The following is a 71081-nucleotide window of genomic DNA, read 5'->3' on the forward strand; positions in this document are numbered from 1 at the left end:
CAGAGCAGGCCTGTGGGCAGGAAACAAGGCAAGTGGAATGAATAAATACGCTGCTGGCGTGGGAGCTGAGGTGGGTCGGGAGGAGGGTTGTGACATGAGCTCCGAGCTCCCAGCCAGGACCCAGGGACACCACACCCTAGGACAGGGCTCAGACTTACCACCTCACAGAACCACATGCACCCGCCCTCCTGACAGCCCCGTAAAGTTAGAACTATTAGCGTTGGGCCCATTTTGCGGGTGGGAAAACTAGGGCCCGGCCAGTGGGCTCCAGGGCCAAGTGCTCCCTCCGCTGAGACTGCTTCCTAGAAAGAGATCAGGGGCTCGTGGACAGAGCCCACCTGCCGACCGTGAACTTGGCCAGCTCCTACCATAAGCCCGGTCAGCGGTCAGCGCCGCAAATAGATCAGAGCCAGGCCCTGCCCTCGTGGCCTCAGGGTTGGGGGCGGAGTGTTCCTAGAGTTGGGGGCCCTACTCAAGCTAGCATGTCCCGGAAGGCCTCTCTGAGGAGGTGACATCGGAGGAGCTGAGAGGGGCTGGCCTTGGGAAGAGCAAGGGTTAAGATGATAAAAGGGCGTGAGAGCCAAACCCACCCTTCCACCCCCCAATCAGGGTTGATTTCAGAGAGGGAAACCACCGCTCTGAGATGAAGCCCAGGCAGGCAAACACACGGGACCGTGCCCTCAGGGTGACCGACACCTGGCTCCATGGATGCCTGCCTCCTCCACGCTCCCTCCAGGGGGCTCTGTGGGCCCCCAAAGCCTCACTCTGTGTCTTCCTCACTTCCCCTGTACCCGACTCCTTTCTGCACAAGGCCCAGCCCAAAGCAGGTGCTGCATAACGTTTGCCGAATGAACAAACACGCAAAGGCCCTGCTCACCAAATCCCGAGCACCAGCAAGGAGGAAGTGTGAGGACAAAGCCGAGGAAATCCTACCTTGTTCTACAAGGAGCCACTTGATGGAGTTTGTGGCTCCTCTAGGTGGGGGAAGCAGAAAAGACAAAGGGATTCCAGAAGGTGGGAGGAGGGGTCGCCTACACAATTGGAAAATTTCACAAAGTCCAGATTTCAAGCTATTTTTAAAATATCTGAAGCTCTGGCAACCCCAAGCCTGCATATTCCCATGGCAACACCAGCCGGTGCTGAGCACCGCTGCCCCCTTCAGACTGGACATGCGCCCTGCACTTCCCCGCGCACCCGGCCACTCACTCTGCCCAGCACCTAACCCACCCCCCTCATTCACATCACCTGGCCCCGTGGGCATCTGAGTTGGCCCACCCTGGTTGAAAACATGGAATGAGCAGAAAGCAGGGCCGGGGACATGGGGACTGAGACATCTGTCGCATCAGCCCGTAGCTAGGAGGTCCCCTCCCTCAAGTTCTTAGAGCCGTTCTCTAGCGTGGGCATTTCCAGATCCACATAAAGCCATTCTCTGGGCTGCGTTCAGGTGGCAGATGGGCTCTGAAACTCGGGCACGCCCTGGAGGTGTGATTTACAGTTCCTGACGGGCCACTCTCCCGGCCATTCCCTCAGAACTACTGGAGAGCGCCATTCCTGGCCTTCCCTGGGCTGGGGGCTCCAGCTGCTAGAGTACCGGCCCTCAGCCATCCTGGGACCTGTGTCCTTGCGCTTTCCTACACGGGGTGACAGCTGAGGCCCAGCCTGCCTGGCAACCTGATGGGCTCGGCAGTGATTGGCTGGACCAGGACCTACTCGATCTAAGGTTAGTCATTAAGTTTGCCCAAGTGCAGTCCTGAGCAGGCTGCATTTTTTTCTCTTGTCATATCTCACAATCTTAGGAGCCTGGGCATTTGTTTATTCCTCTGCCCTCCCGGATCCCTCCCGGGAAAGGGGCGGGGGTGGGGGGGCGGTGGGCAGCCTGGTCTGGCCCCAGGAGGAATGTGCGGTCCATAAGTTCCTCTTGGTGTCAGGAACAGAAGGGCCAATTCTGATCCCAAGGCCAGATATGGAGCACAAGCCAACTAAGCCCCCCGCGATTGCGTATGTGCGGCTCTGGGCAGAAATGTATGACAAGTCACACAAGTTTTAAACAGAACTGGGAGTGCTCAAGCGAGCCTCAGCAGGGGAGGGGCAGAAAGAATGCCAAGCAGGCTCCGCACTGCCAGCGCAGAGCCCGACATGGGTTTCGAACTGGCGAGCCGTGAGATCATGACCTGAGCCGAAATCAAGAGTCAGACGCTTAACCGACTGGGCCCACCCAGGAGTCCCAGGGCTGGCCCTCAAATTAAGTGCTGTGTGCTAGGCACTGTGCTCGGGGGGTTATATGCTTTATTTAAAATCCCAACAACCCTCTAAGGTAGGTATTAATCCCCATTTTACAAGTGGGGCAAACTAAGGCTTAACCAGGTGATGTCACCTGCCCAAGACCAAACAGCTAGCAAGTGGTGGAGTCAAGATTCAAATTCAGGCATGTAGGACCCCCCCCTTTCCTGGACTCCCCTGTTCCTGGGAAGGAAATTTGAGAATAAATGGAGGGGAAGGAGGGGTCGGTTAGAGTCTGAAGGCAGAGGACAATCCCTTGTGCAGGTATACTGCTATTCTGTTAGAACCACGCAATGACGGGGACTGAATCTGGAGCCCCTAAACCAGTGGGGAAGACTTAGGAATAGCTCTTGGCCCTTGGGAATTGACTAAACATCTCACCATCCCCGCCCAGGGCCATAGTCTGAGCGCCCGACAGGCCCCACATATGCCGCAGCTTCTGACTTGAACCTGTGAGCAGGTGGTGAGCAGGCAGACAGGCAGCGACACCAAGAGGGGCTCGAATGGCCACTCAACTGGATGGAACCTTTGCAAGCGGCAAGAGACCCAGACCGCACAAAGTGAATTTAGGCAGGACTTGAGCATGACTCCACTGGGGAGCCACAGTCTCAGGGGGAATCATCAGCCCCTCTGAGACTATCACAGCCATGTCCCAGCCCCTGAGGCCAAGGCCACCACCTGGGTTGGGAAGAAAGGGTCCCTCCACGCTATTTATCCAACTTCCCTCCCATTTCCCCAAACATGCCTGCACTCGCGCCCCTGGGTCTGCAGGTCCCTCCCGATTCTGCCTCCTGATGGTCCAAATCCAGTGTTAACACCACCTTCTCTGGGCAACCCACCAGAGTCTGATCTATCAAACCTCGTCATTCTTTCCCTCTCTGGAAACCGCAAGAACTGCGTGAACCTCTCCTGTGGCACTGAGGCCAATCTCCTTTGTGCTGTAATTGTTTCTGGGCTGCTGTTTTCTCTGACAGGCAGACTGGAGGGTCAGGCAGGCATCATAGCTCCTAGCATGGGGCCTCATGCATACAAAGCATGAAGCACATTGGACGGATGGAAGGGTGGATGGACGGACAGTTGGACGGACGGATGGTTGGATGGATGGATGGATGGATGGATGGATGGATGGAGACATGAACAGACAAACAAATGAGTAGGTAGGAGAGTGGATGGCCCACAGAAAGTTCGCTGTGACCCCTTTAATTGGCCAGGACACCCAGTCCCTCCACTGCTCCTGCAGAATAAGACCTGCCCTGTTTTACCTGTCATGGTGTGTCCTCTGCTTCAGCGAATCACAGATTTAGAAAAACTGTGCCATGCAGAGCCTCCAGGGACGCTGAGGACAGGTGTGTGTTCCTTCCTTGGCCGAACCTCTGGCTCCCTGTGGGTAAGGTGAGGATGTTGGACTCGAGGATTCCCTGGGCCCTTCCAGCTGAAGACACATGTCTGTGCTGGGACGCAGCAAGAACAGGGAACACTGGCTGAGCCCAGCGTCCCTGAAAGGACACTCTGGAAAGGTTCCAAAAAAGATGAAAGCATGAAAGAGAAAAGGGAAAGAAGGAGAGGGAAGGGGGGGGGAGGAAGAAGGAAGAAACTGCATTTCCATAACCCAAGCTAAAAATGCATTTAGCATGTAAGATTTCCCAATGCCACATCTCTTTAAAACAAGTTAATTTCAATACGTTCAATGTAGTGTCACTTCAAGGAAGAAGTGATGGGCCCTGTAAGATAATGGAGATGCCTCAGAAAGAGACAACCTGGGGCGCCTGGGTGGCTCAGTCAGTTAAGCGTCCGACTTCAGCTCAGGTCATGATCTCACGGTTCGTGAGTTCGAGCCCCATGCCGGGCTCTGTTCTAACAGCTCAGAGCCTGGAGCCTGCTTCGGATTCTGTGTCTCCCTCTCCCTCTGCCCCTCCTCCTCTTGCTCTCAAAAATAAATAAACATTTTTTTTAAAAAAATTTTTTTTAACATTTATTTTATTTTTGAGACAGAGAGAGACAGAGCATGAATGGGGGAGGGGCAGAGAGAGGGAGACACAGAATCTGAAACAGGCTCCGGGCTCCGAGCTGTCAGCACAGAGCCCGACGCGGGGCTCGAACTCACGGACCGCGAGATCATGACCTGAGCCGAAGTCGGCCGCTTAACCGACTGAGCCACCCAGGCGCCCCTAAAAAAAATTTTTAAAGGAAGCAAGAGACAGCCTGGGGCAGAAGGTGCCAAAAGGAAGGACGAGCTGGGGCTGGAGGGGGTTATGAAGGGGCTGCTCTCTCCACCTTTGCCACTTTAGCCAGACCACCTTCTCTAGTATCTGCTATATGTATTGATCTTACAACCCCAATATATTGTTTGAATAAAAGCTTTCTGGGGTGTGTGTGTGTGTGTGTGTGTGTGTGTTGTGTGTTTTAAGCCACCTAACTAATGAAGAGTGACAAGAGGCCCAGAGGGAGGTGATTTGCCCAAGGTCATTCAGCAAGTACAGGACACAACCCCTGGGGGGGCCCTGGCTAAGAGAACGCCCACGGTTCAGATATCATGAATCCAAGCACATCCACTGGGGGCTGGGGCCGCCCCTGGCTGGGCTTGCACATCTATACTCTGGCTCACCTCCAGCGGCCTCCGTGGGAAGTCACCAGGCTCCTTTAAACAACATTGCACTAGGACAGAAACAGACGGATAACCCAGGCCCAATTAGGAACCGGAAAATCTCGCGGAGGGCGAAAGCCCAGAGCAGGGGTGCTCGGAGAGGCGGCTCAGCTCTCTGCAAGCCTCACAGTCGAAAACCTTCCTAAAACAACCCCTTGGCTGCTTCGGAGCATAATTTAATCTTCCTTTGATGACTCCGGATCTCGCCCTGCCTCGGGCCACTCTGAGAATGTCAGTTACTGCTGGGCCCAGGTGGGAAGCAGAGCTGCGGGCCTGACCCTGCCCTGGAGGGGGTGGTGGTGAGGCTGGCAGAGACTTCAGGGGGTGGGGGCCAGCCTGAGCAGCCTGAGCCGGGGAGCTAGATGCCTACCTTGGTGGAGAGGGGGGCTGCGGGGGAGAAGAGGAAGCCCCCGCCCCAGCCAAGAAGGGGACCCTGACGTGGGCCCCTCACTAGCCCCCAGAGCAGACAGGGTGGGGCAGCTCCCCAGAGCCCTTGGAGGTAGAACCAGAGAGCTAAAGGCAGGCAGGAGTGATGTGGACAGCCAGCCAAGGTGACCTTGCTAAGGGAGGGACGATACAGGACAGTGTCCCAACAGACTTTGCAGAAAATGTTGGTTCCACTGCCCCTGACCTGCCACTTCCTGGCTGGGAGACCATAAGCAAGTTGTTTAACCTCTCTGTTCCGTAGTCTCCTAATGTGCAATACTTAGAATAGTAACAGGGCTGCTGTATGGTTAAATGAGCCTCGTGTTGGCTGCTAAAAAAAAAAAAAAATGGGCGTGAGACCACAGTGACTGATGAGGAAAGATCTAGAAGAACATACCTCAGAACACACAAAGTGTTGGCTCTCAGGTGAAGGCTGGATATTTTGTTTTGTCTTTGGCCTCTTTGTATTCCCTGTGTTGTATGCAAGAAAAACATCATTATATAATTAAAATAATTCGGAGAAAAGAACAAAACGCTAGGGACAGTAATTTGTCCCCAAAAGGAAGGTAGAGAGCAGAGATGAAAGGGGGCTGTTCCCCTGAGCTTGAGACTCAGACAGGGGAGTCCCTGCCACCTGGGGGAGCCCAGCGGATGAGAGCCCTGAGCCTTCGGGGGGCGGGGGGCGGGGGGGGAAGCTGGGCTTGGTGGGTCCACAGCATTCTTCCTGCCACTACCACTAATTCTCAAAAGAAAGTGAAACATTCGCCTAGGAAACAACTTTCGCCTTATATAAGTCTCCCTGGGGAAGGCTCAAATACAGCTCCTGGGGCTGAGCTGCCCAGCCACAGCAGCTGTCAGACCCTGGGACAGACAAAGGGCTTCAGTCACATTCAGCCACCAGCCCCACGGGAGGGAGCCAGGCCCAGCTACCAAGCGAGGAAGAATGGAGACACCCCCCACCCCCTGCCCCAAGCTCTGGCCACCATAGACCCCTGAGAAGCCTCCAAAGTCAGGTCTTGTTTCCTTACTATGACTGGCCAAGTCCCGTTTCCCTTTGGGACCTGCCTGGGCCCTTTCCGTTGCCCCCCTATGGTGGACCCAGCCCCAGGAGGACAGCCAAAAGCCAAGAGGCTCTGGGCTTGGGGAGACCTTCCCAGGAAGCAACCTGGGCTCTGCTGACCCTGTGTGTCTGCTCAGGGCGACCAGGGACTTCCCCACCTAACCTCGCTGCCCCCCACCCCCCCGCCACCATCAGGCCCGTGTTGCCAATGTCCACGACCAGGCCCCTTGGCCCCAGCTGTGTGGCCGGCACTGCCCTGTGCATGCAGCATGTGTGACCACGTGGCTGAGCACAGGGATACTCACAGCCACGAACACACACACACACACACACATACACATATACACACACACACACACACACACACAGACGCACCCAAGCTCACACAGCTGCGCCTTACACTCCGACCTTGAGACACCCATCCCTACAGACACCCCTGTGCCCACACCTCTGGACACACGCCACACGTGTGGCCCCAGGCCTCTACATGCCCCTGGGTATGTCCTCCTGTAGCCACGTGTAAATCTGTGGACACACACCCCCGAACCCCACATCCTTACACATTTATACACACACGGTTCCACACGCTTGTGCTCGCACCTGGCACGCCCTCTCCCTGTGCTTCCACACCTACCCACACACCCACACAGAGCCCATACGCACACTTCCCTCTCCCTGGCCAGGCGCCTCGCCGCAGCTCTGGTTCGTGCTGCCCAGCGCCGTGGCCTTCCCCGAGCTCATGGACCACATGGGCAGCAAGGGCCCCTTCCGGTTCCTGAACCTAGTCTTGTTGGCCTCCCCATCCTGGGCCCAGCCAACCAAACCCACTGCAGACTTTCACAGCGACCACGCCTGCCCACCACTGTTGCCCACCCCCCAACGCCTCCACGGGGCCCTGGGTGCTCCCCAAGGGCCCGGATGGGAAGCCCGAGACCTGCCTCCGTTTCACATATCCGCCCAACGCCAGCCTGCCCAACGACACCCAAGGGGGGCACCGAGCCATGCGTGGACGACTGGGCCTACGACCCCAGCACCACGGACTCCATTGTCACTGAGGCATGTCCACGGGCGACCCTCCTTCCTCCGCCCACAGCGCGCAACCCACACCTGCCATGCTCAGGGACGGGAGAACAGGCGAGGCTCTAGTCAGGGCACTGGGAGGACAGGGCGCTGGGCAGGCAGAGAGGAAGGACCTGGGTGCTGAAGCACGCGAACCAAAAAGTGTCGTTTCTTCACATTCAGAGCGCAAGCATCTCTCCAACAGGCAGCCCCTTCTGCGGCAGGGACAGCACTAAGGTCTGAGGATACAAAACTGCCCTGTGCCTGCTACCAAAGGGTCCGCAGCCCTGGGGGGTAACATCAGTTCATCAAAGTAGCACAGAAAGAAATTACAACTTCAAAGGATTTAGGGCTGTGACCTCAGACTATGGTCCGGTCCCTTAGGGCTGGGTGTGGGGACCGGGGGACAGGCCCTGGAGAAAGCTTCCCTGAGGAAGTGACTTTGAAGCTAAGAATGTCCAGCAAGAGTTAGCCAGGCAGCGAGGGACGGGAGGAAAATCGCATCTTGTGCAAAGGTCCCAAGATGGGAGGGAGTGTGGAGGAGGGAGCGGACCGTGCGGAAGGTTGAAAATGCCTGAGCAGACCCCCAAATCATCTCATCTGCTCCCAGTTACTGCCATTCATCCAGCCCTTTACTTATTCCCTGAGTCTTCCCCCTGCCACCTGCTGGAATCACAGAGGAAAATCAGGCTCTCGAATGAACTGACGGGCCAGCCGGGAGACCATGGTAGGAAGAAAGGAGGAGGGAGAAACGGGAAACGAGATCCTTTACTGAGGCTCTACAAACAGGCAGGCTTTGCAGGCATTGTGATTTTCACCATGATGTTCTGTTGAAGGTGATTTTTTTTAATGTTTATTTCTTTTTTCGGGGGGCGGGGAGAGGGGCAGAGAGAGAGGGGGACAGAGGAGAGAGCCCCATGCGGGGCTCAAACTCACAATAGGTGAGATCGGGACCTGAGCCCAAGTCCGCGTTACCGGCTGAGCCACCCAGGTGCCCCTTGTTGAAGGTGATTTTTACCTCCTTTTACAGATCAAAACAATGAAAACTCAGAGAAGGGGAGTGAAGGTCCCCTTCACACCAGTATCACACAACTGGTCAGTTTTAGAACTGGAATTTAAAGCTAACACCCATAAGAGGCACAGGGGGATACATGTTTATGGCAGTTCAAAAGAGGGAGGAACCACAGGATTCTAGGGAGCCTTCCTGGAGGGCATAGCATCTGAACAATGAACAGAGACCAGTGTTTTCATTCTCCCCTCAGGGACCAGGAGCCCCCTCAAGGGCAGGATGTTGCTTTTGCCTCGTTAGGAGAGGTGCATTTCAAAGTCTTTACTCTGAGCCAGTCCTGCTGGAGGCGTGCTGTGTTGGGGGGGCGGGGGGGGGGGGGGTGGGATGAGAGAGTCTTGGAATCCCAGGAGACCGCGTTCTAGAGCGGGAAGTATTATAGTGTCTCCAGTTCACGTACAAGGAAACTCACGCGCAGCCTGGTTCCACAACTTTCCCAGGATTGCATACGCTTAGGACCGGGCAGAGGTAGGATTTGAAGCCAAGACTATCTACGTTCATAGTCTGCATAACCGCTTTTCATGTGTTTAATAAATATTTATTTATCTATAAAGCACTTAACTATGTGCCAGGCACTGTTCTAAGCGCTTTATAAATATTAACACCTTTCACCTTGCTGACAACCCTATAAGGTAGTTAGCATTAGAACGGGAGGACTGACGCATGGGGGTTGCGGAGCTTGTTCAAGTTCGCACCACTAGGACGCGGCAGATTCAGGAATCTAAACACCGGCACCTGGCTCCAGAGCTGTGCGCCTACCTGTTACACTTGCCAACTCTCCTATCCCCTGGATTGTATCTCCCCCCTGTCGCCCTTGCTCTTTCTCCCCAGTGCCAAGCTCATGAAATGCATCCAACATTTACTAACAACTACATGCGTGATGTTGAGGACACAGAGTCAAAGTGCACCTGCTCCCTGCTTGCCCTCCAGGAGCCCATCTGTAGTGAGGAGACAGACCCACCCCTCAAGGACCACTGACCGTGACACACAAGCTCCCTGACGCTGGGATTTCCAGCTGCTTTGCTGTATCCCCGGCAGCTAGAACAGTGACTGACACAGAGGAGGCATTCTGAGGTATTTGTGGAGTGAGTGGGTATGAGCTCTATGCACTCTGAGTGCTCTGGGAGCTCAGCATAGGGACATCTAATCAGCCCGGAGGGGGGCCCAACTGGAGTTAGCAGTGCCACACTGGGTGTGAGGAAGGAGAGAGTAGGTAAGCAGGTGTGCCCCAGGCCAAAGCACCAGTGGAGTCAAATGCACAGCCACAGGAGCAGGATGAGAACAAAACATCCCTCTGCGAGAGACAGAGGAGGGCTGGAGGGGCGAGCAATGGGGAATGGAGGTCACCAGATATGGGGCTGGAGAAGAGGAGGGCCTGGCTTGGATGCTAGACGAAAGTGTAGCGTCTGTCCCCGGACACTAGGGAGCCATCGAGTGGTGTTGAGCAGGAGAGTGGTACGCTCAGATCACCCTGTAAGAATGGTCACTCTGACTGCAGGGCAGGGAGTGGCTCGTGGAGAGTCTTAGTCCAGGGGCAGACAGACCAGTTAGCAGGTTGACACAGGGATCCAGGGAAAAGCTGATAAACAGAAGGGACCGTTGGAATAGACACCAGAGAGTTTGGGGAGTCAGAATCTGGAGAACTTAGAGACCGAATGGACGTGACGGTGAGAGATGGGGAGGAAGTCAAAGGTACCTCGATACCTGTAAAGAAGTTTCCAGATGTCCGGGTGACTTGCTGTACACCGGGTCCCTGGGAAGTCAGAGAGGAGTGAGAGTCACCATCCACATCCTCCAGGGACACAGAACCTAGCTGGAGAGGTGACAGTCCTTCAGGGAGCCATAGATAACAATCATCAATTACTGTGCGCTCACCCCATGCCAGAAGCTTCTAAGAACTTTGCTCACATGCACTCATTTAATCCTTATAACAACGCTGAGGTTCACATCTTTATTGTCCCGTTTTTACAGATGGGGAAACCAAGGGACAGGTCCCACATTTCATAAATGGTGGAGCTGGGAGTCGAACCCGGGCAGGCAGGCTCCTTAGGACTGCATGAACCCACCCACAATCTCTGTGTCCGCTGTGGCCCCAGGAGGCTGTTGTTCACAGATCCAACTTTCCCCCAGGGTGGGGAAGGTGTTTTTCTAACCCATCTTTACCGGCACCAGGCTAGGCGCATAGTAAGTGCTCAGATAACACTGAATGAAAGCCATGCCCCGTCAGAGCCTGGCAGCAGTGACTCAGACATTGCTTCCTCCCCAGGGTGCACCTCAGACTCCAGGGAGCCTGGCCGGGAGCAAAGGTTGCAGGTCTTGTACCTGGTCAAGCATCACTTCACCAGTGTGGGCTGGCCAAGTTCCCAGACTCCATTCCAGCACCTGGGGGCATGGGAATCTGCGTCCCAGCAAACACGGGGTTCACCAGCCCTCAAGGTACCGTACCCTTTTCCGGGTCAGGTGTGGCTCATGCCTGGCTCCCTGAATTCTCAGCTGTGAGAGCCCAGAGAAGGGGTCCCTGCCCAGCCAGGCAAGTGTCAGTGGCCAGACCCAGCCAGACAGTAACACGAACACAGCAATTTTTCTGATTGTGGCAAATTCATGCTCCACCTGCTTGGGGTGGGGTGGAGCGGGATTCAGGTCCCCATGCGGCAGAGGTAAAGCGATGGCTGGGCCTCACCTTACAGGTGGGTCTCCAGAGGGGAGGCAGGGTCTGCAGGTGGCGCTCCGCCCCCACCCAGAAAGGCGGAGCATCTGGCAACCGCCTCAGTCCACGTGACCCTAGTTAGCTTCTGCAAGGGGCCCTTCCCGCAGATGGACAGCATGTGATCGTGAGCGAGGACCCAGCAACAGAGTTCACATCCTCACTCTGCCCTTCACTAGGAATGTCATGAGGCCAGAAGTCTTGGTTTCCTCATCCGTAAAAGGGAGGAAAAGAGCCAAGTGTGACCATTCAAGGAAAGCATTAGCACAGGGCACAGCCCCTGGGGAGCCTTCAGCTAATGTCAGTGGCTGCTGTGGCTGCTGTTGTCACAGTTATGGTGAATAGACATGCCCTGAGGGACGTCTGGGCGGCTCAGTGGGTTAAGCGTCTGACTCTTGATTTTGGCTCAGGTCGTGATTTCAGTTCCGTGAGTTTGAGCCCCGCGTCGGGCTCTGTGCTGACAGTGCCTGTTTGGGATTCTCTCTCTCTCTCTCTCTCTCTCTCTCTCTCTCTCTCTGTCCCTCCCCCACTCATATGCTCTGTCTCTTTCAAAATAAATAAATAAACTTAAAAAAAATAGACATGTCCTGAGAACTAAGAGGGTTGTCCCCACCAGAAGAATAGGGGGACCCCCAGTAACAGGGGAGTCAGCTGTCATGGCTCTTCCCAGCTCACCTGGGCCCTATGGCTTTGTCACACTCCCCAGCTTCCACCTAGCCCTCCTCTCATGGGAACAGCAAGCCTGAATGGAGGTCCCACCTCCACCCCCCAGAGCCAGTGACCTGGGGAGTCAGCTCCCCTCTCCACCTCAGCTGTATAACAGGATAATAAGGAGCTTCCCCCCTCCCCACCCCCAGAGAAGGCACAGATGGTGTGTGACAGTGACGTGAGAGAGCACAGCACAGGGTCCAGGGTCCAGGGAAGTTCCCCTCCCCCTCTGATCCCCTAAGCTTTCCTGGCAGGGGTGACCACACATTCCTTTCTCTGAGTTCAGCAGAGACAAGGCTGGAATTTTTCAGAAAGAGCTTTACTAGGACATTAAGAGGAAACAATGGCCTTTCTTTCAAGTCTGGAGAGTGTGGGGAGCATGGATTGAGGGCTCCGGATGGCCCCCAGCCGTAGCCCACAGCTCCCACATCACTGAATCTCAGCCCTGTGGGTGCCCAGCTCACCCGTCTGAGGGTCCTAAAACCCACCCTGCAGCCCTTAGAGGCCCGAGTTGGCTTGGACGAACAGGCCCTTCCCCCCCAGACCCCTGTGATTCCCCTCTGGGCCTTGAACTTTCCTGTTCTGTGCCTAGGGCCTGAACGACTGACAACATTTCTAGAATAAGGAGATGATGGCAAATACAAAAGCAGAGAGGAACACACAACACGGAGCTGTTACGGAATCCGGCAATAGCGTAACCCGACTAAAGCGGCAGACCCCACGTGGCCCAGCCTATGTGTGGAGTCAAAGTCGAAGGAGCAATAAATCACGCTCTCTCAACACCTTGAAGAACAATCGAATCTTCAGCTATAGGTTTTCTTAACAAGGCCTCCTCAAGGGTTTTGCACAGCTCACCACACAGAAGCATGCCAAAAATGTCTCTAAGCATCTTTCCTTTCCCCCCCACCCCCAAATTCCAGAATGCCTTTATTTATTTTTTTTCTTTTCAGATTTTTATTTAAATTCTAGTTAGTTAAGTGCAGTGTTGGTTTCAGGAGAATTCAACGATTCGTCAGTTACATACGCCACCCAGTGCTCATCATTACAAATGCCCTCCTTAATGCCCATCCAGGATGCCTTTAAAAATCGCTCCAATTCTTAGGGCACCTGGGTGGCCCAGTTGGTTAAGTGTCCGACTTCAGCTGGGGTCGTGATCTTGCAGTTCATGAGTTCAAGCCCCGCGTCAGGTTCTGTGCTGACAGAGCCTGGAGCCTGCTTCAGATTCTGTGTCTCCCTCTCTCTCTGCCCCTCTCCCATTCGTGCTGTCTCTCTCAAAAACAAACATCAGAAAACTTTGTGTTTTAATCTCTCCAATTCTCTCTGGTTCTGGTTCTCTCACTGCCATGCTCTTCCACTCCCAATCTCCCTCCTATCACCACCCACCAAGCCCACAGGTCTTTCAAACATACAAGAAGAATCACACAGTGTGTCTGTTTCCTAGAATTTCTAAAATGGAGACTAGAAGTCCAAAATCAAGGTGCAGGGATGCCCTCTCCCAAGGCTCTAGGAAGGAATACTTTCTTGCCTCTTCCAGTTTCTGGTGGCTGACCGTGATCCTTGGCTTACACATGCGTCACTCCAGTCTCTGCCACCATGGTCACATGATGTTCTCCCTAGTGTCTGTATCTTCTCTTTTTACAAGAACGCCAGTCCTGTTGGGTTAAGGGCCCATACCTACCCCAGTATGACCTCATCTTAACTAATTTTATCTGCCACAATGCTGTTTGTCAAATAAGGTCACATGCTGAGGTACTGGGGTTAGTATTTCAACCTATCTTTTTTTGGGGGGGGAACACAATTCAAACCATTGTGATTGCGTATCTCAGGTCTGAGCCCCGTGGATTTGCACTGACCTGCAGGGCCACATTTTTATCATCTGTTCTGATGAGCTTTATTAGCCATGAAGTCTCTGGGGGCAACTTAGAGTCATTTGAAGTCCAAGATGTTTTTCATAGCTCACCACAAAGCACCTTCTTCTGAGCTTTAAACCTTCATGTTACCATTCCCTACTTAGTAGACACTTTGCCATAGAGGTTTCTCCAGTCCGATTGTGAAATTTTTCCAGCTCCTCGTGCTCACACGCGGTTATAGATCCTACGTACACAGCCTAGGCCCTCTCCATCCTGACATACGCCCATTGTGGTGAAGTGAACAGCCTCCCACTAGTATCTGGAGTGCGAACCCCATGACCTCTCATTAGGCATCAGTATGTCTTAACCACTAAGGTTCTCCATTTCTCTGCTCTTTCTGTGGAAGGCTCACTCCTTCAATCCCACGAGCATTTACTGAATGCCAGGCACGGTGCTAGGCAATGGGAGTACCGTCATGAGCAAAACAGACTAGACGTTCTACCCTCATCAAGATGCTGATCTTGGGGCACCTGGGTGGCTCAGTCGGTTAAGCGGCCGACTTCAGCTCAGGGCGTGATCTCGCGGTCCGTGAGTTCGAGCCCCACGTCGGGCTCTGTGCTGACTGCCCGGAGCCTGCTTTGGATTCTGTGTCTCCCTCTCTCTCTGCTCCTCCCCTGCCCATGCTCTGTCTCTCCCTGTCTCTCAAAAATAAACACTAAAAAGTTAAAAAGAAGAAGAAGAAGAAGACCAAGTACAGTGGAGTATATGGGGAGATAGTAGCAGAAAATGAGAGCAGAGAGATAACAGGGATAAATCTGGGAGCAGATTCTGCAGGGACTTGTGGGTCATTTGGAAGGATTTGGACATGTTTCAATCATTTTTTTTAAGTAGGCTCCACACCGAGCATGGAGCCCAGTATGGGGCTTGAACTCATGACCCGGAGATCAAGACCTGAGCTGAGATCAAGAGTAGGATGCTTAACCAACTGAGCCAGGCAGGCGCCCCAGGGCATGTTTTAAACATGACTCAAAGTCCATTTTAGGAATGGTATTTCCTGTAAATTACTTCAATTTTCGGGTAGAAACTAGCTTGTGACAGTTATGCTGATGCCTACGGTGACCACAAGTACCATGGTAGAAACCAAGACTCAGCAGGTCTGGTCTAAGTGGAGAAGGGCAGACAGCCTTAAGCTAATCCAAATGGGTCTGACATTGACCCTCTCGTGGTCTAAACAGAATGCTTTCTTTTTTTTTTTTTTTTAATGTTTATGTATTTATTTATTTTGAGAGAGAGAGAGAGAGAACACAAGCAGGGGAGGTGCAGAGAGGGAGGGAAAGAGAACCCCAAGCAGGCTCTACACTGTCAGTGCAGAGTCTGACGTGGGGCTCAAACTCAGGCACTGCAAGATCACGACCTGAGCCGAAATCAAGAGTCTGACACTTCACTGACTTGAGCCACCCGGGTGCCCCAAGACAGAATGGTTTCTTAAGGCACTAAATAACCTGGAGGTTGGGGGGAGGGGAAATCGAATTTCCATTTTCCACTTCTTGTGGGATGTATTAGGATGGGCTACATTGCCATAACAAAAGAGTCAACCATAATTCAATGGCTTATACCATATAGAAGTGGTTCTTCTTCTCATGCAATGGCTCTGAGGTGGGAATTACAGGTTGGGGGGGGGGGTGGCTCTGCTCCATAGGGTCGTTCAGGGACCCAGAGGGATAGCGGCTTTTGCCATCTTCGACACGCGGCTCCCAGAGTTGCTCTCATGGTCAGGAGACAGGAAGGGAGAAAACACGCAAGTCCAGGCCAAAGATTCTCTCTTAAATGAGATGGAAGTAACAAGCATGTCTTCTTCCACTCACCTTCCATTGTCAAGAACTGCATGGCCCCACTCAACTACTGGGTCACCTGGGAAATGTACTGTTTACAATGGAAGGGGGGTGGGGCAGTGCATGGATTTAGGGGGACAGTAGGTCTTCCCTTTAGATTTTCCTAAAGGAGCTTTCCACAGCATGCCACGAAGTACCAAAAGTCTCTCTAGACACCCACTGGGTGTCTCCTCCTCACACCCCCTCACTTCCTCCTTTACCCTTTTCCCTCCTACGTCACCCACAAGTACTGCACAGGCTCCCTTCTCGGCCAGAAGAACCCGCTGGGTTTGCTGGCCATGCTGGGCCCCGCGGAGACATCCTGCGGACCTGGGGTCTTCGTCCAGGCCCATCCCCCTCACTTCCAGCAGAGGAAAATGGAAAGGGCTCCCTGGGATGTGTGGTTCTTCCCCCACACTATTTCACGTCCAAAACATTCTTGTGAGGCATTTTTGGCCAATGACATTCTCCACTTCATTACACAAGTAATTCAGGATAGCTGGACAAAGGGTGCGTGTTGGGGATTAGCAGGAGATTAGCCCAGACAGGTAGGCAGGGGCCAGAGCATGAGGGCTTTATAAATCTGTGTTAATAGAGCTTTCTCTTTATCCACGGGGCAGGAGGGAGCCAGTGCGGGCCTTAGGCAAGACAGGAACCTCACTGAGTGGTTTTAGAAAGTCATTCTGGTTAGCAGGGGAAGAATGGTGAGGAGGAACGGAAATCAAAGGCTGCAAGGCCTGTCTGAAGATCAATGCAGTAATCACTTCTGGGCCTCAGCTTCCTCATCTGTAGAACAGGGATGATAATGGCAGTAACGCCCCACCATGAGGTTGTTGTGAGGACTGAAGATGTTAAAACATGGAAAGTGCGTATTTAGGGACGGTGCCTGGTGCATTTTAAGCCCGCCGTAAAAACTGGCTGCTATCATTACTCTTGCACTAAGACAGTAGTGGTGGAAATAGAAGATTCCAGGATGGAATGACGGTATAGCGGAGAGGGATGAGGCAAAGGAGGGTTCCCAGCCACTGAGATTGTGACCCGGCATGGAGTGGGTGACAAGTCTCATTGAGGTGACCGTGAGACACCACCCAGGTAGAATTTCCAAGAAGGCAACTGAATCTACTGTCTCGAGGCCAGAAGAGAGGTTGGGCTGAAGATATGGATTGGAGTCTTCCTCATAAAACAGAAATGGAAGCCATAGGAGCAGGTGACATTTCCTGGGGAGAGCGGATAAAAAGGAAAATCCAGGAAGAGCCCTGGAGAATCTGGAAGGGGTAGAGAGAAAGGAGCCCACGAGGGGAAGGAGGAGGGGTGAATAGGGTGAGGAAACCAGGTGGAGGGAGGGATCAGCGTTAGCAACATCAAGGGCTTTCAAAGGTCAGGGCACGTCAGGCTACAGAAGGTTCCATTGGGCTTGGTGAAAAATACATCACGGGTGGCTCTGGCGAGCACAGTTCCAGCGGAGTGGTGGGGGCAGAACTGAGATATGGGGACGGGGTGATAGCAAGTATAGCTTCTCATTCAAGAGATTGGGCTTTGAAGGGAAGGTCGAGATGAAGTGGATACGAGGAGATAGAGTTTCTAAGAAGGAGAGAACTTGAGAGACAGAGACAGAGGATGCGGGACAGAGCACAATGGCAACAATAGAGCGCTGTCCCCATGGAGGAGAGGGAGAGATCTAGGGTGCGGATGAGCACTGACCTTGGGTGTGTAAGGTGAAGCAGAGACAGGCAGGGAGCCACGGGGTGAGGGCAAGCTTGGAGGGGATGAGGGAAGATGTTGAGAACAGACCCGGGTGCAACCGTGACAGCCAAGTAGACTCTAGAAGCTTCCGACAGGCCACACATGCTGGGAGAGAAATTATCATCACACATCATGGGTTAGGGACCCCAAAGCCTAGGCCAGGCTGAAAGCAGAAATAACTCTTGGGATGAGGGGGCCAGGCTCAGGGAAGTCAGGTATGGGCGGGCGCCGTGGGGCACAGGCTGAGGGGGGCTGGGATGGCTGGTCTGGCCCGAGTCAGGCTGGACCACCTTTCTCTTGTGAAGTGGGACTTCGCGGGCGTCTCCAGCAAACTCAAGGAGGTGGCCCAGTCTCTCTTTGTGGCAGGCACAGTTATTGGGGGGATCGTGCCGGGAAATCTATCTGACAAGTGAGACACTGCCTATGGGGACATCCCACCTCAGTCTGACCACCCACGCACCCCCGAAGAGCCAAAGAAAGCTGGGGGAGACAGGAATCATGGTCCCTCCCGTGTGACCTCGGGCACGTCCCAAGCCCTTCCAGGCCACAGCCTTCTCTCTGCCCCAAAGCCCTTGCAGCTTGCGTCTCCCCACCTCTTCAGACCCTGGGGGAAACCCTCAAGGTCCTCAGACACCATGTAATGGCTGTGTGGCAGTGGAGAGGGGGCACGTGGACTGTTTGGAGACAAGAAGTCCTTTGACCTCTGTTCAGGCCACCAAGCAGGGGGTAGAGGCGATCACTCATTAACTCAAACGTGGAATTGCAAACCTGTCCCCCCAAAATAGCAGTTACCAGTAAGGTTCTGTCTGAAGAGGGAGTTCCATGCCCTGCCTGGCCCTTTGGGAGGGGAGGGGGGCGGGGAGGCATCCAACCCTTTGCCCTGAGACCTGCAGAGTCACTGTCTCAGCTAGCTCGCCTCGCCACGGCTAACTCAGCCCTTGCTCTCCTTGAGCTACCGGTTTGGCCGCAAACTGACCCTGACCAGCAGCTACCTGCTGCTGGTGGCCAGTGGTTCCTGTGCAGCCTTCAGCCCCAACCTCCACGTCGACATGATCTTCAGCTTCCTGAGTGGCTGCAGCACACAGGCATGGCCCTGAGCCCCGTTATCTTGAGTGAGCCACACGGGAAGGGGGAACAGGTGTTGGGGGGGTGGGCCCAGCCCGAAGCCAAGAGAGTGGAGTCTGGGCCGGGCTCAACACAGGCTCCCTATGACCTTGGTCAAGTAAGGTGCTGCTCCTCCCAGGATCTCAGAGCCCCCACCCCCACCCCACCCCCAGCATGACAACAACAGCAACTATCAATACGGAGGACTCCCCCTGGGCCTGACACTCTGGCAGGCACCTGACCCATTCAGTCCACGCCCACAAGTAGGTGACACTGTGGTCCTAATTTTATAGATAAGGATATTGAGGCAAAACAGGGGAAATCATTTGCCTCTGGAGAGGCAGTCGAGGGTGTGGGCTCGGGGGAGCGCCTGGCTGGCTCAGTCAGGAGAGCCTGCAACTCTTGATCTCAAAGTTGTAAGTTCGAGCCTCACGTTGGGTATAGAGATTACTTAAAAAAAAAAAAAAAAAAATTTAAAGGCGGGGGGGGGGGCACCTGGGTGGCTCAGTCGGTTAAGCGTCCGACTTTAGCTCAGGTCATCATCTCGTGGTTTGTGGGTTTGAGCCCTATGCTGGGCTCTGTGCTGACAGCTCAGAGCCTGGAGTCTGCTTCGGATTCTGTGTCTCTCTCTCTCTCTGCTCCTCCCTGGCTCGTTCGTTCTCTCTCTCTTTCTCTCTCTCAAAAATGAATAAACATTTACAAAATTAAAGAAAAAAAAAAGAAGAGTGTGATCTTAGAAGTCAGACAAACCTAAGTTTGAGTCCTGCCTTCTTTTTTTTTTTTTTTAATGTTTATTTATTTCTGAGAGAGAGAGGCAGTGTATGAGCAGAGGAGGGGCAGAGAGAGAGAGGGAGACACAGAATCCGAAGCAGGCTCCAGGCTCTGCGCTGTCAGCACAGAGCCTGGCACGGGGCTCGAACCCACGAACCTCGAGATATGACCTGAGCTGAAGTCGGACGCTTAACTGACTGGGCCACCAGTGCCCCGAGTCCTGCCTTCTTGAGCCTCAGTCACAGCATCTGTAAAATCGGAGGGATGAACCCTTAGGATCAGAGTCAGATCAAGCAGCTGATAGGGGGTGGGCAGGAGCTGGTGCCCCTTCACAGGGAGGTGCCCAAGGCCCAGCAGGATTCTAATCTGGTCCTTGGGATCCTCCTGCAGGTGTCGAGCATGTGTCCATCCAGACGCGGGCCATCATATCAACTTTACTCGGTTACTTCTATACCAGCGGTCCGTTCTTTCTGACGGATCTTGCCTATGCCATCCACCAGTGGCTCTGGCTACAGTTAACCGTGTCCATTCCTTTCTTCGCCTTCTTCCTGTCGTCATGGTATGTGGCCCCCACCTCTTCATCTCCTTCTTTATGCCTGCCAGGGCCAAACAGAGGGAGCCCATGCTTGACCAAGCTGGCTGACTCTGTCGCAGGACACCCCTGTCCCAGAGTCAGGAAGGGCATTCCAGGGAGGAGGAGGAGGAATTAATGCACAAAGGCATGCTGCATGGGCTGGTGTCTGGAGGGCATCCAGGGGCTGCCTGCGGTGGAGGAAGGGGGTACGTTGAGATGGACGGTATGGTGCCAGGCCATAGAGGGCACAGAAAGAAGAGCAGCCTCAGCTTCATGTGAGGGACAGAGAATGCCTCTAGACATGTTTGTGGTACAGAAAGTCCTGACCAAGCTCCTGTGTGTGACACAACAGCACACAAGGACCAACCCAAGTGGGAGGGGATGAGTGACCGAGGGGACATGACCGTGTGGGCGAGAGGAGCCTCAGGGACAAGTCTGAGAGGCATTTTGAAGGAAAAAATCCACAGAGCTGGGGACCGTCTTGGACTTGGGGTTTTACGGATTCTTTTATGGAAAGGAAAGCTTAAACCTGGGACCCGGGAGAATTGGGGTGTCTGGGTCAGAGACGCCAAAGAGGTCAAGAGCTCACTATCAGTAAGTCAAACCTAAGAACACGTTGAAGACAGGAACTGAGTCTCCGACATGCAGTTGGGGCCAAAGAACAGGAAATGATGAATGAGTTCAGGAAAAGAGATGACATCTTGGAGCGACCCTTTATTGAGCACTTACTGCGTGCAAGGCCCTGTTCTAGGCATCGCCCTATGTCATCCCGATCCTCACGGCATCTCTGTGTGAAGGAGATGTGACTGTCCTGTTTTACAGACGAGGAAACTGAGGCTCAGAGAAGTGAAGCAATCCCCTAGGGTTACACAAAAAGACACAGAACTGATATGGGTTTCCATTTGAAAATGAGAATAGAATCTCCTGGAGGGGGCGGGACAATCTTGCGGAAAGAGAGGGGTGGGCAGAGGGTCCAGGGCGGAGCCAGGGCATGTCCACAGCCTGGGATGGGAGCAGAGAAGGAGCAGAGAGTAGGGGAGGCAAAATAAGGGCAGATGGTCAGCAGGATACGGTCGAGAGTTCAGGCCTCCTCGCTCTGTGACTTGGGGCAAGCCTCACCCACTCTGAGCCTCAAGATTTTCCTAGGCAAACTGGAGATAATAATGCCTGTCACCCAGGGTTACGTGGGCCTGGTTCACAGGAAGGCTCACTGATTGGAGGCCACGGTTACTATTCTCGGGGCGAGGAGAATGGAGTCTAGGTCCTGGCTGTGGTGTTTGGGAGAAGGACTTTGCTCAGAGAAGAGCCATGGAGGCCGCCGGGGCAGAAACAAGACAGGGTAGTACTGAGCCCGAGAGGCCACCGCTGTCAGCTGGGCCGATGATCTGAGGCAGGTTGATCAGTATCTGCTCCCCCAGGACCTTGCTGGAGCTGGATCCTAGGTGCCTGTGGAGGCCACAACCACAGCTGATCCCACCTCAGACCAGACTTTTTTTTTTTGCAGGGGGAGCCAGGGGGCGGGTGGTGGCAGAAGGAGAAGGAGAGAGAGAATCTTAAGCGGGCTCCACGCCGGGTGCCACGATTGTGAGATCATGGCCCGAGTCGAAATCAAGAGTCGGACGTTTAACCGACCGAGCCACCCAGGCGTCCCCAGGCCAGACTTTAAAAAAAAAAAAAAAAAAATTTATGTTTTTATTTTATTTTGAGAGAGAGACAGAGTGTGAGTCGGGGAGGGGCAGAGAGAGAGGGAGACACAGAATCCGAAGCAGGATTCAGGCTTCAAGCTGTCGGCACAGAGCCCGATGTGGGGCTTGAACTGACGGACTGTGAGATCATGACCTGAGCCAAAGCCGGAGGCCCAACCGACTGAGCCACCCAGGTGCCTCCCCCTGAGACCAGATGTTTTTAAAACATCATTCCTCACATCTCCCCACACCTCTGCCTCTGCTTGTCTTCTCTTACTGACACTCAGGGTCTGCTCAGTGCAAACCAACCCCCAAAAGTACAGCCCGGAGGTGGGAACAGTGAGGTTGTCTGCCCACCTGCCAATCTCAAGACCCCATGCGGTGCTCATGCTACAGCAGAATCCCTCCTTTGCAGGCAGAATCCAAGGGTCCTCAAATCCATTTCCTAGGCTCCCACCCTACCCTGAGGCACCTTCCCAAGCTGCCCCAGGACTGTCTCCCTGCCCCCTTCTTCACCCTGGAATGCGGCCCAGAGAAGAACAGGGAGGTGGATGTCCAGGACCCTCCAGCTGTCTAGCCTTGAACATGCTGTCCCTTCCCCGGGACCCACCTGCCTTGGCCTAGGCCCAAGGATCGTGGCTAAGGAAAACACCCAGCAATAACAAGTGGCCCAGGTAGGGGGGCAGAGGAAAGGCTCTTCTGGAAGGGGGAAAAGAGAATCCCAGAATTTGTGCTGGCTGCAGGCAGTCCAGGTGCAAAGCTTGGCCAAGTTTAAATTCCATGAAATCTGCAGCGAAACAGCTTGGGTTTCTGGACCTCCTACCCCTTGGCCCTGGCTGTTGATGTTTTTCCAGTGCCTAAAAAAAAAAAAAGGAAAGGAAAAGGAAAGAAAAAGAAAAAGAAAAAGAAAAAGAAAAAGAAAAAGCTTCTGGCATGGGGGGGAGCCACTGTGAGTTGATTCTGGAACCCAGGTGGATACCAGAGTCTGTACGTTGGATGGTCCTGTCTGGAAAGTTCTCAAAGGCTCTGAAAATACTCTGGCAGGTTGCTGCCCTCAATGGCAAGAAGGAAGAGGAAGAAAAACTCACCGTGGAGGTGAGAACCGAGAGGGATTATGGCATGGAGCAGGAACCCTCCTTTGCCTCTGTTTCCCTGCTCACGAGCTAACATCACATTGAATGTCCCAACCAAACTTCTCTAGAGGCACCAGGCCTGCACCTCCCTCTCTCCTTCCTCCTGCCCACCAGCTGGTCACTAATGGCACCCTTCCCTTACCTCTTCCCCAAGGAGCTCAAACGCAGCCTGCAGAAGGAGATCTCCTTGGCCAAGGCCAAGTACAGCGTAGCTGACCTCTTCCGGACACCCGACCTGTGCCGTGTGACCTTCTGTCTTTCCCTGGCTTGGTAACCCACCACCTGTCCCTACCCACACCCTAGCACCTCTGCCAAACAAGGGTAATGAACAAGGCCTGTGGTGGCTTCACCTAAGGGGAAGGCCCAGGAGTCCAGAGACCCCCTTCCCTGGCTGCCCCAGCCCAGCCCCAACCCTGGAAATCTGCTCATGTCCCTGTCACACACCCAGGTCCAGCCATCAGGGTCTGCCTCCCTGTTGGGTCACGCCCACCCCGTCCACAAGGCAAATGCTCCAAACCCCTTCACGGCTCTCAGCTCACATCGTGCCATGGCAATTTCCCCATTCTATGCCTCTCTGTCACTGCCTTCACCGGTCCAACTCTGCCCTCTGGGACCCCACAGAGCAAGACTGGCCACCAGAGCTTGAAGACAGAAATCATATTTCTCCTTAGTCTTCTCTTTCTGTCTGACGATCTGCGGCTCCTTCAAAGCCCTTTCTGTGACCTGGCTCTGAGGCCCTTCTCCATCCCTACATGAATAGGGTCCAATTTGTCCAGGAACTTCAAAGGGGATGCCATGAGCCCCAGAGGGAAAGGGGAGGCATTGGACCCATGTGCACAGCTTGACTCTCACCTCTCCCATTCTAGATGTTAAACGCTTACCCGACGAAGGGAAGATCATTTACTACCTCCTTTGGTCTCCCAGAGTCCTGCCAGTCCTGATATTCTCTGGAGGCAATTATGGGACATCTTTGCCACCACACCCTAGATCACACCCACGTCAGGCATAACCAATCAATCCTGGCGCTGAGCCCAGGCAGAATCCCAGAGAGCTCAAAACAGCACTCAATCAGCCCTTACCAATCAGCTGCAGTTGGGATAAGAAACGAAACCGTTCGTCATCCTGGTGACCCAATGACCAGTGGGGGGAGAGACCCCTGTCTGGCTGCTGGTGCCAATCCATCCCTCTCTGCCCCTCAGGTTTTCTACTGGTTTTGCCTACTACAGTTTGGCTATGAGTGTGGCAGAATTTGGAGTCAACCTCTACTTCCTCCAGCTCATCTTTGGTGGGGTTGACTTCCGGGCCAAGTTCATCCACTTCCTCTCCATAAACCATCTGGGCCAACACAGCACCCTGGCCAGTGGTCTACTCCTGGCAGGAGGGTGCATCCTGGCTCTCATCTTTGTGCCCTCGGTTGAGAAGCTGGAGCTACTTCAGAACCCTCTGAAAGAGGGCCAGCATGTCAGTGGACGACACGGGCTGCCACGGGCTGGGAAGTGGGGTGCCAGGGACTCCAAATCTGCAGACTCTACCTCTAAATCTCTGTGTTACCTTAACCAGGTCCCTGCACTCTCTAGGGCTCAGGTCTCCCATCTAGAAAATAACTCAGTTGGGCTAGATGATATCGAAGCTCCTTTCTAGATCTGACTCAAACTGGGTAAAGTGTGGCGGTGTCTGGACAGTACGAGGAATTGCTCAGGGATCTGGCAAGCCCTCATCGCTACAGAGGACAAGCTGGCATGGGAAAACAACAGGGTTCAGTGCTCAGGGAAGCCCCCATCACCTACTCCACTGCGACCTTGGAAAAGCCACTTCTATATAGATGTTTGTGTGTTGATACACCCATATCCTTCCAAAGGAACTTGAGATATTTTAGGACAAGAATATATACAACAAAATATGGGAGGAGGGAACCAGAGCCGGGGAAAAACACAAAGGCGGCAAGACAGCCTGTAAAGCACTAGAAATAGCCGAGGGACCATTACTCAGCTTTATATTTAGACCTGAGCTTTCCAGCAGCCAAAGCAAAAAGGGAGACAAAGTCGGCTGAAGAGTGAGAACACTCAGCACTCAGGTGCTCCTGAGTCCGAGGCCCATCACATTTTCTTCCGTCTGCAGACTCGCCGACCCTGAGGACAGCCCTGGCTGTGTTTGGGAAGGGGATGCTTGTCCAGCTCCTTCAGCTGCCTCTTCCTCTATTCGAGCGAGCCGTACCCCACGGTCATTCGGTAGGTGCAGGGCTTGGGGCTGGCCGAGCCAAAAGATACAGGGTCAGGTGGGATCGCAGCATCCTCTAGCCCCCTGCCCAGGGGCCCCACACACAGGCTGCCAATCCCTACTCTGAACTCTCCCCGGCAAACAGGCATGAGCATTGGCAACTTGGGGACCCACATGGGAAGCATGATGGCCCCGCTGGTGAAGATCACAGGGGAGCGGCAGCCCTTCATCCCCAAAGTCATATTTGGGACCATCACCTTCCTGGGAGGCAGGGCTGCCCTCTTCCTGCCTGAGACCCTCAATCAGCCCTTGCCAGAGACTATTGAAGACGTGGAAACCTGGTCAGTCCCTTGCTTCTGGTCCTCCTGGAACTCCTAGCTGGGGAAGCAGGTCCAGACCGGGGGCTTTTCCTGAGATCTCTTTCCCGAGGTCCTGGTGGCAAAGGAACCAAAGCGGGAACCAGAAATGGAAAAAACATCCCAGAGGATCCCTCGGGACCAGGCCTGGACCCCAGCTGAGGGCAACTGAGCCCCCCTTTCCCTGCCCTCCAGAAACTAATCCTTGCCAGGTCCTTGCCTGCCTCTGGGCTCTGAGGACACCTTTGGGGGGCGGCCGTGGGCGGGGGCGGGGGGGGCGGGGGGCGGTGTTGAGTACATCCATGCTCCTGAACACAGTCTTCTGAAAGCTTGGTTGAGGGCATCTTCACCACACCGGAGCCCCCAGCCCTGGCCAGTTCAAAGATTCGGCCACAGGCCTTCCCACGCCCCACCCTTGCCCTCACCCTCCTTCAGCCCAGCCCTTCCCCACTGGCCACCTTCCCCCATTGTTCCAGTCCCCTTCCTCTGAGGTCCCCTGGGCTCCCTGGTTCAGTCCTAACAAAGACAGCTTCCTCTTCTTGCTCCCCACACCTTTCTTCCATGGGAGGGTCCAATAAATGGCAATGAAGAACTCAAGCCATGCTTGCGGCTCAGGAATGGGCGTGGAAGGGAGAAGGGGGCAGGCCACCACGTGGACATGCGCACTGCTCTCCCCTGCATCCGTACTTGTGTGTAACACATGGGTGTGGACACACAGGTACAGGCAAGCTGGGCTGATGTGAACCTGTGTGCACACGTGGGGGACTGAGGCATGTATAGGCCAAGCCTACTCGAGACGCTGCAACGACACGCCGCAGGTGCATCGCTTAAACCACAAACGAGTCTTCCTACCACTTCCGGAAGCCGGGAGGTCCGCGACGATCGAGGTGCTGGCAGCCTCAGTTCCTGATGGGAGCCCGCTTCCGGGCTTGTAGGCGGCCGTCTTCTCATTATGTCCTCACTTGGCCTGGGGAGAGAGTGAGAGGAAGCAAGGTCTCTGTTGTCCCTTCTTATGAGGATGCGAATCCCAACGTGATGCCCCACCCTCGTGACCTCATCTATCCCTAATCACCTTCCAAAGGCCCCCACCTGCAATTACCAGCACACCGGAAGTTAGAGCACCAACATTAAACATGGGTGAGGACGCTGCAGTCCGCTGCAAGTCCTGGGCTTAGAAATGAGTGTGTGCGCGTACGTGTCCCAGCGTGAGTGTGGGCAGAGGACCGGACCAGCCCAGAGCAGCTGCGGACGGAAGCCCGCGCTCCTCCAGTCCCCATCCACCAGACCTGCTCGCCGCAGGTCTCTGATCGGTGTCACAGGCCCATGCCACCGGACAGTTCCGTCTCCTATTTAAGTGGGAAAACCGCAGACACAGCTGAAGGCTGTTGATATCACCCCATGCTCCCCGAGTTCCCGCCAAGCACAGCAGAAGGTCATTCCTCCCAACTGGGGCTCCGCATCCAGCCCATCCAGCAGGCAGCCTTCCCCCCCTGGGATCTCCACCCATTCGCTCTCTTCCGGCTCTTTCTCATCACCGGTTAAATAAGCCCCCGCCTCTCCTATCTTACCAAAAACCAACCAAGCCAACCAGCCCTCCTTGGAGCCATATCTCCCTCCAGGGGCCACACTGTCTCTCTCTCCCCTTCCGCAGCTAAACTTTGGAAAGGGGCTGGGTGCCGCCCTGGCTTGCACCTTCGAACCCTGTACATCTTCAGACTGCACTCTGACCCAGATGCAAGTAGATCAGAGGAAGCCAGTTGCAGACAAAGAACAAAGCAAGTGCACGGAGAAAAGGAGAAGAGATACAGGGGCCCAGACAAAAAGACTTGGTGAGACTATTTGCATTGATTCCTTTTTTTTCTTTAATGTTTATTTATTTATTTTTTTTAATATTTTTTTAATGTTTATTTATTCTTGAGAGAGAGAGAGCATGAGTGGGGGAGGATCAGAGAGAGAGAGAGGGAGACACAGATTATGAAGCAGGCTCCAGACTCTGAGCTGTCAGCACAGAGCCCGATGCGGGGCTCGAACTCACGAGCCGCGAGATCATGACCTGAGCCGAAGTTGGATGCCTAACCGACTGAGCCACCCAGGCGCCCCAAATGTTTATTTATTTTTGACAGAGAGCAAGGAGGAGAGAGAGAATTTCAAGCAGGCTCCACACCAACAGTGCAGAGCCCGATGTGGGACTCAAACTCACAAACTGTGAGATCATGACCTGTGCTGAAATCAAGCTGGATGTTCAGCCAACTGAGCCACCCAGGTGCCCCTGTTTGAGTCTATCCTTAGTGGATTCCAAGTCCCAGGTCTTCCTCAGTCCTGGATGTGCTTTCTGACCCTGAGTTCTATAAAATATCCTGAATTTTCTGAATAGCTTTTGTTTTGTTTAAGCTAAACTCAAGGGTTTCCAAACGAAACAATTCCAAAAGCAGCTTCTCTCCCTCTATCATCTTTTAAACACTGACGTTCCCCAGAATTCTTTCCTAGAACCCCTTCCTCAAATATTCTTTACCAGCATTTTCCAGTGGAAACGTAATGCAAGCCACTTACGCAATTCAAAAATTCCTAGTCGTTGGAGCACCTGGGTGGCTCAGTTGGTTGAGCATCTGACTCGTGATTTCAGCTCAGGTCATGATCCCAGGGTCGTGGGATTGAGCCCCTCCTCAGGCTCTGCACTGAGCATGGAATCTGCTTAAGATTCTCTCTCCCTGGGGCACCTGGGTGGCTCAGTCGGTTAAGCGTCTGACTTCAGCTCAGGTCATGATCTCGCGGTCTGTGAGTTCGCGCCCCGCGTCGGGCTCTGTGCTGACAGCTCAGAGCCTGGAGCCTGTTTCAGATTCTGTGTCTCCCTCTCTCTGACCCTCCCCTGTTCATGCTCTGTCTCTCCCTGTCTCAAAAATAAATAAAATGTTAAAAAAAATTAAAAAAAAGATTCTCTCTCTCTCTCTTTTTCTCTGCCCCTCTCCCCCACTCGCACTCTCTCTAAAAAAAATTAAAAATAAAAAATTCCTGGTTATTTTAATTCCTAGCTATTTTTTAGTTTAAAAAGGTAAAAATAATTTTAATTATATATATATATATATAATGTATATATAATGTATTTAATTGTATATATATAATGTATTTTATTTAACCAAAAATATCCTATATTACCATTTCAACATGAAATCAATGTAAAAGCTATCGATAAGATATCTTATAGCCTGTAATTTGTATTAAGTTTTCAAAATCTGGTGTATATTTTACCCTAATAGCATTTGTCAGTTTGGACGGGCTCCGTTCAAGTGCTCAGCAGTGGCTAGAGGCTGCCGTGTTAGACAACCCAGAACACTCCAGGGCTTCGACTGTCAGGCACAGAGTTAATTATTCTCAAATCCGTACTTAGATATTTGAAAGAGAGCTTAACAAGCACGAAAGAGATCATATTATACCGCTGCTTCAACTTTTCAGTGACTTCCCGTTGGGATGAAGTCTAAACTCGGCTGCAAGGCCCGTCATGCTCAGGTCCCACCCTGCCTCAATGGCTTCAGTTTAAGCACCCTCCACCGTGCACCCTGAAAAGTAGCCTCTTTCAGTTGTCCAGAATTCAGGATGGTACCCAGGATGCCCTGGCCATAACCCCTCCCGTGCTGTTTCAGGGACACACAAGAAGGGGAGCGAAGACGCCGAGGAAGACATTTCCTAGTCACGTGGTCAGGACTCCCGGTGAACTGGGATACTGCTCAGGATGTACATGGCCCATTCCTCTTGCCGTTCCCCAATCCCCCCGTCTGGACTGCACGCTTTCTCCATCTCTGTTTCTTCCTCTACAACACCAGCTCCTCCTGCTTTCCCTCCTCCCTGCTCTCAGTCCCTGAGCTCAGCCTTCAGCTGGCTCAGTGAATGGTCATCCAATCTGGGGCACCTCTCTCGGGCAGAATCCTCATGCCGAGCCACCTCATTGGTTGCTCGCCCCCTGTCCAGCCTTTAGATGGCAGTTTCGGATGAATTTCGAATTTCTGCACCGTTCGTTGGCCCGGGTAGCCAGGCCATGAGACATAAAACTCACAATTTGGCTCCTTGCTCAGAACGTTGCTAGGTGCCCAGCAGGCACTCAGAGTTTGCCAGACTTCTGCCCAGGCCACTCATTTCAAACTCACATTTAGAACACGTGATCTGAGCAAGGATATTTTCTCTGACCTGTAAATCATTTATTGGAAAAGTCTCACAAAACGGTAAAAATCAAGGTCACGGGTAGCCACGCACCTTAAATCCCATTTATTTAAAATTTAACAGGATAAAATTATATAAAATCCAGATGTGGCAGCAAATCTGAGATATGTGATGGCGGCTAGCACGGTCACGAGAACAACGGAAGTGAGTTCTAGATTTCCTTGCTGGGTGATCCAGGACAAATCCCTTGCTTACTCTGGGCCTTGGTGCCCCTACCTATGCATCGAGAAGTTTTCATCTGAGTGACAGCATTCATCTCTGATGGCATGTGGCTCTCGGCCAATCGGAAGTCTCGGATTTGACCCCTTCCCAGTGAGCATGGCCAGAGCTTAAGTCCACATTCCACTCAATCAATCCAGCGAATGCAACTCTGAGTACTTAATGACATAGAGTGTCCCTAAAGGATAGTTCTCAGTTCTGCAAATCATCTGCCAGGGGAGCATTTCCAACCGGAAACTCTCCACGGTCTGGGAGGCTGGTAGGAAATCCCTGTGCTAGCCAGATGATCCCAGGAGCCAACCACAATTTCCAGGAGTCCCTGGAGTCTCCAATCGAGGCTTTTCCAGGCTCAGCCTCGCTGGAGCTGGTCAGGCACGAGGGAGGGAGCTCTTCTCAAAGGCAGGGTTGGGCACACACTCAGAAAAGGAGGTTGCTTGGAGGGGCCCCACCATCTCCCCTGCTGCCCTCAACTCTCTCCCTACTCCCCCACGAGGGCACCAAGTCCTGACACGAGATTGGCCCCAGAGCCCCCAAGCTGTTTGTCCAGCTGTCCTCACATCCCCAGGCCACAAGGCTCTTATATACCTTGGCCTGGAGAATGTTGTCAGGCATCTGGACACCCACCGGGTCCCAGCCCAGAACCAACACTGGGTGGGAGGAGGGAGGCTGGGCTGAGTTACATCCCTCTCTGGGACTCCCCTATTCTCTTCTGTACATAATGAAACTAGATGATCCCTAAGACCCCTTTAATTGGGCACACCTCTAAAACAGCAGGAGACAACCTGGCTCTGAAGTTAGATAGAGTAGGTTTGAAGCAGTCTAAGACTTCACGGAGCCAGTGCCTCAACAGACAACAAACAGCCCCCCGACTTAATACAGTTTACAGTTTGCGTAAACCGCACAACGATAGCCGGGCACCTTGAGTCCTTACAAGAGAAGTCGGAAATAACACTGCTTCCCCTCAACACCAAGACTTGGAGGTTTATGCCTGTAAGAACTGAGAAACGCCCCTTCCCTTCCCGGCCCTTTGCATCAACTAATTCGGACAGGGCCTGGCTACCTCCCATAAAACCCTGGAACCCTAGGCATCCATGGTGTTCAGACATATGCCAAATGATGAACTGCGGTGGATGGACAGACAGTAGGAGGCAGATAACAGGGAGGGACAGCCAGAAACCCCAAATGGAAACACACCGCAAAGGCAAGGGTCCGGCACGGAAGCTCAAACCGACAATCGGGTTAGAACATGGCGGAGAAGAGTGTTGTTGGCCTGGACATAGGAAGATCGGGGTCCTGATGTGGCTACTCCAGTGGTAAAATTGGCTACGTATGCCTGGGAAGGGAAAGGGCTGCAGCGCTTTGGAGCCCAGGCTACACTGCTGTGCTCAAGCCGAGGGTGGGGGAGCAGTTTTCCTCCCCACCTCGCAAAGATTTTCCCTACTCAAATAAGAGCATGGGCATTCTTAGAAATATTTTGGTAGGAGTCTTCAGTGTGACTGGAATATCCTCGGCCAAGCGGGTATGGGATTGGTCACTCTTCAAAATAAGTCTGAGACATCTTTTAAGGTAGGGTTTCCCAAACTTAGCACTAGTGACATTTGTGGTCCAGAAGATTCTTGATTGGGGGGGGGGGGGGCGTGCTGTCCTATGCATTGTAGGATGTTCAGCTGCATCCCTGGCGCTATGACAACCAAAAACATCTCCTGACATTGCCAAATGTCTCCTGGAGGCGGGGGTGGGGGGTGGGGGGCAAAATCACGCCCAGTGGGGGATCACTGTTCTTAGGGTAAGATGTGCTTAGGCCTATTTTCTCTCTAAAATCAATATAATAGTCTCACCTTTTTTTTTTAACTTTTTTAATAAAGCTTATTTATTTTGAGAGAGAGAGAGAGAGAGAACAAGCAGGGGAGGGATAGAGAGAGAGAATCCCGAGCAGATTCTGTGCTGCCAGCTCAGAGCCCAACGTAGGGCTTGAACTCATGAACCTCGAGATCATGACCTAAGCTGAGATCAAGTCCTTGCACTTAACTGACTGAGCCACCCAGGCATCCCAAGTGTCTCACCTTTTTACCAGAAACAGATAATAAGAACAGCTCATTCTCACTGAGCTGCAGGGCAGTGGCTACTTTAAGATCTTTAGCTGTATTGGGGCGCCTGGGTGGCTCAGTCGGTTGAGCGTCCCGCTCGTGAGTTCGAGCCCCACGTCGGGCTCTGTGCTGACAGCTCGGAGCCTGGAGCCTGCTTCAGATTCCGTGTCCCCCTCTCTCTCCGCGCCACCCCTGCTTGTGCTCTGTCTCTCTCTTTCAAAAATGAACAAACATTTAAAAAAAATTTTTTTTAAAAAGATCTGTAGCCGTATTCACACGTTTAACCCTCCAGTAACCCAATAAGGCAAACATGACTATTATACCCATCTTGCAAACAAGAATACTGAGATAATACAGGATTTTAGCAACCTGCCCTGTCTATACGACCAGCAAATGTGAAATAAGGATTTAGATCCAAGTAAACTGACTCCAGAGTCCATGTTGTATATACTCTGTACTATGCAAATTAAAAGCAAGAAGTTGCAACCCGCTTTATTGACATTTCCAACCCATGATCCAACCCATCAGATCCCCTAGAAGCCCATCCAATCAGAACTCAGCACCGCCCTGATCCTGAATGACTCGGAAGGCAAACTGTTGGAGGAAATCGAGTGATTATCTTAGATTCGTGGCCACAAATAAAATAAGTTCATGTTCACTGAAAAAATAAAAATAAAAACTATGGACAGAGAGAACAAGACAAAGGGAAAATTTTGAATCGGGATAAGCCAGAAGGTAAAAGCTGAAACACTAGAAGAATCGATCTACCTCATGCGTGATGTTGGTCTTCGGTCCCCCTTCTTCAAAAATAGCCTCTGACCTCTATAGTCTCTTCCAGCTTAAAAAAGCCGTGGTCCCATAAGATACGAGCTGTCCCCAGGAGACCAAAGACTGGAGTTGCCAGTTTTAGCATATAAGAAACAGGACGCCCAGGGGCACCCAGGTGGCTCAGTCGGTTAAGCATCCGACTCTTGATTTCCGCTCGGGTCATGATCTCGTATGGCTCGTGAGTTCAAGCCCGGTGTAGGGCTCCGAGCTGATAATGCGGGACTTGCTTGGGATTCTCCCTCTCCTTGTCTCTCTGCCCCTCCCCTGCTCGCTCTCTCTTTCTCTCTCACACACAAAATAAATAAATAAACTTTCAAAAAATTAACAAATACAGGATGCCCAGTTAAATCTGAATTTCAGATCAATGAATGACTTTTTTTTTAGTATACGTATGTCCCATGTAATATTAGGGATATACTTACACTAAAATGAGATGCATGCGTTGATCTGAAACTGGGAGTCCTGTGTTTTCTCTGGCAACTCTTCCCTAGGACAGACCGCTTGGATCGTGTCCACTAAAAAGGAAAAAAGTCCCCTCAAGAGGCCACCACGCTTCCCAGAGCCCAGTCTTCTCCCTAAAAGGAAGACAGTAAGGTCCCACCTGGCCCCTGCCACCCCCCAGGTGCCTAGACAGGCCCTCCCAGTCCATCCCCTCTCACCACTCCCGCCCCGGTCCACTCTCCTGCCCTTTATACCCACTTGGAGAATTTCCACTGACATAAGGACACTCAGAGGGTTAATCCTTCTGATACCAAGTCACACGTTAACTCATTCCCTCCAGGCCAAGGATTAAATCCTGTCCGTGTAGGGGTCAGGGCTTCTGCAGACCCTGAGAGCAAAGCACCCCACCCCCAAGTGAGGGGAGGCTCGAGGGAAAGGGAGGGACAGAACACAGGGAGTGAGAGAAGGAAGGAGGGGCCGCCAGCCGGGTTCCTGTCCCCCCACAGAGCCAGCTCAGATTCGGCTCTAGGAACAAGTCAGCCACAGAAGCGGCGGCAGCTTCTCTCCTCCAGCTAAGGACAGCAGGCACACAGACGCACGGACAGAGGTGCTAGGCGGAAGTCCTCAGCCCCCAGCCGTTCGGCCGGGCCTGGCCCCATGGCCTTCAACGACCTCCTGCAGCAGGTGGGGGGTGTCGGCCGCTTCCAGCAGATCCAGGTCACTCTGGTGGTCCTCCCCCTGCTCCTGATGGCCTCCCACAACACGCTGCAGAACTTCACGGCGGCCATCCCCACCCACCACTGCCGCCCGCCCGCCGAGGCCAACTTCAGCCAGGACGGGGGGCTGGAGGCCTGGCTGCCCCGGGACGGACAGGGGCAGCCCGAGTCCTGCCTCCGCTTCGCCGTCCCCCGGCGGGGACCACCCTTTCCCAACAGCACAGACGCCAACAGCACGGGGGCCACGGAGCCCTGCACCAACGGCTGGATCTATGACAACAGCACCTTCCCCTCCACCATCGTGACTGAGGTGAGGAAACCCGGGACCCCCCCTGCTCTCTGTGACAACCAGACTTGCCTTCCCGACTGAGACAGACAGACAGATGCTCCCGCGCGCACGCGCGCACACACACACACGCACACACACGCGCACACACCTGTCTCAGATTTTCCAGAGACCAAGATGGGAAGATAAAGAAAGAGGTTCAAGATGGGGGCCTTTGTAGAAAAGGGGGATATCAGAGTCCGGGGAAGTCGCTCAGCTACCGGGACTGGGGAAGCAAACGGGGACGGGGAGTGTCAGGGAAGGGGCTGACGCAGGTCTCAGAGGGCCAGCCCAAGGGACGGGAAGGGGAGCCTTGCAGCCCAGGCTCGTCTCTGCCTGACCCTTGCCCCCTCTCCCCACAGTGGGACCTCGTGTGCTCTAACAGGGCCTTACGCCAGCTGGCCCAGTCCTTGTACATGGTAGGGGTGCTTCTTGGAGCCATGGTGTTTGGGTACCTGGCAGACAGGTCAGTCCTGGGTAGAGCCAAGGGGCCGGGCTGGGCCCCGGGCCTCGGCTGGGTTCACGGGAACCAAGTGGGAAGTCGGCCTTACCACCCAGGGGCTGGTTCGAGGACCTGCGGGGCCAGCCTCGTGATACCGCACAGGTCCTCAAAAGACCAAGGCAAACGCTCCTCTCCCTACCCAGCCTGGCACCATCAATCCTCAGGACCCCTACTGCTGTTCTCCCCTCCTTCCCCCCACAGGCTGGGCCGCCGGAAGGTGCTGATCTTGAACTACCTGCAGACAGCCGTGTCAGGCACCTGTGCAGCCTTCGCTCCCAACTTCCCTGTCTACTGTGCCTTCCGGCTCCTCTCGGGCATGTCGCTGGCTAGCGTCGCCCTCAACTGCATGACACTGAGTGAGGGATGCTGGGAGGGCAGGGCGGGTCCCCACCCACTCACCTCTGACCACCCAACCCAGCAGCCACTTTCCAGCTTCCTCTCCCGGCTCCCCCCACCCCGGTCCTGCCGTTCCCACTCCTGAATCCTCCCTGCCCTCTTTTGGGTGGCCAACATAACAGCCTTCCTCTCGAACTCCTGACCTCTCATTCAGACACAATCGCAAACTCCATTTTCTAGGGCCAGGAGGTTCCCATGAATGACTGAAGCAGACTGGGTACAAGAGGGATTAGGGAACGGTGAGGACTGTACCCAAAGGAGAGTCGCATCCCCATCCGGAGGGGCCAGGACCACTCAGCTGCTCTAGCCAGAAGGTTCAGGGCTGTCAGATCTCACTCCCTCCTCTTTATTAACGCAAAAATAGCCCCATTTTTTAATGTTGGAAATTAATTCCAATATTTTTAACATAGGTCAAGCCAGCATCGTGTAGACCAAACCCATTTAATGGACTGAGCGTGGTCTGTCCATGAACCATCAATGTGCTCCCTCCGTCCGATAGGTCACTCCCTTCCCCCTGGTTCTCAGATAAGGAACCTGAGACTGGAGAGAAGGGAAAGGATTTGCCCAAGGGCATCCCTCGAGCCCAGAAAGGAATCTATGGATTGGAGGTCCTCTGGACTACAGGAATTAACCCGGGTGGGGCCAGGGCAGGACACCTAGAAAATTCAGCCCCCAAATCCAGTCTGTTTCCAAGTCATTGGCCCAGCAGCCGAATCAGGAGCCCACAAGGAACAAGGCTGGGCCTCTTCAGACCCCAGCAGAGAGGTGGTCCGACTCCCCCCTTGACCCTCCCAGATGGAGAAAAGCCGCTGTCTCCTCCGAGCTGCTCTGGCCGCTGAATCGGCCCAGGCTGGGGAAAGCCAGAGGAGAGGCTGCTGTTGAGAGAGCACTGAATGGTCAGAGACGCTCTGAAGGGAAAAGGGGCCCTTGCCAGGACAGTAGGTCGGGGGGCAGCAAACCCCAGCAGCGGGGTGGAGGGAACAATTCCTAGGGATTCTAAACCCACCTCCCCATTCCTACGTCCGCCGAAAGTCCCCCACGCCCCCCATCAAGGAACCCACCCTCATTAGATGTGTCTTCCACTGAGCCTTGGGACAGATCAAAGTTTGGGTGGAGAGGGGGGTCTCTGCCTGTCCCGCCCCCGGGGGGTCTCCATCCACCCGCAGCCCAGCCAGATGCACCACTCTGTTCTAACCCTCTTTCCAGGTTTGGAGTGGATGCCCATCCACACGCGGGCTTGTGTGGGCACCCTGATAGGCTACGTCTACAGCCTGGGCCAGTTCCTTCTGGCCGGTGTGGCTTATGCTGTGCCCCACTGGCGCCCCCTGCAGCTGCTGGTCTCCGTGCCTTTCTTCGCCTTCTTCATCTACTCCTGGTGTGTGGGGCCCCGGGTGGGCAGGGCTGCAAAGGAGCCCAGAGGGCTGCAAGGGACAAGACATCCCCCAGATCTCACACACGCTACCCCACAGAATCAGAGAAGGTCACACCTAGACCAGTGCCTCTGAGGCTGTGCAAGGAAGGACCTGCCCTGGGTATCTGGTTCTTCAGCTTCCCCCGGCTTCCTCCGGCTTCCTCCGGCTTCCCCCGGCTCTCCAGCCTGCCTGCACTGCTCTCGTTACTCGGCGCCCAAAAGCTGAGCTCCTGAGTCGGGGAATGAGTCATCACCGAGCTGGACACTGCTTTGTGGTCTTAGCGGAAGGGATCTGGCCAAACCTCTGGGTTCCCAGCCTTAAAAGAAATCCCACTGCAGGCCCCTGGGAAGCCCACCCCCTGCCCCCAGCCCAGCAGACTGGAACTGAAGCCACCTTGACCCCTATCCTCACCCCGGCTCCCAGGTTCTTCATCGAGTCTGCCCGCTGGCACTCCTCCTCTGGGAGGCTAGACCTCACCTTGAAGACCCTGCAGAGAGTGGCCTGGATCAATGGGAAGCGGGAAGAGGGGACCAAGCTAAGTATGGAGGTAAGACCCCCCCCCCCCACAAGACCTCCTGTGACACCCTACCAGGATTCCACCCTCAAACCCTGAACTCAGGTCCCAGAGGGCTTCCCTGAGTAAGGGGTTAGGCTGGGAGGAGCTTCTGGAGGAGTCCAGGCCCTGAGCCCTGCCCATCCCGGCAGGTACTCCGGGCCAGTCTGCAGAAGGAGCTGACCATGGGCAAAGGCCAGGCATCCGCCCTGGAGTTGCTGCGCTGCCCCGCCCTTCGCCACCTCTTCCTCTGCCTCTCCATGCTGTGGTAGGCCCAGACAGACCTAGTGGCAAAGAGATAGAGAGACAGCCTGAGAGACGAAAGGCTGGCTGGGGAGAGAGAGTGGATGTAATGAGTGGAAGAAGCCAGGCAAAAGGGAGGAAAAGTCAGCACACCTGCTGTGAGGGGCGGCAAGCCTCCACCAGGGACAGTCTTAAAGAACGAGATGACCTCCAGCCTCAGTTCACCCCTGGTCCCCACACTGGCCATCCACCTCTCCGTCTTCCCCTTTTACCAACTCTGTTCCAGTATGGAAACACCTCATCAGGAGTGGTCACCCCCAGAGTCCATAGAATTATACCACAAAGGCAAAGACCCATCTGGCTTACAAAACATTTGGAGACTTTCCTGGCCCAGCAGTGCCTGCCAGAGACACAAACGTGGGCAATAAGATGCCTAAAACTCGTCTCCAAAAGTACCACTCTGGCCAAGGCCGATACCAGCCAAAAATGTTCCTTTCCCGTTGCAACGTTCCCCATTACTCCTCCGATGTGCTACCTTCCTGATGCCGCCAACAGCAATCCCATGATAGTTAGAAGCACGCTCCACATTTCCATCGACGAATTCTCTGGTTCCAATTTGGGATTTACTCCCGGTTGCAGGTCCTATCCAATCACCCAAGCTTCATTTCGTGGGCTCTTGACTTCTTAAGAAGCACCCATCCCAGAACCATCCCAGAACCATGCACAGGTCTGAAAAGCTCTGACCTCCCCGCAACACCTTGACCCCGAAAGATACAAAGTCCACCTGCCCTTGGGCCAGTAGCAACAGATAAGATAAAGACTAAAACTAAGTAAATCTTACACGACGACTAAGCCAAAACCCCCTAATAACCCGGGGACTCTAGTTAGCAGAAGATTGAGAAAGCTGGGGTATTGGAGAACTACCCCCCACTTCCACGAAATACATACTAAATGTCTGACGAAATATCAGCCAAGGCAGATTCCAGCTTCTTAAGCAGGGCACCCAGTGTGGCTCGCCCCCATTTTGAATGAGCACCCCCTCTTTTATGCCTTCCTGACAAACTCCATACCCCTCCCCCCCTCCCCACTAGGTTTGCCACTAGTTTTGCCTACTATGGGCTGGTTATGGACCTGCAGGGCTTTGGGGTCAGCATCTACCTAATCCAGGTGATTTTTGGTGCTGTGGACCTGCCTGCCAAGCTTGTGGGCTTCCTTGTCATCAACTCTCTGGGCCGCCGGCCTGCCCAGATGGCCTCCCTGCTGCTGGCAGGCATCTGCATCCTGGTCAATGGGGTGATACCCCAGGGTGAGCACCCAAGAGTACCTTGGCCCTTCATCTTTAGCCCTATCCCCAGATTCTCAGCCCCTACTCCCGAGCTCCCACTGACTCCCTCCTTTCTCGCCAGATCAGTCCATGGTCCGAACCTCCCTTGCCGTTCTGGGGAAAGGCTGCCTGGCTACCTCCTTCAACTGCATCTTCCTATACACTGGGGAGCTGTACCCCACGGTGATCCGGTGAGTGGGAGGGGTCTTGGGACAAGACTTTCCCTCGCGCATAGGTCAGACCCCAGAGGACCATCCGGAATGCCATGGCCCAAGGCCCCTCACGGCACTCATCCAGGCAGGGCATGTATCAGCCACTCGGTACACGCTCCATGGCTAACGCAGGTGTCCCTGGCCACTAAGCCCTTACCCGATCCAAGGAAAAGCTCTCCAAAGGAGCAGGGCAGAGCAGACAGGCAAGAAGTCACATCTCACGGGGCAATCGAGTGAAGCTCCACCTTGATCTCCAAGGCACAAGTTAGAAGCTGCCACCAATTCTTAATTTCATCTATAAACCAAGTGGTCCATCTGAAACCAAAGACCAAACAGGAGAGTTCTTTCTTATCACAAGGGCGACATTTAATAAGGGTGGCGCTTGGTAGCCGTACGGATACACGTACCACTGCTTTCTGAGTGCCACAATTGGGGAGCGGGGCCGGGCATTTTTGCCTTAAGAAACAAGAAACACGTGTCTGTTTTAAGAACGGGATGCAAAATTCGCGAGAGGCCAAAGAAAGGCCAGGCTGCCCTAGGCTACTCGGAACCAGCAGGGTCATGGTCACCGTCCTGTGCCTGCATGGGACTTCAGGGGAACGAGCCACAGTAGAAAGCACTCACTATGTGCCAGGCACCGTCTTAACCTTTTTGACAAATATCAACTCATTTCGTCCGCAGAGCAAGCCTATAAGGTAGGTGCTATGGCTATTCCCATTTTATGGGCGAGAAAAGTGAGCCACAGAAAGGTTAGGTGATTTGCCCAAGGTCACACAGCTTGTAAGTGGGGAAGCTTGGATTTCAACTCAAGCACTTTGTCTCCTGAGTCAATGTTTTTAACCTCTGCTTTCATAGAGAACGTTCTGAACATAGTCTCAATGTGCAGTCTCCAGGTCCTCTCCCCTGGGGATTCTAATCCAATAGGACTGTTTGCTCCAGAGCAACTATAACTCAAAATCCAACCCCCCCCCCACCCCGCCCCAGTGATCTGAGCGCCACCGGCCTAACTGAACTGTCTGATTTGACAGCTCAGGAAACCGAGGCCCAGAGATGAAAAGGGACTCTTCCTAAGGTCACACAGCAGGTTAAGGGCCGAGGCGAAATTCATTCTCCTGATTCTTTGGCCAGAGCCTTTCCCCACCTGTTTTTGGTTTTTATGGTTGTCTGTTGTGTTTTTTTTAAATCTCCAAAACAGGGATGCCTGGCTGGCTCAGTCAGTAGGACATGCGACTCTTGATCTCGGGGTTGTGAGTTCAGGCCCCACGTGGGGCTCCAATAAAGAAATAAATAAAATTATTAATAAAGAAATAATTATTTTTTAAAAAGATCTCCAAAACAAACGGCAAATTGGCTTGTCAATCAAATGGGGGAAGAGACGAGGGACCAGGAGGCCTCAGCCTGAGCTGCCCTGACCCCCGCACCTCAGCATTCGTGCCAGAACAGTGACTGACACCACCCCACCTTGGGCCCCACAGGCAGACAGGCTTGGGAATGGGCAGCACTATGGCCCGAGTGGGCAGCATCGTGAGCCCACTGGTGGGCATGACTGCTGAAATCTACCCCTCCGTGCCTCTCTTCATCTACGGTGCGGTCCCTGTGGCTGCCAGTGCTGTCACTGCCCTCCTGCCAGAGACCCTGGGCCAGCCACTGCCAGACACGGTGCAGGACATGGAAAGCAGGTGGGAGCAGGGACTTACCCCAGGTCACGCACCCTAGACTCCTGGGGCTTCCGGCTCCTGGAAGCAGTAGATGTTTGGGGCAGAGAGATGGTGCCGGGCACAGCTGAGTAGAGAACTCCCCGGAAGCCCCCGGCTCCTGGTCCTGGCCTGGAGGCTGCATACCCAGAACACCACTCTCCTGCCCCCCCAGGAGGAGAGGAAAGCCAAGACGGCAGCAGCAAGATCAGCAGAAGCAAATGGTCCCTCTCCAGGCTTCCGCACGAGAGAATGGACTCTGAGCACTGAGAAGGGACCTCACAGAGCCTAAAAGGAAGTGAGGGTCCCACGGGTCCTGAGCCACCCACCGGAGGAGGGGAAATGGCAGCCCAAGTGTCCAGGCTGTGGTTCAGGGAAGCACCTCCCAGGGGTCTCCCTCTGTGAATAGACTCCACCAAGACCACGTCATTAAAAGGTCCGTGTGCATCTCCTTTGGTCTCTGTCGTCTCAAATGTCATAGTCACTCCACATCAGCCAGTGGCCCAAAAGTATATACCGTCCAATCCCTGCCCCTCAACCTCCAGTATTTCATAAACCCTCCCCTGCCCCTACTTTCCACCCTCTTCCCTCCCTCCTTCTCTACCCTATTCAAATACTCCTATGAGTTTTTAATATCTTATGCTCCTCCCCTTCCCCCCTCCCAGTTTGGAAATTGACTAGGGACCGAATGGAAGCAGCCAATCAGAGGCTTTGTTTCAGGCTCCTCCCCCTCTGTGAGGGCAAATGGGAATCTCCTGCAGCAAAGAGGGAGAAAAAGGACCACAGACGCTGGCCCCTGATCCTCCAGATCCCAGCAGGGTCCAAACTCAAAACCAGCTTGTCACTTCCTGCCTTGCAGCTGGAGGTTCCGTCCACTAGCCACCCTAAGCCTTCCCACTACCCTTTGCGGATTTTCTTCGCTGTTCTGCCTCCTGCAGGCAGGAAGGGGAGACAAGGGAGGAGGGAAGGGGGAGGGTAGAACCGAGCCAGAGAGAGCCAGCACCAAGTGCCACTTTGATGCCAGGCACTGCCCTAAGCACTTTGCATATACTGACTCGTTTAATCTTCCCAGTAACTTTCTAGAGATAAGTACTATTTTTATCCCCCATTTGAGAAATGGGCACAGAGTGGTTAAGTCACTTGCCCAAATTCACACAGCTAGTAAATTGTGGAGTCAGGATTAGAACACAGACAATCCACCTCTGGAACGCATGCGCCTGACCCCCTCCACTGCCCAGGGCTATGAGGCACTGAGGCTTTGGCCTCTTGCACCCCCAAGACTTGGCTTCTTCCCCTCCCTCCTGGACTGAAAGGAGAGAGAAGGATGAGGGGGAGGAGAAAAAGAATCCTGGTCAGAACCATGCAAAAGGAGGGATGGAAGGCAGTTTAGGGGTCACAGTCAGGAAAAGAGGAGGCTATCCGATCCCCTGTGTCGGCAAGGGAGCTCATTTCAAGGAAGTCCCGGCCGTGGGAAAGACAGCCTTATTAGCGCCCCCCGGTGGCAAGGGTCAGGGCACCAGCCATCCCCTCTTGCAAATGTGCCTTCTCAGTCATGTTTGTCCCCCTGGTACATTGCCCATCACTCATTCCCCTGCAGCTGACTCAGCCCCTCCCCATCCCTCGGGGAAAGTCCACACCTCTGAAGTTGTACACATTGTCTTCCAGGTAAGACACAGGGCTCTAGCTGAGCCAGGGCAACCTGGAGAGGGGAGGTAACCCAGAGCTGCCCTGAAGAAGCCACAAAGCCCTGGGACGGCACACACCAGCTGCACGGAATCCATTTCCCCAGCTGCTGGCCAGGAACTTCCTGTGCTCACCCCATACCTTTGGCCAGACGGAACCTTACCTTCCTTCCATTTTTAAGTCACTAGCAGGCGACTTCTGGCCTGTCTCCTCAAGGAGTCATCTGTAGAACACTGGCTCACATCCCATCCTCTCACAGTGGCCCTGAGCCTGAGTTTTTATACTGTCACGCCTCACTTCAGTGGCCTCAGATGTTGTCCCTAGTTTTGACCATAAGGTCCTATCATCGGCCAGGATTTGTAGGACCTTTGTGGCCACCCTCAGTTTCTCTATCTGCAGCTCTGAGCACTCCCTGGCCAGGAGGGTACACTCAGGAGGTTTCTCAACTGCATGGCCCTGGTAGACGGCTCACCAGAAGCCACCTTCCTTGGGCTCCACGCTTGTACCCCAGGACCCACCTCTGCAACCCAGGCGTCGGCCCACACCAAGCCCCTTCACTTCTTTCCTTTCCCAAGAGTTTTCATGACCCCTTAGAGAATAGATGCCCAATCAGTTCAGCTTTCATATCATGTGGAAAGCTGAATAATGGACCTCCAAAGGTGTCCACATTCTAATACCTGAAACCCGCGAATATGTTACCTTACATGGTAAAAGGGACTTTGCAGGTGCCATTAAGCTGAGGATCTTGACAGGGAAATACAAAGCAAAACCACAATGAGATACCACCTCACGCCTGTCAGAATGGCTAACATTAACAACAGATGTTGGTGAGGACGTGGAGAAAGAGGAACGCTTTTGCACTGCTGGTGGGAATGCAAACTGGGGCACCCACTCTGGAACACGGTATGGAGGTTCCTCCAAAAATTAAAAATAGAACTACCCTATGACCCAGGATTGCACTGCTAGGTATTTATCCAAAGGATACAAAAATACTGATTCAAAGGGGCACATGTGCTCCAATGTTTATAGCAACACTATCAACAATAGCCAAAGTACGGGAAGAGCCCAAATGTCCATCGATGGATGAATGGATAAAGAAGATGTGGTATATATATACAATGGAGTATCACTCGGCAATCAGAAAGAATGAAATCTTGCCATTTGCAACTACATGGACGGAACTGGAGGGTATTATGCTAAGCGAAATAAGTCAGTCAGAGAAAGACAAATATATGATTTTACCCATATGTGGAATTTAAGAAACAAAACGGGTGGACAGAGGGGAAGGGAAGCAAAAAGAAGATAAAAACCGAGAAGGGGACAAACCTTAAGAGACTCTTAAATACAGAGAACAAACTGAGGTTGCTGGCGGGGTGTTGTGTGGGGGGATGGGCTAAATGGGTGATGGGCATTAAAGAGGGCACTTGTTGGGATGAGCACTGTAAGCGATGAATCACTACATTCTATTCCTGAAATCATTAGTACCCTATATGTTAACCAATTTGGGCTTAAACTTTTTTAAAAAGCTAAGGATTTTGAGATGGGGAGATTATCCTGGATTATCTGGGTTGGCCTAATGTGATCATAGGAGAGGGAGGCAGGAGACCAGAGTAGGTAATAGGAGATCTGACAACAGAAACCAAAGTTTGGAGTGGTACAAGAAGGAACAACAAGCCAAGAAAGACAAGCTGAGAAAGACAAGGACATGGCTTCTCCTCTGAAGCCTCCAGAAGAAACAAAGCCTTGCCAATACATTGATTTTAGACTTATGATTTCTAGAACTATAAGAAAATTGATTTGTGCTGCTTTAATCCACCAAGTCTGTGACTTGTTGCAAGAGCAGTTGGAAACTAATGCACATCCCTGATTCTCAGACGCCTCCAGGGTGTCAAACTGGCCCATAGAGGTTTTGTTTTCTCATGAGTGATTTTTTGGTGGAGATAGGGTTTTACTGTCTAGATCACCGTAGGCCTCACCACTCCCTATTGTCCTATACCTGGTCAGAATCACACATTTATAATACCATACGGTCCTTGTAGCTACTAAGTTTGGAACTCCTAGACTGCTCTCTGTTAAACTCCCAACTCACTTTTATATGAATTTAAAATTATGGGAAAGATTTTTGTCCCAGGGATAGGAAGCAAAAGAAAAGCACTGGATGGACCCCATTGCCCCATTGTTCCTCCTCTTTCAAGAAAACCATCTAATGATGTTCTCTGAGATGTAGTCATAGCTCACGTTGTAGTCATAGAACTGTAGCTGACTCTATTGCAAAAAGCTGGAGTCATAAGCTAGACGAAGTTGAGGCTCAGTTTCCCTGACCAGCTCTAGTGAGCTCTGTTCCTGCTTCTTCTAAACTCTTTCCCCAAGAGAAGCCTATACCCAGGAGCCAAGTTTCATTTGAGCCACACACATAGAAGAAACCAAACAGTCTGTCAGTGCCTCAATTGGTCAGGGTTTAGATTTAGATGGTAGACAATGTTGGGTCTGGATGGGATGTTCGGAACTGTGGCAGCCATCTTGTGACCCAGCAGGGAAACCAGAGCAAGGATTAAGGCAACAATTGAGAGTGACGTTGTGGAAAGATGAAACTAACCTGAGGTTTGATGATGTCATTGAGCCACTGACTTAACCAATCTTGAAGTCACCTACCTCTAATTGTTAAGTGTAGGAATTTAAACGTAAATCCTCCTTCCTCTTTAAGCCATTGGGAATTGATTTTTCTGTGATCTACAGTTAAAGATAGCAACTGGAAAAAAAATTTTTTTAATAAAATAAAAAAAGATATCAACTGGCCCCCGGGTGGTTCAGTCAGTTAAGTGTTTAACTCTTGATTTCAGCTCAGATATTAAAATTTTTTTAATGTTTTTATTTATTTTTGAGAGAGAATGAGCAGGGGAGGGGCAGAGAGAGAGGTAGACACAGAATCTGAAGCAGGCTTCAGGTTCTGAGCCGTCAGCACAGAGCTGGACACAGGGCTCAAGCTCACCAGCTGTGAGATCATGACCCGAGCCGAAGTCGACGCTCAACCAACTGAGCCACCTAGTCGCCCCTCAGCTCAGATCTTGATCTCAGGGTGGTTAGTTCAAGTCCCAGGTTGGGCTCCATGCTGAGTGTGGAGGCTACTTTAAAAAAAAAAAAGACATCTTAATATATTTTTTACAACTTTATTGAAATATAATAATTAGTTGCTCATATTTATGGTGTACATTTTGATGAGTTTTAACAGATGCATACACCCATGAAACTATCAACACAATCAAGATAATAAACATATCCATCACTACCAAAAGTTTACTCGTGGGGCACCTGGGTGGCTCAGTCTGTTAAGTGTCTGACTCTTGATTTCAGCTCAGGTCATGATCTCACTGTTCATGAGTTGAACTCCTGCATTCGGGGTCTGAGCTGACAGCATGGAGCTAATCTGCTTGGGATCCTCTCTCTCTCTCTCTCTCTCTCTCTCTCTCTCTCTCTCTCTCTCTCTGCCCTTCCCCTGCTTATGCTCTCTCTCTCTCAAAATAAATAAACTTTTTTTAGAAAGTTTCCTCATGCCCTTTCTTTGTGTGGACATAGGCTTCCATTTCTCTTGAACAAATATCAAAAAATGGAATGGTAGGTAGTATATAAGGCATTTATTTAACTTTTTTTTTTTAATTTGAGAGAGAGAGAGCACGCAAGCAGTGGAGAGGGGTAGAGGAAGAGAGAAGGAGAATCTTTTTTTAATGTTTATTTATTTTTGAGAGGGGGGAGAGAATGAGCAGGGGAGGGGCAGAGAGAAAGGGAGACACAGAATCCAAAGCAGGCTCCAGACTCTGAGCTGTCAGCACACAGTCCAACACAGGGCTCGAACCCATAAACCATGAGATCATGACCTGGGCCGAAGTCGGACGTTTAACCGACTGAGCCACCCAGGCACCCTGAGAGAGGGAGAATCTTAAGTAGGATCCACACTCAGCATGGAGCCCGATGCAGGATTTGATCCCACATCCTTGGAATCATGACCCAGGCAGTCCTAAGAATAACCAATTTTCCGAAGTGGTTGTAACATTTCACATTCCTACCAGCAGTATATAAGAGTTCCAGTGGCTCCACATCTTGCCAAAACTTGGTATGATCTATACTTTAAATTTTAGCCACAGTAGTGAATGTGTGGTAGTACATTATTATACTTTTCATTTGCACTTCCCTAATGACTAATGATGTTAAACAACTTTTCAGGTACTTATTTCCATTTAGATCTCTTCTTTGGTAAACTATCTTCAAAAATGTTGCACGTTTTGAATTTAATTGTTTGATTTCTTATGATTGAGTTGAAAGATTTCTTTCATATATTCTGGAAACGAATCCTTTGCCAGTTATGTGTTTTGCAAATATTTTCTCCAAGTTTATAGCTTGCTTTTTCATTTTTATAACAGTGACTTTTGAATAGCAAAAATTTTAAATTTTTGATGAAGGCCAATGTACTGGTTTTTTCTTTTATAGTTTATGCTTTTTTGTGCCTTATTTTTAAAATATTTGCCAAACTGAAGGACACTAAAATTTCCTCTTAAGCTTTCTTATATAAATGTTATAGTTTTTACTCTTACATTTATGCCTATGTTCCATTTTGAGGTATCTTTGTAAATAATGTGAGGAAAGAGGGCTGTGATGCATTGCCTTTTGCATATGGATGTCCAACTGTTCCAGCACCATTTGTTCAAAGATTTTTTTTCATCAATTAATTGTCTAGACATCTTGGTCAGAGATCGAATGGCCCCGTGTGTGGCTCTATTTCTGGACCTTCTATTCCATACCACTGATCTATTTATTTGTCTTTACATGAGTACCACACTGTCTTGATTATTGTGACTTTATAATTAGTCTTGAACACAGATAGTGTAGATCCTTTAACTCTGTTTAGCTCTTTCAAAGTTGCCTTGGCTAGTCTAGAGCCTTTGCGTTTCCATATAAATTTTAACATCAACTTGTAAATTTCTGCCCCAAAAAACTGCTGCAATTTTGGTTTGTATTACATAAAATCCAGAGATCATATTGGAAATAATTGACATCTTTTTTTAATGTTTATTTATTTATTTTGAGAGAGAGGGAGAGAGAGATCGCAAAAGCGAGGAAGGAGCAGAGAGAGAGGGAGAGAGAGGATCCCAAGCAGGCTCCACGCTGTCAGCACAGAGCCCAATGCAAGGCTTGATCTCACAAACAGTGAGATCATGACCTGAGCCAAAATCAAGAGTCAGACTCTTAATGATTGAGCTACCCAGGCACCCCGGAAATAATTGCTATCTTAACAATATATTTTTTTTAATGTTTATTTATTTTTGACAGAGAGAGAGAGACAGAGCATGAGCGGGGGAGGGGCAGTGAGAGACGGAGACACAGAATCCGAAGCAGGCTCCAGGCTCTGAGCTGTCAGCACAGAGCCCAACGCGGGGCTCAAACTCACAGACCATGAGATCATGACCTGAGCCGAAGTCAGACGGTCAACCGAGCCACCCAGGCATCCCGCTATCTTAACGATATTAAATGTTCCAATCCATGATATAGTTCTCCATTTATTTAGATCTTTAACTTCTTTCAGCAATGTTTTGTAATTTTCAATGTCTAGGCCTCACACATATTTTATCAAATTTATCCCTAAGCATTTTATGCAATTATTAATGATATTTTTATTTCAATTGTCCATTGCTACCATATGGATATACACTTGATTTTTGTATACTGACTTTGCATCCTGAAAATTTGCTAAGAACACGTTAGTCCCAGTAGCTCCTTTTGTAAATTCCTTAGGATTTTCGGTAAAAACAATCATATTGTCTGCAAATAAAGGCAGATTTCCATCTTCTTTCCTTTCTGGAAATCTTTCATTTATTTTACTTACATTATTACATTCCAATACAATGTTGAACAAAAGTGGTAGGAGTGAATATTCTTGTTTTTTTCCTGAACTTAGAAGGAAAACATTTAGTCTTTCACAATTAAGTATGATGATAGCTATAGTTTTCCCACAAGTGTCGCTTATCATTTTGAAGAAGTTCTCTTTTATTCCTAGTTTGCTGAGATGTTGTGGATGTTGAATTTTGTCAAATGCTCTTTCTGCATCTATCGAAATGATCATACAGGTTTTTTAGTCTATTTACATGATGAATTACATTAATTGATTATTTACAGTTAGATCCTACTATCCAGCAATCACACTACTATGTATTTACCCAAAGGATACCAAAAAACTGATTCAAAGTGTGTGTGTGTGTGTGTGTGTGTGTGTGTGTGTGTGTGTGTGATATTATTCAGCCATAAAAAAGAATGAAATCTTCCCATTTGCAACAATGTGGATGAAGCTAAAGTGTATTATGCTAAGCAAAATAAGTCAATCAGAGAAAGACAAATACGATATGATTTCACTCATATATGGAATTTAAGACACAAAGCATCAAACTCTTGATTTCAGTTCAGGTCATGATCTCACAGTTGTAAGATTGAGCCCTGCATCAAGGAGCCTGCTTCAGATTCTTTCTTTCTCCCTCTACCCCTCCCTCTGCCCCTTCCCCACTCACTCACACAGGCTTGTGCTCTCTCTCTCTCTCTCTCTCTCTGTGAAAGAAAGAAAGAAAGAAAGAAAGAAGGAAGGAAAGAAAGAGAGAGAAAACAGATGAACATAGGGGGAGAAAGAGAGAGGGAAACTATAAAACAGACTCTTAACTATAAAGCACAAACTGAATGTTGCTGGAGGGGAGGCGGTGGGGGGATGGGTTAAATAGGTGATAGGGATTAAGGAGGGCACTTGTGATGAGCTCTGGGTGTTATATGAGCCACTAAATTCTACTTCTGAAACTAACATTACACTATATGTTAACTAACTGGAATTTAAATTAAAGCTTCAAACAAAAAAATAAATAAATTAAATAAATAAAGTTAAATCAATTTTGCATTCCTGGGATAAACCTCACTTTGTCAAGATGTGTTATCCTTTTTATATACTTTTGGATTAAATTTAATAAAATTATAAAGAATTTTGCATTTATGTTCATAAGGGATACTGGTCTCTAGTTTTGTTTTACTGTAATGTTTTTGCCTGTTTTTTAAACAATTTTTTTTAACGTTTGTTTATTTTTGAGAGAGTGAGAGTGGGGGAGGGACAGACAGAGAGAGACAGACAGAGACAGAGAATCCCAAGCAGGCTCAACGCTAAGCTCAGAGCTCGACTCAGGGCTCAAACTCAGGAGCTGAACCATGAGATCATGATCTGAGCCAAAATCAAGAGTCAGGCACCTAACCAACTGAGCCATCCAGGCATCCTTGTTTTTGCCTTTTTTTTTTTTAATTTTAACGTTCATTTATTATTGAAATACAGAGAGAGAGCATGAGCATGGGAGGGGCAGAGAGAGGAGGAGACACAGAATCTAAAGCAGGCTTCTGAGCTGTTAGCACAGAGCCCCACACAGGGCTCAAACTCACAAACTGCGAGATCATGACCTGACCTGAAGTTGGACACTTAACCAACTGAGCCACCCAGGCACCCCTGTTTTTGCCTAGTTTTAAGATCAAAGTGTTATGATTGAATATTTGTATCCCTCCAAAACTCATTCGTTGAAATCTGATCCCCAATATGATAGTATTTAGAGGTGGGCCTTTGAAAGATAATTAGTTCACAAGAGTGGCACCCTCATGAATGTGATTAGTGCCCTTATAAAAAGAGGCCAGAGAGCTAGCTCTCTCTTTCTGCCATGTGAGGACACAATGAGAAGTTAGCTATCTACAACCTGGGAAACATTCTCACCAGAGCCGAACCATGCTGGCACCATGATCTCAGACTTCTAGCCTATAGAAATGTGAGAAACAGATTTCTGCTGTTAATAAGCCACACAAAAATAAATATCATAAATAAGTTTATGGTATTTTGTTATAGCAACCTGAGCAAAGACACAAGGTAATACTGCCTCATAGAATGAGTTATGGAGTATTTTCTACTCTTCAACTTCGTATAAGTGTAAAACTTGGTATTACTTCCTCCTTTAAAATGTTTCACAAAATTAGTCCATGAAGTCACATGTGCCTGGAATTTTCTTTTCAGGGTGGTTTTTAATTACTATTTAATTTCGTTTAACATTTCTTAGAATGGAGGTTTGCCACTGCTAAATTCCTTCAACTTTTGTATGCCTGAAAAAGCCATGATTCTGCCTTTGGACGTGAAGGATATTTTTCCTAGGTATTGAATTTTAGGTTGACAAGTTTTTTTCTTTCAGTTCTTTAAAAATATTTCTCCATTATCTTCTGGCCTGCATGGTTTCCTACAAGCTATCCAAACTCCTAAATCTATTTCTTCAACTCTGAGAGAACACCTACTTTCCTCCCTATCCCCAATGTTCTATAGCCTTGAAATGTTCACCACTGAACAAATTCATAAGGTTCACTTTGTTTGTTTCCCTCCTCTCAAGGGATAACTGTCCTGTGCTGCCTGTTGTCTTATGTCTAAAACAGTTGTTGTAAATAATTTTACAGGCTTTTTATTAGTTTAAGGCAGGAGAGTAAATCCAGGTTCTGTTACTCTTTGGCTGAAAGGAGAAGTCCCAACAACTGATATTATAGTCTTCATGGCTTCTTGCCAATACGTTTCTATAAATAGAAACAACTGAAAAAATAAAAAACAGTATCTTCTGATTTCTATACATCCATGAAGATAGGATGACAACAGAATTAAAGAAGACATTACTCAGGGTGGTGCCTGTGTACCTCAGTGGGTTAAATGTCCAACTTCGGCTCAGGTCATGATCTCGTAGTTGGTGAGTTCGAGCCCCACGTCGGGCTCTGTGCTGACAGCTCAGAGCCTCGAGTCTGCTTCAGATTCTGTGTTTCCCTCACTCTCTGCCCCTTCCCCACTACTTCTCTCTCTCTCTCTCTCTCTCTCTCTCTCTCTCTCTCAAAAATGAATACACATTTAAAAAATAAAAATAAAATAAGAAGATATTACTCAGAAATCCTGAACTTGGAGTTGAACGAAATAAACTATCAAAACACCTGTCTTGGGGTGCCTGAGTGGCTCAGTCGGCTGGGTGTCCTACTCTTGATTTTGGCTCAGGTCATGATCTTATGGTTTGTGAATTTGATCCCCATGTGGGGCTCCATGCTGACAGTGCAGAGCCTGCTTGGGATTCTCTCTCTGCTCCTCCCCTGCTCTCTGGCTCTCTCTCTCTCTCTCTCTCTCTCTCTCTCTCTCTCTCTCTCAAAATAAATAAATCCTTTAAAATTAAAAAAAAAAATATCTTTTCTGCTCCAAAGTATGAAGCCTATTGAGAGAGAGACAGCAGTCAAATACCTCACTATGGAGTCAAAAGCAATCAAAACACATGCTCTCTGAAGGCAGGGAGACCTCAAAAGAGAGGAAGAAGAAAAATACCCAGAAATGCCCTGTTCCTTCTCTCAGACTTGCCAGTCAGATAACTCACTTCTTATTCCACAAGGAAACAAAAAGTCAGGAGAATGGAAGTTTCTCCCATACCTCCTACCTAGCATCTTTCTTTCGGGAGGGATAAAGTCCACTTCCAATTACACTAAGAACATTGTTGTCTTACAAGCATTAAGGATGGAAAAGAAAATATTCCAGGCATGAGGAAATAGCAAGGTCCAAAATAAGTCTCCCACCATAAACAACCAAAAAACTAAAGAAAGTGAGGGAAATCATTTTCAGACATTGGACAACAGGTGGTACAGGACTGTAATTTCTTGAAAAGGGAAACAAATAATGTGAGACCTATTTATCATTACTCAGGCTTTCTTCCCCTGGGACAATGTCTGGACTGCTATGTAGAGAAATGGAATCCAAAGAAAGTCTGCTGATATCATGGAGCTGAGGGGGAAAAAACAGAAGTACAGAGTGACCACTGCAGCTAGAATTTGCAGCATAAACTTCTGGAGAGGAAAGAGTATGCAAATAAATATAGAGTTCCACAAATCTACAGTGTATATAGAGAACTCTGCAACTCAATATAAAGAAGTCAAACACTCGAATTCAAAATGGGCAAAAAGAAGATGGCCAATGGAATGGCCAATAAGCAAATGAAAAGATGCTTATCATCATTTGTAATCTAGAAAATGTAAACCATGAGATAGCATTACACATCCACCCAAATGGCTAAAATTCCAAAGGTGGACCATACCAAGCACTGGAAAGAATGTGAAGTAACTAGAACTCTCATTCATTGCTGGTGGAAACATAAAACTTGAAAACACTTTGGGAAACAACTTGCAGCTTCCGATAAAGTTAATCACACACTAACTGAATAACCCAGCAATCCCACCTCTAGGCATTTACCCAAGAGAAACTAAAACATATGTCCACATATTGGACACAGGTGTTCACAGACACTTTATTTGGAACAGTCAAAAACTGGAAACAGCCCAAATGTTCATTAACAGGTAAATGAATAAACAAATTGTGGTATACCCACATAATGGCAATAAGAAAGAATGAACTATTGGTATACTACAAAGTGGATAAATCTCAGAAACATTTGGCTGACCGAAAGAAGCCAGACACAAAAGAATATGCACTGTATGGTATTCATCTGAAATTCTAGAAAAAACAAATCTGTTGTCCAAGGCTAAGTAAAGATATGTCACCAGGACATGGGGGAGGGGGACATGATAGAAACGTTCTATATAGTGGTTATATGAGTGTGTAAGTTTGTCAGAACTTGTGAAAATGTGCCCTCAAACATGACGGATTTTATTGTATATACTAAACTTCAATAGACTTTATTTAAAAAAAAGAAAGGATTTTAGTAGGGGGCCTGGCTGGCTCAGTCAGTGGAATGTACAACTCTTGATCTCGGGGTTGTGAGTTCAAGCCCCACCTTGGATGTAGAGATTACGTTTTAAAAAAATAAAATCTGACACATGAAAAGATGCTCAACGTCACTCCTCATCAGGGAAATATAAATCAAAACCACACTGAGATACCACCTCACACCGGTCACAGTGGCTAAAATGAACAACTCAGGAGACAATAGATGCTGGCAAAGATGTGGAGAAGCGGGAACTCTCTTGCATTGTTGGTGGGAATGCAAACTGGTGCAGCCGCTCTTGAAAATAGTGTGGAGGTTCCTCAAAAAATTAAAAATAGATCTACCCTATGACCCAGCAATAGCACTGCTAGGAATTTACCCAAGGGATACAGGAGTGCTAATGCCTAGGGGCACATGTACCCCAATGTTTATAGCAGCACTTTCAATAATAGCCAAATTATGGAAAGAGGCTAAATGTCCCTCAACTAACGAATGGATAAAGAAATTGTGGTTTATATATACAGTGGAATACTACTTGGCAATGAGAAAGATTGAAATCTGGCTATTTGCAGCAACATGGATGGAACTGGAAAGTATTATGCTAAGTGAAATAAGTCAGGCAGAGAAAGACAGATACCATATGTTTTTACTCATATGTGGATCCTGAGAAACTTAACAGAAGACCATGGGGGAGGGGAAGGGGAAAAAAGTTACAGAGAGGGAGGGAGGCAAACCATAAGAGACTCGTAAATACTGAGAACAAACTGAGGGTTGATGGGGGGTGGGGGAGAGGGGAAAGTGGGTGATGGGCATTGAGGAGGGCACCTGTTGGGATGAACACTGGGTGTTGTAAGGAAACCAATTTGACAATAAATTATATTTAATATATAAAAAAAGATATATTGAAATCAAATAAATAAATAAATAAATAAAATCTTCTTTAAAAAAGGATTTGAGGATGTTTAATCAGCTAATGGGATAGACTATGGTAGACATTTCCTTGATTTTATCTGTTATAATTCTGGGAAGGAGAAAATTTGGGGGTGGCTTGAAGAAAATATTATAATGAGAAAAGAGACCCTGCTGATATATACCTCTGAAAAGGGTTTACTTTTTGAGGGAAGGTTAAGCTGTGGCCCTGGCTTGGAGGTGGGGAGACTCAAAAAGCCAAATGATGGGACACTGCACATATATCTCCTTCACAAGGAAGGCAGTTTCTTCCACCTGATCCAACTTTACCTACCCTTTAGAAGGCTTTGAACAACAATTAACCTGTCGAATATTTTAAGTAAGCCCCATGCCCAGTATTGGGCTTGAACTCAAGACCCTAAGATCAAGAGTTAGATGCTCTACCAACGGAGCCAGCCAGGTGTCCCAACCTGTTGAGTCTTAATAATTGAATGCCCTACTGTGAAGTCACAGTTTAACTTGGTGCCTTAGAAAAAAGTTATAAAAACTATAGCTGGCCATCAGGAGGCCTAGGGCTACAGGAGACAGAAGAATTGGTGAGCTGAAGAGACAAGGGGCACTCCCTCTCCTCCCTCTGAACAGAAAGACAGAAAACAGTTTGAGGGAGCAGGAGGCCTCAGCCCAGCTGCTCTTGCTAGGTCCTGCCCATGGTCTTCAACAACCTCCTGCAGCAGGTGGAGGGTGTCGGGAGCTTCCAGCATATCCAGGTCACCCTAGTGGTCCTCTCCATGCTCCCGATGGCCTCCCACAACACCCTGCCTCCCCTTCATTGTCCCCCACTGGGGACTACCCTTTCCCAATGGCACAGAAGCCAATAGCAAGCAAAAGGGCCACAGAGCCTTGCATCGGTGGCTGGATCTATGACAATAGCACCTTCCCTCCCACCATCATGAGTGAGATGAGGAAACCTGGGTCCCCTACCTCCCTTCAAACCCCTATGTTTCCATTTTAGCAACCCCACACACAGATACAGACTTTTTGACCCTAACCCAAGTTTGTCTAAATGTGGGAAAACACTGGAGCTATGAAGACCTTTGCCCAAAATATGGTAAGACAACAGTGGTTGGATTTGCAGACTTTCTGGTAGAGGAAATTATGGAAGCTTTCACAGGAAGCTGCTCTTTACCCCCTCTGCCCCCACCAGAGAGAGACACTGCTCTGCAAGTTTGATATTCTGTTTTGGTTTCCCTGGGGGATTGGAAAATTCTACAGGGTAGGGAGGCAGGGAGGGGATACAGAGGAAGAGAGAAAGGAGGTGTGTGAGTGGTAGAAGGAAAAGGGAGTATACCTGAGTAGGGAATTTGGGGGTCAGAGTCCTAGAGACAAAAACAGTTTACTGACTTCATCTAGAAATAGCTCTCAGCAGCTGAGGCCAGGAGATGGAAAGCAGCCAAGAAACTAAGTTGGGAAAGAGAACAGAGTTATGAGGGGTCATTTCATCTCTACTGACTTAATGCCCCTCAACACACACACACACACACACACACACACACACACACACACACACACACACACAATTGTAGCATTACCCTGGCCTGCTAAGTGGTTCATCCAGCTGAATTCTGTACTTTGTAGCCATCACGTTGATTATGCCCTTAACATCTGTTCTAGTCAATGGTCTTTTGGTTGCAAGGTAGAGAAGATCTCTCAAATCAGCTCATGGGAAAAAGGAGTGTTACTGTAACAATACAGAGATTTTAGGGAATCCAGGGACAAGAAACAAAATGTGTCTGGGCCTCAGGGAAACTGGAGCCAGGAATTAGAGCACCAGAGGCATCTCTATACACTTCTCCATTACTCTTTCCTTCTCACCACATTTCGTCTGCGTGTTCATCTTGCAAGATGACCACCAGCCCTATATCTACTCCATTATCTCTCAGATTTAGGACCCACCACCAACCAGAATGCTTGTGTGCATCTTAACTCAAATTCTTAGCAAAGCCTCTGATTGGCTCAGTGCAACACGCTGGTGAACCTCCTCTTACCCCACAACTGGCTCAGGTGTCCACACTTCATCTAATCATCATGCCAAGGGGCAATATAGTGGAATTACATAGCCCACTCACTGCTTATTAGTCAGGGCTGTGCAGAGAAGATGCGCTAAGAAGGGGCCCTGGTAGGGCATAGTCCCCAAATTTACCTAATGCAGCATCTGCCTGAATTGATCCAAGTTAAGCCATGCTCCCATTAGGCGGACCCAAGACACAGAAGCAGAAGGTGACCAAGCATGGCTAGTCCTCCTCCCTCTGAGGCATGCAGGGATCATATGCCACCCACCCCCATGCAGAGTGGGGGGTCTTTTCTTCATTATTTGCCAGCCTCAACCCAAGTTCTAAGACATTCATGTCCACCCCCTTTTAATTTATATGTTATCAATCTTTCCGATTCTGCTTCCCCATTTCCCTTCTTAAAACTCCACATTCCTCTTCCCAAAGTTGACAGTACTCTAGGATCTATCAACCTACCTCTTGCTCTTCTGTTCAAAAGAGGAGGCAGTTTGATCCAAAGCTCGTATTTCTTGCCATGTAGGACAAAGAATTTGAGTAAGTGAGCACCTTGCATTTCCTTCAAAATGGAGACTTGGTGGTAATCTCTTTATCATTTTTTGGTTTCATTGGCTGACAAAGTCAGACTCATATAGTTCTTCATTCCCAGAGATGTACGCAGATGCCAAGGCTAATACAATCCTCTTCCAATAGATGCTAAGGATGGGACCATCATCCACCACCACACAACAGCATGGGGCACTAAAAGTCCTATTTCAAAAGCACAACCAGCATACCTCTTCTTTGAGCCAGTAATGGCAAAGCTTGTGCCTGCACAAGAGAACGTTTCATTAGGATAATAGGCAGTTTACAGTGTGAAGCCAGACCTTCTGAGTTGTAAAGCAAATGAAATGGCTCACATGTTAACAGGAGTTGCTTAAGCAAGCAGCCTAATTGCGGTGAAAACACTCCACCCAGGCCACATAGCTGTATCTGTAAGGCACAATAGCATAGGTCACCTGAAAGAAACAAGTCCCAGCTTGTCCCCTGGAATGACCCGATAACCCAAGGGGATGCTTCAGCACTCTGAAAGCAAAGCAAAAGATAAATAAATATAACAACAACAACAACAAAAAAAGATGCTGGGTATAGGTTATAATAAAATCCTGCCTGAGCTCTTCTACTTATTTTCTTCTGAATTAAATGTCCTGAGCAAGAACTAGCAGATTCCATCTGAGCTATGGTAGTCAGAATCCTTGTTTGCAAGTCGCTATAGTTTGACTCAAGCTCATTTGAGCATTAAAAGAGTATATAAAGTCTCCCATAACCACAGATAGGCAAGGGTGGAGCTGGTGCTGGGGATAATGAGAACTGAGGACATGGAAGTCATCAAGACCCTTTCTGGCTCTAGCCTAAGCTTCTCTTTGCATTCTGGGTATGTCCACAATGCACAAGACCCTTCACAAGGTGGCCACTGACCATTTTGGGCTCACTCCTAAGTCAGCTTCCTCACGAGCTGACTTCCTCCACTCCAACTTTTTTTTTAAGTTTATTTATTTATCTTGAGAGAGACAGAAACAGCATGAGTGGGAGAGGGGCAGAGAGAAAGGGAAAGAGAATACGAAAAAGGCTCCACGCTGCCAGCCCAGAACCCAACGTGGGGCTCAAACTCACAAGACCATGAGATCATGACCTGAGCCAAAACCAAGAGTGGGACTCTTAATTGACTGAGCCACCCAGATGCCTCCTCTCAGTTCCAACCTTAAAAAATTTCTAGAAAAGACTTATTGGCTGGCTTGAGTCATGTGCCTCCCCTTTGATCCAATGACTGTACAACAGGGAGGGCATGACTTACTATGAATGACCCAGCTTGACTCTCCTTGTTCATTCCTGTTCTGCAGATGTGAACAGCCACCATTTTACCTTTCTGCTTCCTGGTCCCCCACAGCCATTTGTTTTCTCTTTTTCTCCTTTTCTCTCCCCTGAGGCCAGTATCATAGCATCTGTCATTTATCAGAGCCTTTATCAAGTTAGCAGTGCAGAGCCATCCTCGGCATCAATTCTCTTAGTCTCCCTCAAATCCAAAATGTTTTTTCCAAGACATTGTTTCCTGTTAGTGATAAAGTACACATGAAGCCTGGGAGAACACAGCAATATCTGATATCTGGGTTTTCCAGTGCACAGGAAGAGAACACAGATGGTAAAAGCCAATACTAACCCTCAGGTGGTATAACCATCATGCAACTGGTGCTTTTGCAGATGACAAGGACCTTAGAGCAGGACCAGAGGCAAAGAGATAGTTTCTGAGTATCCCGTATTCATGGATCAATTTCTAAGCTGGACTACATATAGATTTCATCACTAAACTGCATACAGATCTTGTTCTCATCGCACTTCTCTGACTTCTGACCTCTTTCCTGCACCCTCTTGCTTCTTATCCTTCCATTCCTTGGCTCCTGTCTATAATATCCTTAACCCACACACCAGAGTATGTCCCACATGCATCTCCACAGTACGTCCCACATGCATTTCCACAGTCATATTCCATTCAGGTCTTTCCATTAAAGTATTGGTGTTTTGGAGGGTTTTTTAAATTTTACTTTAGGGGGAGGAGGGGCAGAAAGAGAGAGAAAGAGAGAGGAAGAGAGACAGAGAATCCCAAGCAGGCTCTGCACTCTCAGCACAGAGCCTAATGCGGAGCTCGATCCCACAACCCCAGGATCACGACCTGAGCTGAAATCAAGAGTCAGACACCCAACTAACTGAGCCACCTAGGTGCCCCAAAGTATTGTTAAAAATTAATTCCCAGCCTGAGGCAGCCCCATAATCTTTTTCAAATAAAACTATATCAGAAAACACATAGAATTATAGAATAGCAGTTATATGAATAAAACAGCAATAAACTCCATTGCTGTGGGGAAAGAGTATTCAAATGCTGACATCCCAAATTTTACAACATGAGTGTGTGTATCTATGGTAAAAGTAATAATTACGTTCACAAATAGGGATTTGTCTCCAACCAAATCAAAATTATCAAGTAACTACACTTGAAAGATGAATTCATTTGTGTGTATATTAACACATCTTAGGGGGCATTCCCTAATTTTCCTGATCATCCCAGCCCCTTTTCCTTTTTTCTGTTAACAAAAGAAATGACAGTTTTAAATCCAGTCAAAAGTGTATAAAAATTAGCTCCTAACTGTAAAGGAAATGCCACATATATTTATTATTTTTACTTAATTGTAATGGCACACCTGTCAGCCGTATGATTTTTTTGCAGGCTATTTTACTCCCCCTAGAACACAAGTACTTTCAAAATGACAACTTTTTCTTATATTCATTAAAAAGAGCAATAAAATTTAAACTATCAGTTACAGTATTCGATTGCTGTTTATTTCAGGGTTGCAAATAACCACAGCTCTCTCAAATTTGTTTATGGAAAGTTAATGGAAGGATGCAAAAGTATTTCACAGAACCCAAGGCCAAGAACTCGAGCCCAACCTTTTGAGTGACTGGGATGAGGTAGCTGAAGGGAAGTCTTCATCTCTACTTCTCTGGCACTAACTAAGCTCTCTCCCTGACTTGTCTCTGACTAGAATTTCCCCCTCTCCCCTCTTCCCTCTTCCCTCTCCCCTCTTCCCCTCTTCCCAGCTCAGCCCAGCTCCTGGGTCAGGTTTCTTCAGCTGTGCCCAGAGAGTGACAGGAGCTCATGAGGGTAAAGGGTTAGTGCTCAAGGAAAGGGGAGTAGTCTAAGCTGGCACCCCAAAAGGCATCTTTCACATGTTTTGAAATAACTCGAATCAATCTCCCCAGGAGACGGTGGTGAGAAACATTGCGTGTCAGGAGGATGGAAGTGTCCCTTGTGGGTTAGTCCCAATTCAAGATCCTCAGCCCCACAGGAGAGCGGTAGCGAGGATTCCCTGTGGCCAGTCCAGCTTTCCTTGACCCAGCTCTTCCTTCCTCACAGTGGGACCTCATGTGCACACACAAGACCTTGCACCACCTGAGCCAATCCATTTTCATGGCAGGAATGCTGGTTGCAAGTTTGATGTTTGGGACGTTGCCAGACAGGTCAGTGGTGGATAACGCTGGATCAGGAGCAAAGAGCTCTCTGCGCTGGACATGGAGGCATCGCTGACAATCCAAGGAAGGACACACGACTGATCCACCCAAGCCTGACCATGTCTGGAAAGTCCATAGGAATCACACAACAGTCCATCAACACTTTCCATGCCTCACTTCATTTCAATTACTACTCAAAATATGCTTGTAAAGCCAACACAGGTAGTACCATTATCTGAATTTTACCAATGAGAAAACTCAGGTTTGAGGATGGTAAATAACATGTTCAAACTGTTTAGAAGGAACCCAAGAAAGCTGTCAGTTATTAATTCTGAAGAGTGGAGTTGGAAAGAAGAAAAGTTTTCACTTTTCATTACCACACTTTTGAACTTTTGTGATAATTTGTTATTTTTATAATTGTAACAAGGAAATAATGTTTACTTTTTTTAAAGAAAAAAAGTACAATCATATAACTAGTAAGTAGCAAAAGAAGGACAGGAATCTAGGTTTCCTGACACCCTGAAGAAGTCACTTCTCACTATTTCTGCCTTGTATGTGATTGTCACAGAATAAAAACAGACCTAAGAATCAGTAAGAGCTAGGAACAAGTGTCAGATATACAACTTATTGTGAGTCCATGGGAAAGTTACACAACCTCTCTAAGACTTGGTTTTTCCATCTATAAAATGGAGGTGTTGGTCTAAAGAATAATATTCTTTATTAGTAGAAATGTTGTATCAGATCAAAGGTACTCAAAATCAGCTTTATCCTTCATAAAAGATAAGCCACATTCATATCCATTTTGCAAAAGCATAAATTTGCAAAGATTTTTCAAAATAATTTAAAGATCACTATCTCTTGGGAGAGGTCTGACAGGAGACAACATAGGCTGACAGCCAAAGTACCAGCCACACCTCATAGCGTCAGTTTCCAAGCCTTGGGAGTTTGTTAAAAATTGGGTTTCTAGGGGTGCCTGGGTGGCTCGGTTGGTCGAGCGTCCAACTCTGGATTTCAGCTCAGGTCATGATCTCACAGTCATGGGATTGAGCCCTGTGTTGGGTTCTGCGCAGGGTGTGAAGCCTACTTAAGATTCTCTTTCTCTCTCTCTCTCTCTCTCTCTCTCTCTCTCTCTCTTTCTCTCCCCCTCTTTTCTGCTCTCTTGCTCTCTCGCTCTCTCTCTAAAAAAAATAATAATAATAAGTTTCGGGGCGCCTGGGTGGCTCAGTCGGTTGAGCGTCCAACTTCAGCTCAGGTCATGATCTCATGGCTCCTGAGTTCAAGCCCCGCGTCGGGCTCTTTGCTGACAGCTCAAAGTCTGGAGACTGCTTCAGATTCTGTGTCTCCCTCTCTCTCTCTGCCCCTCTCCCATTCGCTCTGTCTCTCTCTTTAAAAAAAATAAATTAATAAGTTTCTAGCTTACCTTATAATCAACAGGACTTGCCTGAGACTCAGTCACCTGAGTTGTTTTACACACACTGCAGTGATTGTGATGAGGGGTTGTGGGCCCCTCCACCAAGGTGCGCTGGGATGTGTCAGGACCCTGGACAGCAGCAACCAGACTCCCAATACTCAGGTGTGATTGTGATGAGAAGGTGTGTGCCCCTCCACGGAGATGCTCTGGGATGTGTCAGGACCCTGGACAGCGACAACGAGCCTCCCTAAGATGCCAGCCACCTAGGGCACCTGGGTGGCTTAGTCGGTTAAGCGTCTGACTTCGGCTCAGGTCATGATCTCACATTTCATGAGTTCGAGCCCTGCATTGGGCCCTGTGCTGACAGCTCAGGGCCTGGAACCTGCTTCAGATTCTATGTCTCCCTCTCTCTCTGCCCCTCCCCTGCTCACACTCCATCTCTCTCTCTCTCAAAAATAAATGAACATTTTAAAAAAGAAGAAGAAGAAAAGAAATAAAAATTTTAGGGGCACCTGGGTGGCTCAGTTGGTTGAGCGTCCGACTTCAGTTCAGGTCAAGATCTCACAGTTCATGGATTCAAGCCCCGTGTTGGGCTCTATGCTGACAACTCAGAGCCCGGAGCCTGCTCCGGATTCTCGATCTCCTCTCTCTGCCCCTCCCCTGCTCACACTCTGTCTCTCAAAAATAAATAAACAGTTTTAAAAATTTTAAAGAAATAAAAATCCTAAATAAAATGTTAGAAAAATGAACCCAGTGGTGTATTAAAAAAAAACACATTATGACCATGGACAGTTAATCTCAGGAAATCAAAGGTAGTTTAACCTTAGAAATTATATTAACATCACCATATTAATCGATTATAGTCCAAATAAAGGTAGAAACTTTAATAAAAATTAACATGCATTTAAAAGTCCTAGTAAAACAAGTGATAGAAAGAAATTTAACTTGATATGGAACATCCACCAGAAGTCCACAGCAAAGATCATTCTTAATGGTGAAACATTAGAAGCGTCTCCTTTAAACTTGGGAACAAGACCAATGCACCTGCTGTCTCTTCCTCTAATTAATATTATCCTAGAGAGTGTGGTCAGTGTCAGAATAACAGCAGAACTAAGACTGGAAAGGACAAATCAATACTGTTACTATTTACAGAGGATATAGTTGCCTTTATATAAATCTGAAATTATTATAGATAGTAAAGTTTGGCAAGGTGGCTGGATACAAGGTCAATAAATAAAAATCAATTGCATTCTCCACTCTAGTAAAACTTAGCTAGAAAGTTTATTTTTTTAATGTTTGTTTATTTATTTTTGAGAGAGTGAAAGAGAGAGAGAGCATGCATGTGATCAGGGGAGGGGCAGAGAGAGAGGAAGAGAGAGAATCCCAAGCAGGCTCTGCACCATCATCACAGAGCCCAATGCAGGCTCCCAGGAGAAGATCATGATCTGAGCCAAAATCAAGAGTCCAATGCTTACTGAACCACCCGGGCGTCCCCAAAATTTATTTTTTTAACTCCTATACAGAGAAAAATTTTTAATTATACTTAAAGGTATTTTTAAAAATTTAAATAAATATACTATGTACATGGATAGGAAATCTCATAATATATCAACTCATAATTGATATAAGATGATGTAAAAATGTCAGTTATGCCAATATTGATTTATAAATTCAATGGAATTCTGGTCAAAATTCCAAAGGAGGGGCACGTGGCTGGCATAGTCCTAGAATATGCAACTCTTGGTCTCTGGCTTGTGAGTTCAAGTCCCACACTGGGTATAGATATTACTTTAAAAAAATAAAATCTTTTAAAAAATTCCTATGGATATTTTCCAAAACCTGGCAAGCACACTCTAAAATATATATAGAAGTGCAATTGGCCACAAATAACTAAGGTAGTTTTTAGCAAAGAGTGAAGTAGAAGGATTTGCCCTGCCAGAAATCAAGACATATTATCAACTCTCATTATAAAACTGTAATGGATTATGTAAATGATGATGGAGCAGGAAAAAACAAATTGTCCAGCGGAAAAGAATAGCAGGGTTCAGAAACGGACCCACATACAGGAGAAACCTGCAGAGGAGGCATTGCAGATGATTGGGTAAAACATGGACCATTCAGTAAGTGGTCTCAGGACATCTACTCATCCATACAGGAAATAAATAAAATGCAGCTGATATTTCAATCTGAAACAAAAATTAATTCCTGCCGAAGAGGAAAGGATTTCTCAAGACATAAAAAGGGCTAACCAAAACAGGAACATTAATAAATTTTTCTGCTTTGAATTTTTTTTCGATTCTGGCCATCTGTTTCACTATAAATAATGCAAAATGAGTAAAAGAAGGTATTTGCGAGGATTTGTATCCAGCATTTATAACGAACTTCTGGAAATCAATTAGAAAAAAGGACTTCTATTTCCATTAAAATAACGAAGTAACACTGAAAATAAGCCCCAAAAAGTATAAAGTATTTTAAAATATCCTTAAAAATACCAAAGAGCTGGAATAAGAGCCAGGGAAAACGAGGCCAACCATCTAAGTAAGGGAAATCAGGAACCCAGAGAGGTAAACATCGAGACAAGCACTATACAGAATGGGAAAAGTTGTGTGCCTTCTCTTTGACCTCAGAATCAACTGTTTAACATAGTCCTGGGGGTCTTGGCCAACACTGATGTACTAGAAAAAAAAGAGAAGAAATTTAAAAGAAAACTGTTTATTTAGAAAGAACATGATCATCTACCTAAATAAACCAATAAAATCAACAAATAATTAAAACTGATAAAACAGGGGCACCTGGGTGGCTCAGTCGGCTGAGCGCCTGACTTCGGCTCAGGTCATGATCTCGCAGTTCATGAGTTCGAGCCCCGCGTTGGGCTCTGTGCTGACAGCTCAGAGCCTGGAGCCTGCTTCCGATTCTGTGTCTCCCTCTCTCTGCCCCTTCCCCGCTCGTGCTCTGTCTCTCTCTGTCTCTCAAAAATGAATAAACATTAAAAAAATTTTTTTATACTGATAAAACAGTTCAACAAAGATGCTGGATGCAAAATCAAATTACCAAAATATCAACAGCAATAACCTAGAAGTAATAATCCAGAAAATCTTTGAAAATTAAGAAACCATTCGGAATAATGCCAAAAGCTAGATATCATTAGGGAATTGGCATAGGACACCCAAGACTTCCATGGAGAAAATTTTTGAAACTCTTTTAAGATCATGAAGATTAGGGGAGCGAGCCTGGGTGGCTCAGTCAGTTGAGCATCCAACTCTCGATTTCAGCTTAGGTCATGATCCCAGGGTCGTGGAGTCAAACCCCAAGTCGGGCTCCAAGATGAGCAAGGAGCCTGCTTGAGACACTCTCTCTCTCTCTCTCTCTCTCTCTCTCTCTCTCTCTCTCTCTCTTTCTCTCTGCCCCTCTCCCCTACTCACACTCTCTCACTCACTAAAAAAAAAAAAAAAAAAAAGATTATCTTAGTAAATGGAGACTCTACGCTCTTGTTTAAATATTATTTTATAAAGATACTCATCATCCCCAAACTAATTAATTTATAGAAATTCAATGAAATCTAATCAGAATTTCAGTTCAATTATTTTTTTTAGGAACTCTAAAAACTTACTCTAAATGTATGTGGAAGAAAAGAGACTATAATTGCTAAGTGAATTTTGAAACACAAAAGCAAAGAGGAGAGATTAACTATACCATCTACTAAGACATACCACAAAGCCATAGTATGTGTATGAACTTCTTGGTTCGAGAAGAGACAAACAGAATTGAAGAGAGGGCTTAGAGACAGAGACAGAAGGAGAAAGACAGAGACAGAAATATATGCAACAATATCAATATGATTATATTGAAAAGGACTTCTGCTTGTTGAAGGACACAATGGACAAATTTAAAAAGCAAATGACAGACTGAAAGAAGACATTTGCAACATTTAACACTGACAAAATTCGAATATTAAGGATATTAAGGGGCATCTGGGTGGCTTATTTGATTGTCCAACTTCGGCTCAGGTCATGCTCTCGAGTTCGAAGGTTCAAGCCCCATAACAGGCTCTGTGCTGACAGCTCAGAGCCTGGAGCCTGCTTCAGATTCTGTATCTCCCTCTCTCTCTGCCCCTTCCCTGCTTGCGCTCTGTCTCTCTCTGTCTCTCAAAAAATAAAATGTTTAAAAAATTTTAAAGAAAGAATATTAATAATATACATGAAATTCTTACAAGTCAACAAGAAAAAGAAGGAACTTTAGTAGAAACATGAGCAAAAAAAATATTAATTAGGTATTTTAAAGACAACGAAGTCCAAGGCACCTGGATGACTCAGTAGGTTTAGCCCCCAGCTCTTGATTTCGGCTCAAGACATGATCTCATGGTTCAAGAGATCAAGCCCCGAGTAGGGCTCCATGCCAACAGCCCAGAGCCTGCTTGGGATTCTCTCTCTCCCACTCTCTCTCTCTGCCCCTCCCCTGCTCGCTCTCTTTCTCTCTCAAACTAAATAAATAAACATTTAAAAAATAATTTCCAAAAATAAATAAACATTTAAAAAAATATTTCCTAAAAATAAAGACAATGAAATCCAAAAGGTTAACCACATGAAGCATGAGATCATCACTTTGCACACATTAAAACTGGTAACATTAAAAAGCTGGATAGCGCCAAGTGCTGGTGGCCTTGAAGGAATACAGGACCCCTATATCCCCAAATGGCCCACGTGCACCACTGGGGGGAGTGAACGCTGTGCCACCATTCTCCAGGGCAACTGACAACACGCACGTGCGTGTGCGCACACGTACACACACACACACACACACACACACGCACACACACGATGACCCAGCAATTCCCTTCCTGGGCCTGTATCTCCGAAAACTTCTCACAAAGGCCCCTAAGGGTTCAGGTACAAGGACCTTCATTGCAGTGTCGCTTGAGGTCATGGGTGGTAGCAGCAATCTAGATGTTTAGGTAAACCATGCAGCGATACAGACTATGGAGTACTACACAGCAGGCAAACACAGGTCAGCATGGAAGTATCTTCAAAACAGATGCTGAATGAAATGAGAAATTGAAGGAGATCTGCTACCTATACCAATGAGGTCAATTAAAATATTTGCACACAAAACAATATGCGTTTTACAAGAACATATACAAATAAAAGAGTACACATCAAACACAATAGAATAGGTGACTGGCAGGGAGGGGTAGGACTGGGTCATGGAGATAAAGAGGAATAAACATGTAAGGGTGGAACATAAGGGGGTTTTGCCAGGATAAATGATAATAGAGGGTCATGAACTGAAGTCTCTTTGTACCTGAGGTCAAAGAAAAGTGTAGGAAAAAGAGAGTGACTAGGTAGCTGCTTTAGGTAAGAAGATCAGGGCGATCAGGTAGGTCTCCCCAGTAAAAATTAAAGGAAAACAGTAAGTCCGAAGGCCTTAATGAGAAAGCAAAGGGACAAGGTACAAGATAAGAACCAAGGAAGCCAGGGACCCATCATGTAGGGATTTGTAAGGAGGTCAGATTTTATTCTAGCACAATGAGAAATCACTGGATGGTTTTAAGCAGAATGTGAAATGATCTGAGCTATGACTTTCAAAGATCACTTTGGGGTGGGGGGATGGGTGAAATAGGTGATGGGGATGAAGGAGCCACCTGTCATGATGAGCACCAGTTGATGTATGGAAGTGTGGAATCACTACATTGTACGCCCAAAAGTAATAGAACACTGTATGTTAACTAACTGGAATTAAAAACTTAAAAAGAAAACAAAATAATTAAAGATCACTTTGGCTTCCTGTGGACAGTAGGCTGGGGATAGAGGGCCAGGGCCAACAGCAGAAATGGAAGCTAGTGCAATAGTCCCAGCAAAAATGAAAGTGGCTTGGAGTCGACTGGCGGGTAATGTTTATGGAGATGGAGAGAGAAAGAGAGTGTGACTCCGAATGTGTTTCAAAGGAAGAACGTCCAAATTCATATTTTGGATGTAGGGAAATAAGGGAACAGAAGACATCAAGATACTTGAACTTGAGCAGTGGTGTGGTTAGACGTGCCATGTGCCAGGATGGGGAAATCTGGGACAGGAGCAGACTTGAAGACAGAAAAGAGTTCCTTGACCATGTAAAATTTGAAGGGACTTTCAGACATCCAAATGAAGATTTCAAGTAGGAAGTTGGACATATAGTCTGGAGCGCAGGGCAAAGGTTGGCTGGGAACTTGTTCACAGTTACAAAGCAGGTTTCGATTGGGACCAGAACTCAGGCTTCCTGGTTCTGAAACCATCTGCTTCCCACTTCCCTTTCAGCCAACGTAAATGCAAGCATTTACCAGTAGGGAATGCGAAAAGAGGAAGCACTGGTAACTGGCAGAATTAGGGCTCCCAGAAGCCCAGTGGCCTCCCAAGGTGTTCATCCTACCAACAGGCAGAGGGGTCTGAGCATGACAATGACCTTGGCCAACATAGGCAGCATCCTGAGCCCGCCAGTGGACATGAGTGCTGAGTTCTACCCTCCCTGCCTCCCTCCCAGACACTCTGGGCCAGCCTCTGCCCAACACAGTACAGGACCTGGGGAGAAGGTAGCTGCACCCTCCCCTAGCCTCCCCACCCTCAGAGCCACAAGGAGCTCAGAGCTCCTTGATCCAGCCTTGTCTGACAAAGGATCAGACACCTTGGGGCACCTGGGTGGGTTAGTCCTTTAAGCATCCAACTCTTGATCCTGGCTCGAGTCATGATCTCCAAGTTCCTGAGTTCAAGCCCTACAACAGGCTCTGCATTGTCAGTGCAGAGCCTGCTTGGGATTCTCTCTCCCTCTCTCTCTGCCCTTCCCCTGCTCTCAAAATAAATAAATAAACTTAAAAAAAAAAAAAAAGCAATGGAGCCTATACTTGAACCCAGACAGTTGACTTCGCAGTGGACTGCACCGTGCGCACACGCGTGCGCGCGCGCACACACACACACACACACACACACACCATACCCTCACCTTCCTCTCCATTTTTCTCTGCTCCCCTCAAGACTTTTCTTATAGTTACAGTGAAAAACCACATGAATCTTGCCCACCCCCTCCCAACTTACACCTGGCCATTCAGTCCTTCCTGGAAGTGGAGAAGGGGTGGCAATGAAGGGAGTCACTCAGGAGGCTGTGAAACTCGTTCCTTTCCTGAGACAGGTGCAAGCATTTGGAAACAAAGAAGAAAAGACGAAGGGGAAGGTCAGTGCTGATGCAGCAAGTCTGCTCCCCCGGCCAGGCCCTGGCTGCAGTAGCTTGTGCTCCCTCATATTGGGCTCTTGTTCAGAAAGTTTGACTAACCTAAGCTTCCCCGCTGGACTCCTGAGCTCTTCTGTGATCTGCCTCCAGCGAGCCCTGAGCTGGCAGTGACGAGTTCCGGGAAGGCAAAGCACAGCCAGGGGAGTCACTGAGATCTGGTGACTCTCTCCCCCTCGGCCCCCGCCTGCCTCGCCTGGGCTGGCCAGGGCTAGCACTGGTGGCACGGGGAGACCACGTGAGAGAGAGATGGGGGATGGCATGATCTGCAGTCCAGATCAGCATGGAGACTTCCTGGTCCTGGTACCAGTTCCGAGCCTGGGCAGGTGGAGGCCATGAGGAGCTCTGACAATGGCTGCAGAGAGGTGGGAGCAGGGGGGATGCAGGCTGTTGGCAGCCCAACGAGGAAAGCAAAGCGCATCTGCGCATCTGCCCACCTAAGGCCTGCTCTGGCTCCTTCCTGGGCTCATGGGACGCTACCCCGGCCCAAGAAGCCCAGCTCCAGAAGTATTCAAAGACAAGCACACATAGTCCCAGCTCCGAGAAAGGGAGGAGGAAGGAGGGCATGACTTGCACCTGGCTCTGCTGGGGCGGAACAAACGTGCCCCCGCCCGGCCAGCGCAGAGGCTCCTCCCCCAACCCCATTGGTCCAAGTGTCTGTTTTAGACCCGCCCTATTCCCTGCCGGGATTGCCCCTTAGCCTTGGCCTCGCCTCCCAACTTCTGCCCCCGCCCCCTGATTCTGTCTGCCTCGCTTTCAGAGCCCCGCGTTTCTCCGACTCTGGCTCCGCCTCTCGCCCTTGGCGCTGCCCTGAGACCTGTGCCCAGGGTGGATCTCAAGGCCCCATCACCTGGTCCCACCTCAGCTGGGCGCACGGGTACCTACCTACCTACCCGGCCTTCTCCCTGAGATTCTCCACTTCCTCCCCTGCTGGTCGGATGACTCCTAGGGCACCATCCTCACCTGGGGAAGCCACGTGAGTGACCCCTGCCCCAAACTGTTTCTGCCCCCATGCTCCGCCCCTCTTCGGACTGCGCGTGCCTCGTGCCTCCAGGCCCAGTGGGCACCACCACCAAGCGCAGTGGTGTGCCCACGCGTCTTTACTTAAAACTCGACTTAAGTATTTACTTGATATTTTGTCCATTGCGGAGTTTGTTTTTGCATTATTTTTTTAATGTTGCATTAAAATATTACATATCCCGGGGCGCCTGGGTGGCTCAGCAGGTTAAGCTCTTGATTTGGGCTCAGGTCATGATCTCACGGTCAAGAGATTGAGTCCTGAGTCAATCTTGGGATTCTCTCTCTCTCTCTCTCTCTCTGTCTCTTTCTCAAAATAAAATTTAAAAAAAATAAAATATTATGGGGCGCCCGGGTGGCTCAGTCAGTTAAGTGTCCGACTTCAGCTCAGGTCATGATCTTGCAGTTGGTGGGTTTGAGCCCAGCGTCAGGCTCCCTGCTGTCAGCTCCAATCCCACCTGGGATCCTTGTCCCCCTCTCTCTGCCCCTCCCCTGTTTGTGCGCGTTGTCTCTATCTCTCTCTTTCTCAAAAATAAATAAACGTTAACAAATAAAAGAGTACGTGTCCTGATTACTAACTTTTTTGGCACCCCCTTAAATTTCACACCTGAGGCAAACGCTTCACTGCTTCACCCTAGTTCCAGCCCCGCCCTGCACACACTCCTTTCTTGTCTGCTCACTGCTCAAGGAACATTCAGGGGCTTTCATCTGGCCCTGCCATGGTCTCTGGGCTCCTCTCTCTGTGCCCACTGCCCCAAGCCCCAGCCCTTTTTACAATCATCATCTCTGTCCTGTAGAGACCTGCCGGTGTGTTTAGTATTACCCAGGCAAAGATCACAGTGGTGCCAAATCCTTGAGGCAGGAAAGTGTTTGGCATGTTCCAGAAACAGCAAGGCCACTGTGGCTGGAGCAGAGTAGTGAGGGGGCGGTGGTAGAAAATGAGGTCGAGGGAGGAGCAGAGGCTGATCACACGGGATCTTGTAGGTCATTGTAAGGCCTGGAGCTTTACTCTGAGAAAGAGTTGTCCGAGCATTTTGAACAGAGAAGGAACATGGTTTGACTTCCCTGTCAAAAGGAACTTTCTGAAGGCTGTGCTGAGAACAGATTGTAGAGGAGGCTGGGTGAAAGTGGGGAGACCAGCGTGGAGGCAGTAATCCAGGTCTGAGATGACACTGGCCAAGACCACAGTGGCTGCACCCTGGATATATTGAAGGAAGAGACAACAGGAGTTTCTGATCAATGTGATTTGGGATGTGAGAGAGAGAACAGAATCAAGGATGACTACAAGATTTGGGGCCCAGGCCACCAGCCGGACACAGGTGCCATCAGCTGAGACAGGCAAGGTTTGCACAGAGATCGGGTTTGGGGTTTGAGATGAATCGTGTCTGAGATGATTCTAGATTTCCCAAGTGGAGCTGGCAGGCAGCAATGGTGACAGTGACAACAATAATCACAGCCCCAGGCATCATGTTCAAACCGAGCCAGGCACCATCGCGACACGTCACATGCCTTA

The 71081-nt window shown here is 49.4% G+C and overlaps 1 protein-coding gene and 1 long non-coding RNA gene across 5 annotated transcripts; one reads left to right on the top strand and one right to left on the bottom strand.

The window, feature by feature from the left end:
- Nucleotides 1–25709: 25709 nt before the first annotated feature.
- LOC109246619 (uncharacterized) lies at nt 25710–33213 on the bottom strand. Its single transcript, XR_002071417.2, has 3 exons — nt 33020–33213; nt 32538–32639; nt 25710–26218 (listed from the first exon to the last, which is right to left on the bottom strand). It is a non-coding gene; the product is annotated as an uncharacterized LOC109246619 (long non-coding RNA).
- A 116-nt stretch (nt 33214–33329) lies between these two features.
- On the top strand, nt 33330–40866 carry SLC22A6 (solute carrier family 22 member 6). 4 transcript variants are annotated; one of them, XM_019414734.2, is made up of 10 exons: nt 33357–34064; nt 34442–34545; nt 34783–34937; nt 36184–36352; nt 36813–36936; nt 37095–37210; nt 38277–38491; nt 38592–38700; nt 40197–40400; nt 40591–40866. In XM_019414734.2, exons 1-10 carry the CDS (start codon nt 33696–33698, stop codon nt 40676–40678), a joined length of 1653 nt encoding a protein of 550 aa, XP_019270279.2. In that variant the 5' UTR covers nt 33357–33695; the 3' UTR covers nt 40679–40866. The 4 variants fall into 4 exon arrangements, with proteins under 4 accessions (XP_019270282.2, XP_019270280.2, XP_019270281.2 ...); XM_019414735.2 differs by lacking the exons at nt 40197–40400; nt 40591–40866 and adding an exon at nt 39211–39878 and having other exon boundaries at nt 33344–34064; XM_019414736.2 differs by lacking the exon at nt 40197–40400 and having other exon boundaries at nt 33349–34064.
- Nucleotides 40867–71081: the final 30215 nt, after the last annotated feature.

The sequence above is a fragment of the Panthera pardus genome, unplaced genomic scaffold, assembly GCF_024362965.1.
Source record: "Panthera pardus isolate Hobbes unplaced genomic scaffold, ASM2436296v1 HiC_scaffold_12, whole genome shotgun sequence".
NCBI classification, from domain to species: domain Eukaryota; kingdom Metazoa; phylum Chordata; class Mammalia; order Carnivora; family Felidae; genus Panthera; species Panthera pardus.

Excerpts from the sequence above, each read along its gene's own strand:
- SLC22A6 (XM_019414734.2), top strand. The coding sequence starts at position 33,696 with ATGGCCTTCAACGACCTCCTGCAGCAGGTGGGGGGTGTCGGCCGCTTC. Across the intron at positions 36,353-36,812 it reads GCCTTCTTCATCTACTCCTG|GTTCTTCATCGAGTCTGCCC; the intron begins GTGTGTGGGGCC and ends CCCGGCTCCCAG. Across the intron at positions 36,937-37,094 it reads GGACCAAGCTAAGTATGGAG|GTACTCCGGGCCAGTCTGCA; the intron begins GTAAGACCCCCC and ends CCATCCCGGCAG.